The sequence below is a fragment of the Rhipicephalus sanguineus genome, chromosome 3 (genome assembly GCF_013339695.2).
Source record: "Rhipicephalus sanguineus isolate Rsan-2018 chromosome 3, BIME_Rsan_1.4, whole genome shotgun sequence".
Classification (NCBI taxonomy): Eukaryota; Metazoa; Arthropoda; class Arachnida; order Ixodida; family Ixodidae; genus Rhipicephalus; species Rhipicephalus sanguineus.
Window position 1 is genome coordinate 104815074 of NC_051178.1, and position 63569 is coordinate 104878642.

The 63569-nt window shown below is 48.0% G+C and overlaps 1 protein-coding gene and 2 long non-coding RNA genes across 3 annotated transcripts; all 3 read left to right on the top strand.

Moving 5' to 3' along the window:
• Positions 1 to 47779: 47779 nt before the first annotated feature.
• LOC119385724 (uncharacterized) lies at positions 47780 to 51732 on the top strand. The gene is made up of 3 exons (XM_037653114.1): positions 47780 to 47968; positions 51217 to 51406; positions 51479 to 51732. The coding sequence occupies exons 2-3, from the start codon at positions 51217 to 51219 to the stop codon at positions 51730 to 51732; spliced, it is 444 nt and encodes a 147-aa protein (XP_037509042.1). The 5' UTR covers positions 47780 to 47968.
• Positions 51733 to 53141: 1409 nt separating this feature from the next.
• Positions 53142 to 53758, top strand: LOC119385057 (uncharacterized). Its single transcript, XR_005182067.2, has 3 exons — positions 53142 to 53163; positions 53270 to 53472; positions 53684 to 53758. It is a non-coding gene; the product is annotated as an uncharacterized LOC119385057 (long non-coding RNA).
• A 30-nt stretch (positions 53759 to 53788) lies between these two features.
• Positions 53789 to 55068, top strand: LOC119385058 (uncharacterized). Its single transcript, XR_005182068.2, has 3 exons — positions 53789 to 53844; positions 54505 to 54639; positions 55051 to 55068. It is a non-coding gene; the product is annotated as an uncharacterized LOC119385058 (long non-coding RNA).
• The last annotated feature ends 8501 nt before the right edge of the window (positions 55069 to 63569 follow it).

Sequence of the window (63569 nt, forward strand, 5' to 3'; positions counted from 1 at the left end):
CCTTTTTGGAGGAACGGAGGAATGCCACCGTTCCATTGAGGATCGGTAGAACTGTAACGGTAACTAGTTACGTTTACGTAGGAATGGCAGAGGGAACGACGTTCCTTCTGTAAACGTTCCTCTGCATTGAACAGGCGCACGCACGGCAGCATATCATGCAGAACAGGTCGGATAGACGATCGTGTGAGGCGCAAGAATCCTACAGCTCGCCTCTCACTTGAATAAGGCGTCCGCCGGGGGCGCGGGAAAGGTGTCTTCTGTCACCCGGTTGCGTGGATAGCGGCGAAGAGGACCGAAACGCAGTAGACGCGGGTGCCGCAGTGGCGCCTGTCCGGTGCCTTCGATGTTTGCGTTTGGGCAGGCATCCCTTCAACATGCGAGTTGGCCCCGTGGCTATAGGTCTATAATATTTATTATAGTTCACTTCGACAGCCGCCACACCGATGACGTCTGTCATGAAATAAACGATACGCATACATCCAGCGCTACATTCTTGTTGCGCCCGCTGAGCCTGCCCTCGCCCTTACGACTTCGGTTGACATTGTTCGTACTTGTATACAACACGGCAGTACCCTCAAGCGCTTGATGGAGCGGCTCTTCAACATTGCCAACGAAGTACTGATGAGAAAACAGGTTCGGCTGTCGGATACCGTCAGCATCATCAACATAATAATCATAATCGTCCGCCTGACTACGCCCACTGCAGGGCAAAGGCCTTTCCCATGTTCCGCCAATCAACCCGGTCCTGTTCTTGTTGCTGCCACGTTATACCCGCAGGCCTCTCAATCTCATCTGCCCACCTAACTTCCCATCTCTCCCTTGCGCGCTTGCCTTCCCTTGGAATCCAGTCAGTTGCTCCTAATGAACAGCGGTTATCATGCCTGCGCGCTAAATAGCCTCCCCATGTCCATTTCTCCTTCTTGATTTCGAATCATCATCATCATCACCACCACCACCAGCCTGTCTACGCCCACTGCGTGCACGGCAAAGGCCTCTCCCATGTTCCGCGAATCAACCCGGTCCTGTGCTTTCTGCTGCCATGTTATACCTACAAACTTCTTAATCTCATCTACCCACCTAATTTTCTGTCTCCCCCTCACGCGTTTGCCATCTCTTGGAATCCAGTCAGTTACCCTTAATGACCAGCGGTTATCCTGCCGACGTGCTACGTGCCCGGCCCATGTTCATTTCTTCTTCTTGATTTCAACTATGATATCGTAAACCCCAGTTTGTGTTCTGAACCACTCTGCTCTCTTCCTGACTCTTATGGTTACACCTATCATTTTCCTTTCCATCGCTCGCTGCGTAGTCCTCAATTTCAGTGGAGCACTCTTCGTAAGCCTCCAGGTTTCTGCTCCGTACGTAAGTACTGGTAAGATGAAGCTGGTATATACGTTCCTCTTGAGGGATAGTGGTAAACTACCATTCATGATTTGAGAATGCTTGCCGAATGTGCTCCACCCCATTCTTATTCTTCTAGTTCATTCTCCTTTCCTAAGTAGACGTATTTCTTTACAACTTCCAGTGCCTCGCTACCTATCGCAAACGCTGTTCTCTTCCGAGACTGTTGTGCATTACTTTAGTTTTCTGCATATTATTTTCAGATCTACCGCTCTGCTTAGCTTGTCCAATTTAGTAATCATTAGTTGCAATTCGTCCCCCGAGTTACTCATACAGACATCTAGATGCAACTCTTACCGAGTACGAACAAGGGACTTTACTAAGTCGCGAATATCTATCCTGGACATTATTTTCCACTCCCATTGCAATACTGAATCAGCACTCATTAAACGCCTACGTATTGTTCTTTTAGATGCGGTTTCCTGTGCAAGAAACTTAATTATATTGGTGCATGTGCGGAAATATCTACTTGAATATCTGAAGCGCAACATTTTGACTGCGCATTTGAAGACTTACGTGAAAAGTGCCACAGGTGTTGCACTTGCAATAGACGAGCACAAAAGTTGCTGTTAGCTATGTCTGTAGCACGGCCGGTGTCCGTAAAAAAGTTCGTCCAGCAGCGTTTCTTTAGTTTCCTTTTATCTATATATAACCTGCTGCCGGTGATATAAAATTCGTAAAATATATGTAGCTTGATGTGAGCTTTAAATTGCGCACTTTATTGCGCATCTGCAGGGTTATACGACACTACATTTTGATTAAAATTTCAAATGTAACGTTAATGTAACGACACGTTCCAATTTTTGAAATGTAACTGGAACTAGTTCCTTTTGCATTCAAGGAACTTGTTACGGGAGCGCGTTCCAAGATTGGAGAGGAACGAGCGGTCGTTCCTGTTTTAGAGGAACGTGTACAACACTGCGATCTAGGAAACCTCTTGCGCAACTCTTCACACACGACCGCTCTGATCGCCCCATGCAGGTTATCGGCCCATAAAGCTTGGGCTTCGGCGAAATTTGGCGTCAGTAAACTGCGGTTCTATTACGGCGTCCGCATCTCAAGCGTCTTCTCGATTGTCGACGCTTCCGAAGCAAATTCTGCGACCGTCTTCGGCGGGTTCCTGATAAATCCAGCGAGAGTTCTTGTTTTACAACCCGCATAAGGAAGCTGACATTCTTTTCTTTTCTTCGGTCATGCTAGGGTCAACGCGATGTAGATGGCGATGTTTTAATGCGATAGCGTTAAAGAGCTCGATCGTTTTGCAGAACTCCGGGTGTCGGCGTCGATGTCGGCGCCGTTGGTTGTGAGCGAAAAATCAGCGTTGTGGCGAGCGAAAATTGGAGCTACATGCAAATAAATAAACAATAAAAAACTTCGACTCGAATGGGAATCGAACCCAGGCAGTCTGCGAGACAAGCAGGTGTCCTACCACAGAGCCACGCCATTTTCTTTCTTTGTCCTTCTTTATTGTCAGTCCTCGACATTGCTTGTAACTGCTCACGAATGAAAACCTCATACGAATGTCATGTAATACTAGGAGTCTCCTTATCGCATGTAATGTTGCGTGGCGGAAGCGTAGCATCGCGTCAGGCATGGCGTCAGGCGTCAAGACATGTGAACTGCGCAACGAGTGTGGGATTTAGAGGCCAACCCATTACACAGCGCTCATACATATCTGATTATCAGCAGCAGCAAAATCCTCAACAAAGTGAGCAGCTGCGTAGGTTAGCGCGTTCCCTTATGGACGCGTATACTGGGCACGTCGCTGATTCGCAAAAGGAAGAACAGTGGCGTAGTGGGCGCTTTGCAGTAGGCATTGTACGATACTTTTAAATGGCTAATGCTACGCGTATAGACGTTTCTTTCCTTGCCGCATGGTTGAAGTGTCGTTCAGGAAGCAAAGTAAGGCTAGCGATTGAGAAGGCGACGCTCAAGCGTCCTCGAAGTTTGTTTGTTTTAACTCGATAGTGTTAAAGATCTCGTTATGCGGAAATTATGGCGTCAGTATCGGCGTCGGTATCGGCGTCGTTGGTTGTGAACGAAAAATTAGCCTAGTCTGTGACCCAAAAATCGAGAAAGGCGCAAATAAAATAAATAATAAAAAATCTTCGGCTTTAGTCTCAACAAAAAATCTTCGGCTTTAGTCTCAATCAAATCTAGGCCTTCTGCGTCGCAATCAGGTGTTCTACCATAGAGCCGCGCCACTGCTTGAACCTGCTTGGACAGAAAACACTATACGAACGTCATGTAGTGGGGTGAATCTCCTTGACGCATGTAATATTGCGTGGCAGGAGCGTAGAATCACGCCAGGCGTCAAAGCATGTGAATTGCGCAACGAGTGGGCATTTTGAAGGCCCACCCATTACAAAGTGCTCAGACATGTTTAATCATTGTCATCAGTAAAAGCAAGAACAATGTGAGCAGCTGCGTAGGTTCGCGTGTTGCGTTACGGACACGTAGTGGGCCCTTGGCTGATTCGCAAAAGGAAGAACTGTGGTGTAGTGGGCACTGCGCAACTGTACGTGCAGTAGGTATTTTAGGATAGTTTGAAACGGCCAATGATACGCGCACAGACGGCCGTTTCCTTGCGGCGTGCTTGAGGCATGCACCGAGAACCGGAGCCAGGCTGGCAATTTAAAAGGCGATGCGCACGGGGCCCGATTACGCTATCGCGTTCTACTCTTCAAGGCGAAGCTCAAGCGTCCTCCAAGTTTTCTTTTTTTTTTACAGGAAAGTAGCAATCGACAAGCTTTCGCAATGGTAAAAACACGGGTAATACTGGCAATAATTACTGAGATACTGAGATAAAATGCGCTTAAAGAGCTGCGCATTTCTTGGTGGTAATTTCAAAGAAAAGGAGTTACATATTATAATTAAAGCACAGAATATTACACCAAACACACGCACGCAGATGAAAAAGTAGCGAAAATGAGAACTTTATTAAAATACGAGTAAACGAACTTAAGCATCAAGTAAAAGACGCATCAGGGCTGCGTGGGAGCTGCGCCCTCTTAACCGCAGCAAGCCGAGTTTTACTTTGTTCTTTTGTGAGGCGGTGTCTTCCCTTCCTTTCAGTGCTTGTCTTCAAGCTCGGCTCTCGGTTTTCCAAGCAGCAGTTCCACGACGGCGCTAAACGTCATCCCAGATAGACCACCCAGAGAATGGCGCAGGTGGTCTATCTTGATGCGTATCTCGTGATCAGGAAGCTCTGGCTGTTGCTTCTTTACAAAACGCACTATTTTTGATATCGGTTTGTCAATATTTCTCTTCGCTGTTTCTCTCTGACTCGACCGCGTGTATTCGACGTCTGTGGATCGATTAGCAGCCTTTTCAGAGTCGGGTACTTCGAGAAACTGTGGCGGTGACTTTGCGGCCCTGAGAACTGTTCGTCAGCCTATTCCAGTGGCCAGGGTCTTGGTTCAACTGGAGGCATCGGCAGCTTGTTTTCCGGTCTGAGGCGCGGTGGTAGATTCCTCTGGCGCAGCGGTAGCCATGGCTGTGGAGGGCTGACCTCGTCACCTGCCCTGTTCTTGTCGACCGGCTTCTGCTCTTCTGTCTCAGTGCGTTTCTTCAGCTTGACCATGTACTGCGGTGTTGCTGCTTGAGGCCTTCTGAGTAGTTGTTCGGTCCTCAGCTGCTGTACTTCGCCGACCTGGTTGTGTCGGAGATTTTGCAGCCGCCCTTTCGCCTGCGTGACGTCTGCGCCGCCACCTTGTGGTGTCGACTGCAACTCCACGATTCGAGAAGTGCCCAACTCCTCTGTCTGTGCTTCGGCATCTGATGTGTGTGGCACAGCTTGTAGACCGCGCGAGTGGCAACGAGGAGAGGATGATACTTGACAAGACGCGTTCTTGAGTCCATTATTTTCTTCTTCGTGCTGTTCTTCGACGGCCGACTCGTAGCAACTGCTGCTTGATGAGCTCGAACGCGCACGCTGAAGTTCGCAGTCATCCGATACCGTGTACTGGTGGCCACCATTGTCAGAGTCAGTTGAATGCGCTACGTCATCAGCTTCGTCCTGGAGATTTGATGATCCGCCGCAGTCATATTCTTCACCGTCGGGTTCTTCGTAATACACAAATGTGTACAGGTCCTCACGAAGTAGTATAAATCCCGGGAGCTGCTCTATAAATGCAGTAAGGGTCCCGTATAGTTGGAGGACATCCTGAGCCTGCGAAGGGCTCAATGCTTTCAACAGCTCGCCCTGGTCGGACGGGCCGTGAACTTGCAGCACTCTTCGCACCTTCTCAATATCTGCTACGTCTGACTCGGTGAGGGCTCTCGAATGTGATTTTTCGACCACAGTACCGTCATCCTTTGCATGGAGGATGGTTGCATCTTTGACGAATGGCCTGGTGCTGTCTTCCCGTTCACTCTCTTCCACTGGTGAATTGCTCTGCGATGTCAGTTCAACTTCGAACTTGTGGCTTGGCGTTCTCTCTGGATTCGCCTGAATCTCATCATTAGATCCGAGCGCGGAAGCAGCTTCCTCCGTCGTACCTGCAGGATCGTCAGATCTTGTATGCATCTCAGGATGGGCGAACAATTCAGGAAGGTTCACCTCCACACGAGACGGCAGGTAGCCAAAACCGCTGTTTGTCGAGTCGGAGGACGGCTTCGCCCTGACCACGAACTTCCTTTTGCTGGCGCGAATAGGAGCTGCAGCGGTTGACATCTCCTGGAGCTGGCGATGCTTTGGTGGAAAGGCAGAAGAGCGTTCCTTGCGGTGGCTGAATTCCGATGGCTGACGTTCACCGCGAGCAGAACGTGCCGCTCGCGCCTTGGAAAGCCTACGTGCCGCTCGCTCGCTTGCTTGCTCGTTCCTTGATTCTTGGCTCTTACCCACTACAGGGTGTTGGCCACGAAACCATCGGTTAATATAAGAAGAAATTTTCGAATTGAATTCAGACGAAGCATGAGGAATAAACCGATCGCGTAGGGTATATAGAAAAATTAAAGAACGACTAGTCTGTATAAAATAAAGACAAAATTATTCAAGAATACGAACAACAATTAACTAGTGAGAGTAATTCCAAAGTACCAAATTTTGATTCGGAACAACAGTAACAAAGAATTCTTCTTCTGTCGCCAAGAAATGCGCATAGGGCTAAGCAGACGTTCATGTTGCTGTAGCCCAGAGAAGACGCCCCAAGGGAAATAACATTGTGAGAATTCAGAGTAATTCTTAAGTTCCTGATTAAAATTTCGAAATTTTTTTCTATGGCTAGTCAAACGACCACAGGTAAGTAAAAAATGATCAATGTTTTAAGGCTCTTGACAGTAATAGCATAGAGGAGATGGCGCTAGACTAGACCTGTATAAATAACAATTAAATGGTGGTAAATACTTATCGAAGTTTTGTAATAGACACTTCCAGTTTGCGAGAGGGACACCATTTATAATCCCAAACAAAAAAATGATGACCGTATTCTTGAAATGGTAATTTCATTGTCATGGGATCTTGAAGTAAGGAATATTTAAGGAATCTATATAGACTCAGTAATAAAAGCTGTATCGGGCACAATGGACGCGCCCTGGAAAGCCTACTCAAAAATTGTAATGGGGATTGTGACGATGATGACGCATATGTATAACTTATTCACACAAATGGGATAGGTGATATGTTGAGCAGTAGGAAGTAGCCTAAAGAAAGCCTGAACCATGTTGAGCGTTTTTTGTTGTTTTTTCACGAACATAAAATAAACAAGCTCATCGCGTTCAGAATGCCGCTGCCATCATTTATGGTGAATGACACCCATTACAGCTTCAGTATGGCAGTTTTAAGCAGTATTCATAAACACAAATCATACGCGTTGAGGTCTGATTAGCACTTGTTACTAAGTTGTACTTAAATTTTCCACAAAGATAATCTGGTATCATCTACATGAATTATAAATTTGGCCTTGTTATCAGTGCTTGCGATCTCATCAAGGCATATATTAAGCAGAAAAAATCCCAAAATGCTTCCGCGGGGCCCTCCACATTTGACCATTTTTTCGACTGACGATTCCATCTGCAAGCTACAGTCCGACTTCGGCTTTATAAACAGTATGAGTACGAAGAATGTGTTACTCCTCTAATACCTTAAATTTTCACTTTCTAAACAAATCATGCGGTTGACAAAGCAAAGTGCTTCAGAGAAGTCTTAAGAATAAGCCGAGTGCCAATTTTTTTACTCCAAGAGTTCGCTAATACTAAATATTCCTGACGAGGAACACCAAGTTCAGTGAATTTATTTTTATCAAAACCACACTGAGCTGGTAGTATAGTGTTCTGAATGACTACGAATATACATACTAGGTGTCGTTTGTGACCCTCCTATTTTGTAAGTGGTGGATGCGGTGTGGTGAAAGAGGGCAAGTGTCTCTTTACTCCTGCCCCTCCAAGTAAATAAGCCGTAGCCAAGACGGCGATTACGTGAGTGGGCGATTGTAAAGTTAAACTAGTCCGCTTTGCTTTGTTTGCTTCTGCATTGCTTGTTAGCTGTTTATGATTGGTCGAAATTTTCTTGGTCATGCCCGCAGCATCTGCTCGTAAAGCGATGTAACAAATGCCGTGACAATGACCGATCGCGTAATGACCACTTATGGACGACTATGTAAAACGTAAGAAAATAAATTATCTCCAATACTGCATATTGATTCTTTGCTATTGGCAAAAAAAAATTTGGTTTACCATAAAATCGCCTGCTTGTTACGCAAAATCAGAAATCTGCGAACACTCGGTGCGTGAAAGTTATGTGGGCACACTAAACAGCGTATTATTGAGATGAAGCTTCTTTTTTTTCGGAATTGCCGGACAGTGACTCTTTCTGAACGTCATTCAAGAAGGCTGCCCGCCGATCACTTTGGCAGCGACTACTTATAGCAGTTGGCGAGATGGATTAATATGCATATAATGAATATTTCCAGTTGTAGTATAACGATGTTGAGCCTCTTGTACACATACCTGCAGCTCTCTGTGAACTCTTTGCGGAAAGAGAGAGAAATAAACATTATTAGGAACAGGTGAGAGCCTTCGCAGGTGGGCAGTCCTCTTAGCTCAGATAATTGCGGACTCTGACCATCTCCCTGATCAGGTCGATCACGTTGCGGGGAAAGCTTGAAAGCTGTGTTTCCCACTGTGCTCGAGTCGACAGCCTTATTTATCGCATTGTTTCAAGCCGCCACGATCGCTGCAGGCTACCATTATATAAGCTGTATGCGAGGCAGGTAAATTGGAGACTAAAGCGGAAACCATTTTTAGCTCTCCCGACTCGGCCCCCTTCATACACTTCTGCGCACTCGTCGACTCGAGGCAGCTGAAATTAGGGCAGCAGAGATTCTATTCGTGTTCGAAGAAAAAAAATTACAGCATATCCACGGGTGAATGATGAAGAGCTTGGGCGAAGCTCCTGAAATCATGATTACACCTTGAAATGTTCAGTGGTTTCACCCAGCAGTAATCAAAGCGATACGCCGCTTTGATTACTGCACGCCATCTAGCGTGCAGGGTGCCGCTGCTTTTTTTTTTCTTTTTTTCTTTTTTTTTTGCACACATATTGCACACATTTCTATGGGACAGCGCCATCTTTTGAATGATACGGGAGACGCGACGGCGGGGACACGCCGCATGGAGCGACGACCGAGACCAGGTGATGCTATAAGGAGCTTCGCCCCTAAAAAATAAATTTCTTGAAGCAGAAAGAGCGTTTGATCGGTCCATAAAGCGTTTGCTGCTTCCCACCTGCACTTGCGTCGCCTGTGATGTAAATTTCAGGTCAGCCACAACAGAAAAACAATGGCAGAGTGATCTAACGTTATAGAGCCCCTGCTCCGCGGTAGCCTGCTCTGCAATGCTCCCGCGCAAGGCGCAAAAGCGCCGCATAGGTGGCCCGCTGCACAGAAAGCCTACAGTGCGTGGTCATGAGACACGGAAGGCAATCTTCACAACAGAAGTCTAGGACAGATATGTTATGACATTTCATTATATAATTACGTGATTGCTACATTGAATGAAAATTTCGTCTCAATTGTTCGTTTGCCAGTGTGCAGCCGACAATGACCACTGTCGAAATTTTCTCAGTTGGGGGGGGGGGGTGCCAGCGCCCCCCTTGCCCCCCCCCCCCCCGGTATATACGCCTATGTTTCCATGCTAAGTTCACAAATATGACTTCTAATGTTAAAAATTGGCGAAGCTTCCACTAAGCCGCGCAAGGATTGACACAGCGAAACCGCACGGTTCTGAAGACTAATCTGGTTGCTGGCTTCTAAGTTGTTTCTAGGCCTTAGCTAGGTGATGAGTGTTCTTTCAAGGTTGCTTCTAGGTTTAGAAGTACTTGTTGCTGGGCTAGTTGGTTCATCGTAATTAGGGAAAAAACGATACGCCTAAAACACCGAAAGAAGGAGGAAGAAGCACAGGGAAAGAGCGTCACTCGCAACTTGCAACGGCATATATATTTTCTGCGTTTCTTCTGAGAATGAACCAGTTGCGAGTGACGCTCTTTCCCTGTGCTTCCTCGTCCTTCTTTCGGTGTTTTAGGCGTCTAGGTTTTTCCCTCATTGCTTCTAGGTTGTTGGTAGGCTTTAGCTAGGTGATGCTAGGTTGTTTCTACGCTCATTGTCAGCGCAGAGAGGTTCGAGTTAAACCACAGACAGCCACAGACACGACACACATGTCCAAACTCCAGAGGCAGAAACTCGCGCTGAAACCAAGCAGTGGCACCTCTCAGACAGTCACAGTCACGACACTGATGTCTAAACTCCAGAAACAGAAACTCACGCTGAAACCAAGCGTTCACAGCTACCGTCATGTCGTCGTGGCGTAGGCCTTTCATCGCTTCGGGGTCTTCTCGCAGCCGCCGTTGCCTTTCCCGTTCCCTGGTGTTGCGTTAACTGTGGCCCTCTTCTGTTGCAGCGGACCATTAGTGAGTAGTGGGTTCACCCAATTTCTGTGGCACATACCCGTTTATGATGATGATAGTTTTCTGATAGGCCGCATAAATTTTTGTGGCACATACCCGTTTATTGGGCTAACTGTTGTCTTCTTCATTTTTAGTGGACCAGTGGTGTGTAGTGGGATGTACCCAATTCTTGTGGCACATACCTGATAGGCAACACAGGATAGGCCGCACAAATTACGGTTGCCTTAAACAGCTTCCCTGTTAAAAGAAATAAAATTCAAGATTCGCGCCGGTACTTCACCCGGGCACTCTGAGTGGCAGTCAAGTGTTCTACCACAGAGGCACGACAGTGCTTTGAACTGCTTCTAGAAACGACCCTCTACATGTATCATATCGGACGACGAACTGCGTTAGCAGATGTATTGTTACGTGGTGCAGGAATATAATCACACCAGGCGTCACATAATGTGAATTGCGCTACAAGCGGGTGGTTTAAAGCTTTCCGCTCATTAAAGGGGCCCTCCAACACTTTTTTTGAAGCGCCTACATCGCTGCTGACAGCATCAACGCGTAGTGGCGCTCGCCAGAACTATTGCGGGCGGAAATGACGAAGATGAGCGCTGGCCTATGATTGGATAAATGTAACGTTAGAAGTAATAGCGGGCGTTGCATCACAAAAGGGGTTATTATGGGTTTAGTTTTTCTTCAGCATGCGTTTTTCACCTGAACAACCAACTAGACAGACGATCTTAGACATTTCAGCTTTAAATGGTCTCGTTTAAAGGTCGCGCCCGGCAAAGAATGCGCCGAACGCCACGGCGCTATACGGCGCTGGAGGGAAACGCGCTCGGGACGCTCCAGGCGCCGTTGTTTGTAGAAACTAAAGGGAAAAAAATGTAAGAGCGTTGATATAGACGCCGTCGCAACAAGAAACACGACTAAAACTAGAAAACATGATAGAGGCGTTCACGATCTGCCTCGTTTCGCACGCGCACTTCGCTCTTAAAACTCCGGCGATTTTTTGGCCATGTCAAAGTAATGGTGTTTTTATGTTCCTGAGACGCTCCTGTTACGGGCCCGATAGCAGAAATACTCGGCAAATTGGAGAATAATTTTAAATAAGCAAAAAGCGCAACACCGAAACGAAACCCAACCGCAGTGTATACGTCTACGTATGACGTAGACGTTGTTACGAACGAACCGGAAGTCGTGCAAGGCATGGCCGGTCACGCCGGCACGGAGTATGAAAACTGTGCCAGCCGGGACGACCAGCGAAGCGCCGGCCAAACTAACGCGTCTGTCGCCTTGTGCACAGCAGACGCTCGCTGTACGGCCGAAGCGCCGAAGTTAGCGGTTGCCCTCGGCTCGCGTCACTTCCGCCGCCTTCCCAATACTGACGTCACAGACGCAATGTTGCCAATAATTGTGGGAAGCCAGTAGGGCGTTTGCAGACAATCTTTAAAATTCATTTGCAAACCAATCTGCGCATCTCTAAAGCCTCTAATTTGGCATAAATGATGGAAAACGTGCAAAGGAACGTACCCAACTAATTTCACTGAGATCCATCGACCTCGAAAAATCGCCGGAGTGGCCTTTAATGCACCACATTGTTTGTTACTATCGCAACGGCGTCATCAATATGTTGGAAGAACGGCCAACATTGTATGCAAGCTTCCCGTACGTAGATCTTTCAGTTCATTTCATTGGGGCGCCATCAGACGTCACAGGGCGAGTGAAACGTGGTCAGGTGACCCCGCGAAAATCGAGTTGAGGGTAGGCACTCCATTTATTGTATTTTGAGTGTTCTAGGCTGAATAACTTCGGACTGCGTGCCCTACGCTGCCGTTCTTGCTGCACTAATATCTTCAGCCTCCAGTCTACGCAACCCGAAAGTAAAAACTGTAAAACAATGAGGTCAGGAAAAGTGTTAGAGGGCCCCTTTAAAGACGCTCAGCCATAATTCTTCACCATCTTTTTTTAATGCGAAGCATTTCTTAGCGAACCTTGGCACTTTGAGCGCTTCTATCTATCTATCCTATCTATCTATCTATCTATCTATCTATCTATCTATCTATCTATCTATCTATCTATCTATCTATCTATCTATCTATCTATCTATCTATCTATATCTATCTATCTATCTATCTATCTAGCCACCGTCTGGGTGCTCTCATGATCGCCTCCTTGACTTGGTGTAGACCAAAATCGGCATGGGAGGGTAGGAAGATTTCACGAATATGACTGTCGGGTCATGACATGAATAACGAGAAAATCCTGTCGCGTACGTCGTCAAACCCTTTCCTCCAGACACGTGTGGCACATGCCCGTTTACCACGGGCCGCGGTGTACGGGTATGCGCCACAGGTGATTGACAGCTGATATCTATACCCAGAAACGCCGAGAACAGACATTGGCAATTCGAGAGAGCGTTAATAAAAACCGACATCGGCAGCGTTGACCCGACGAATGGAAAGAATAAAACATATAGATCCCAGCACGAATCGAACCCAAGCATTTTACGTGGCAATCAGGTACTCTACCACAGAGCCACGCCAGGTCTTAAGCTGGTTTAGAAAAACAGCCTATGCAGGCGTAATGTCGGTGCAACGTCAATTTTAGTTGTGGTGCTGGCTATCTAATTTTACAAGAAAGCAATAAACACTACATATGTATTCCTACGATATAGGTGTCATATCAGATTAATGTATGTGGTTCCAGTGTTGGCTCCGCTTGTATAGCAGTGTAATAAACATTACATTTGTATTCCTATGATTCAGCAAGCTATATTGAAGCATTGCTCGACCCGGGACGAATACATTAACGAAAATGACAATTGTAATAGCGCGAACTCAGCACAAAGACAAAAGGTACACGAAGACGAGAGATAACTTCCAACTTACATGACCTACCAACTGGCCGAAGCCGCCTCCCCTCTAAGTTACATTAACGAAAGTTACGTATGATATTCACATGATTACACCACAAAGCGCAATTAGTTTCGATAATCCTGAGTCATATCTACTCTATAACGTCAGGGCTGACATTACGTCGCACGATAAGTTACCCCTTGAACGCCAGTGTTGTCGACCTCCCTGGTAAGCCCACGATGTGCACACAGCTACTACACTTACAAAAACACGTCCATCTACCTCGTAACGCTTAGCTCAGAGCCATGAAATACAGCATAGAAGTACTCGCTGACTGCTTCGCATGAAACCGATTTCCGCAACGCGTCGGATCTTCCGTATTCTTCTTCGTCATAACATCTTCATCACTTTAAAGCTTCCCATCGATCACAAAGGGCCCCGCCATAATTCTTCTTCATCATCAGCCACAGCACAGTGTGCAACGTCGGTGCGCGTACAGCCTTACAGACGTGTAGTGTGCACCTCGCTACTTCGCAAGATGATGATTTGCGGCATACGGTTGTCTTGCAACTGTACTCGCTCTATGATGGCAGCTCTTCCAGCTCACTCTGCTACTGTTGTTATACAAGGCGTCGCTGCCGGCAACAGCGCCATTGCATGGCGCCGCTGAAAAATGCGGAGCCAAGGAACCCAACTTCGTCATTGGTGATCACATACGGCTCAAATTATTTGAAGTTCATGGAAAGCTGTCTCCGCATTTCTCAGCGCGCAAGAAGGTCATTGAAAAGCGTGAACCGGCCTTGTACCTGTAGGAAGATGGGCGATTGCGGAAGGCGTTTAAGTTAGCCGCCGTTCACCCTGCAGCTGTCCGCAAAATGAAATTCGGCATCTCTGCTTTCATGAACTGGTCAACGGCATCCAATCAATCAAATAGCACAGCTGTGAATCATCCATCACAAGCTGGCACGTCAGGAGTGGATAGCCCTAAACCACCTGCTGCAGAGAGTACGGAAGTCCCAACCTGTCGGGATCTGAAGCGCGCGTAAGAAGCACGCGTAAGAACAAGACACCAAAGAAGTTGGACTACATTACACAGAAATAAATAACCGTGTTTATTTTTTTTCGCAAAGGAGGATACGTTATATATGGTGTCGTTGCCAACTACGGGGCCAGTAGATGGCGCGTGCTCGGTGGCCACCTCATCGGGTAAAAAGAGGATGGAATAAACAGCGACGGAATGTTGTCTCCATTAATTTTGTCAGGATTAATTTTGTCGAGCAGAGCATCCACAATGGCGCTAAACGTCATACCTAACAATCCACCTTTCGTGAGGCGCAAATGACGAGGTGTCTCTCGGATCTCAATCTCGGTGAGGTCCGGCTGTTGCTTCCTTGCCTTACGGATAATTTGATATATTTGTTTATCCGCACCTCTCTTCGCTGCTGTTTTTGTCTGGCTCGACATCATGGATACGACGTCTGTGCATGCATTAGCCGATTTCTCGCAGCCGGGCAGTTCGTGCATCCCTTGCGCACGCAGCGGTGTTTCCTACCTCTAATACTGCTTGTCACCCTGTGTCAGTGGTCGGGGTTTTGATTCTACTGGATGCGTCGGCAGCCTGTTTTCCGGCCTGAGACGAGGTGGTAGATTCCTCTGGCGCAACGGTGGCCGTGGCTTTGGCGGGTGAACCTCGCCACCTGCCCTGTTCTTGCCGACCGGCTTCTGTTCCCTCGTCGCCATGCGGTTTCTCATCCTGACCACGTACTGTGGTGTTGCTGCTTGAGGCTTTGTGAGTAGTTGTTCGATCTTCAAACGCAGCTGCTGTACTTCGCTGACCTGGCTCTGTCGGACATTTTCCAGCCGCTCTTTCAGCTGCGTGGCGTCTTCGTCTCGACTTTGCAGTGTCGACTGCAACTCCACGAACCGAGAAATGTCCAACTCCTTTGTCTGTGCGTCGGCATCTGATGTTTCTTGCACCGCTTGTAGACCTTGACCTTGACCTGGTACTTGACAAGAGGCGTCCTTGAGTACATGTTTTTCTTCTTCCGATTGCTCTTCCATGGCTGACTCCAAGCAGCTGCGACTCGACGAGCTGCAGCGCTCGCGCTCCGGTTCGCCGTCGTCGGCGTGCTGGCGGCCGCCATCGCTCGAACCATTTGAATAGCGTCCGGGGCTGGCCTCGTCCTGGGTATGTGATGACCCGCTGCAGCCACATTCTTCGCCGTCTATGTCTTCGTAGTACACAAATATGTACTGATCATACTTGGGCTTGTTCGAATTCCGGGCGATGGTCCATAAATGCAGCCAAGGTCCCATACGCATAGATCACATACTGAACCTGCGATGGGCTCAGTGCGCTCAGCAGCTCTTCTTCGAGGGACGGTCCGTTCTTCTTCAGAGCTTTTCGCAGCAGTCTCGCAATATCCACCGCATCTGAGTCGATGAGAGCGCGTGACTCTGCTTCTTCACTCGTGATGAGGTCACCCTCGAGGTTAAATCGGCTTGCGCCTGTGGTAGATTTCTTTGGGCTGTCTTCCCATTCATTCCCGTCCATAGGCTTGGTGCTGTGAGGGGACGATTCATATGTGCGCATTTCGCTCACCGCTTTCTCTGCGGTCGGCACAATCTCATCATTGGAGCAGCGATTGGAAGCTGCACCTTTGGTCCGGTCTTCAGAATCGTCGCTACGATGAACACCTTCCTCACCATTCCGCTGCACCTCGAGACGGGCGAACAGGTCCGGTAGGTCCGCCTTCATGCGGGATGGCAGGTTGCTGGATGGCTGCTTGTCGAACCGAAAGAACACCTCGCCTTGGCCTTGAACTTCCTCGTTCTGGAGCGTTTGAGAGCAGCGTCGGTTGGCATCCCCAGTCACTGGTCAGGCTCTGGTGGAGAAGACTGAGCTTCGGCAGCGCTGGTTCTAGCAGGCACGTTCTGGAAGTTGTCGTGGAACGATTTGGACACGAGCAGCACGCGCAACTCGCGTCTGGGCTGCCCAATGGAAAGCTATAATGGTGATGATGATGGCGCGTATCGAGCTGCAAGATGCAACCTAAGAGAGATTTTTATTGGAATGATGTAAAAACAGCGCTATTATGCAATTATACCAATTGGAAGAAGATAATGAAGAAATGTGTACAGTTAAACGGGGACAAATGACCGTAAAAATGAAAACTAGATGACATAAGGGAACTTGAACTGTAAATAGTTGGTATGAATCCATCGGGGAAATCATTGCTAATAACACAGACGAGACAGAAAAAGTAGGCCGGACGCTAAATGCCAACAATTTAGAACATGGGCTATGTTCGAAATTTGTGATGTGTTGTTTGTGAATAAGCTATTCATTTGAAATAAAAGTCAACTGGAACTTAGCGCTGGTCCGTGTTTGTTACGGTCTCTTGCCTAGAAATCTTTTGAACTTGGTATTGTTAAGGCGAAAGCCTTAGATGCCTCATTAAACTTCGAAAATTGACCGTCGGCGTCGGCGGCGTAAGCACGAGTCATGCAAAAATCATCGTCACTTGATGACGTCACATGATAACGTCATCGCATGTCACTGTCGCTTTGTAAATTGTGGGCCGATCACGGAGGCAGTGCAGAACCAGGTGAGGGTGCTGAAAGCTTGCAATTCCTCCGATCCTGGAGGCAGTGCATAACCACTTTCGGAGCAGAAAGCTTTCGGAGAGTGGCAGAGGAACATCAATACATCGACTGAGAAGAGAAAAAAACGAAGCAGATGGTCTTCGCCTTCGAGTCGTCTTAGGCTAATGCATAAAGGACCCTGAGAGTTTTTTGTTTTCTTATTTGAGTATGGAGTACCAATTAGCTAGTACCAACCAGTGTTGCGGAGTTGCCATTCCGGAATCGGAAGGACTCCGGAATCATTACCACATTTTCGCTACCCCGGAATGGAATTGGGACAACGCTTGGAGGAATGGAATGGGAATAGGAATTAAGCGCCTTTTGCACGAAATGGAATGAGAATGGAATTAGGTCTTTTTCCAAAAATAGAGCACGTTTTCCGTCTACTTCAAACTTCAGACATTAGTAAGTCAGAGCCTCGAATTTAATAATAAAGCAGTATTTTTTAAATGGCTTGGCTTATTACAAGCACGATACATTCATAAGCAACGCGCCTACTACAAACCATGGCATAAGTTAGTGTACAAACGAATGCAATATCCCAGCAGATACTGAAGGGAGAAACAAATTATCCCTGCGCGTTGGTTCCCATTGATACCTCCACATGAAAGTGGCCAATGCTCCATGCCAGCCTGATCTTTATCTCACGAGCAGTACCTTGCAGCCTCACGAGCAGTACCTGTTTAGTACCTGACACACGTAAATAACCTTTGCGACAAGGAAGACATTGCATACCTGCGCACAGGCGAACACAGAAAGTTCTCCTCACCCCATCCATGCTTGCGTGGCGCGCTTGACAAGCGTGAGTGCTGACGAGCAGTGCGGCCCAGTGTTCCGTATTCGATGCAAAGGCACAAGGTGCCTGAGCGGTGCACTGTTCCAACTATAACCAGCAGATATAGAGGGTTTTGTGCCCCATTAACTAAATCTTAGTTTTCTCCGTATTCACGACCGTTCCAGACGCGTGGCAAAACTGCTTAGTCTTCTTGAATACTACTTTTGTCAGCATAAAAATACGCTATGTCGTCATTTTAGCATTAACACATTTAAGCTTAAACAATATTAAAACATCACCATTCGTTCAAACATGCTGACCATGCAAATACTATAGGCAGCGCATTCTTGCTATCGCATTCGTTGCTTTGCCCTTGCGGCAAAACTGTGACTCTTTAGAGGCACTCCAAATCTCGTAGGCACTCCAAATCTCAACTACTTGTTTAATATGTTTCAGATTCCAAGTGAATTCCGCGCAAGGAAATTTTGCTTTTGTCGAGTCACCGTATTACCGTGCACAGTAACTGGCACGTACACTTCGTTTGACGTGAGTCACTTGACACGCTGAAGTAATTGAGGATCCGCGTTTCAAATTTTGATAACAAATTGCGCCATTTTAGAGAGAAACCGATTGTCATGTGCTTTTCAATGTTCTTTCCAAAATAGATCTTCGCCTTCAGGCGCACTTGCTCTACTGTAAAGCCAAACAATGCAAATCACGTTTGCAAATAAACTGAGCACGTGTCATGTGTCAGTATACATTGCAAACAAGCCAATTAACCATTTTCACATCATTTCTGCCCATCACTATAGGACGTGGTCTTTGGAGTCCAGGAAAAGATCAGTAGGTCACAGACTGACTTAGTTTGCACCAATACGCCAACATGCAGTGTGAGCTTTAGGACAACCATTGGTATGCAGACGGCGCACCAAACAAGCCGTACATAAAGTGCTTCTTAATGTACTTATCTGCGCTTGCATTCAACCGAACGGCTCCTTGAATACACTCTTTCTGCGTTGGGGAGAGGCGCCAGGCGTCTCAACTTGATGACTTGCGCTAAGGAGATTCTGAAGAAACGCCAGTGCTGTGAAGAAATCGCAGTTCGCCTCGATAGCAACAAATGATAACTTTATACGAAATAAGGCTGGCAGCTAATTCTTTTGGATTCGATCTCGCGTAACTCTAAAAGACCGTGGTGTAAGGGAATACGGCCGCTCCAGGGAGAGAAGTGGTGTGCGTGCAGTCTGTCTTCTCAACGCGAAGCGTTAAAAGCACAGCGAGCGGCCGTATCAAAGCACGTAGAAGGGCATACGAGCTGTTTGCTGATGTCTCCCGAGATAGCACGCGCGTCAGCCATCGCGACCGCGCCCTTGTGATCAATGTTCATGGTTGCTGCTCGAGCGACACAGCCCCCACCCTTCCCCGGTGTTCCTTCGTGCTCCTTCAAGACGGGCGGGTCGTTTCATCTCTACTTGAGGAGCAATCGAAGCCTGGCCTCTCACACGGGGTGATATCGTATGCGACCTCCGCGCGACGGAGATGGCTACCTGATTTCATCGCTGCTTCTGCCGCATTCATCGACAGCGCTCAGGCGCTTTTACTCCCGGGTTGAACATACGATGCGCGGGACGATGTTATAGATTTTGACTCTATACGAAACATGACGGCCACAGCGACGGCAAAAACCAGCCGAAAGTGTCCATATAAATACTATCACAATGAAACGCGCTTCTCATCAGCCAGAATTATTTCGTTTCTATCTTTTGCACCCAATTGAGCGTCTCTGTTTCTTTTTCTTTCTTGTGAGTAAGGGTCGTATATTTTCATTTTAATTCGGAATTCCAGCGTACATGCCTTTCTGACTGCTGTCACAGGGTGCGTATCGTCTGGACACCTGGACACGCCTCTCTCCATGGCAATGAACGCGCTAATGTGGTAGCTCTAGAGCTTACAAACCGGGCGCCATCGGAAGAGCTGTCCAACCCAGACGATACACCAACAGAACCACTAAACTACACTGAAACGCTACAACATTACCGGCAAAGCCGTATGTGCTTCCCACCACCACACAAATCCCTCAACCTAGAGGACGCTGTTGCCTGGCGGCAGCTTCAGACTAATTCATTCCCCTGCCTTTACATCCTTTATCTCTTCCATCCCACACAATATCTCCCATACTGGCCCTATTCTGGAGCGAAGCCCGCAGTGTATTACTGCACCTGAGAATGTCCACAACCACCGGGCAACCGCCCTTTTCCTTCACCTTCACAATCCTCCTGGGAGACTGCGCTGACCAGCTCAGAGCCGCAGGAGCAGCGTCGGCTGATACAGCGGGCACGTGGTGTGGCGCGAGCCAATGGGGCCCTAAACTAAGGGCACCACCCAACGAGGACGATGCTTTAGGCCTGCATAAATAAAAGTCAGGTGATAGAGAAATGCGCGGAATACAACCAACCCCTATACATAGCATTCATAGATTACGAGAAGGCATTCGATTCGGTGGAGACATCAGCAGTCATGCAGGCACTGCGGAATCAGGGCATCGACGAAGCCTATATAAACATAATGGAAGAAATCTACAGTGGATCCACAGCCACTACAGTCCTCCATTAAGAAAGCGACAGAATCCAAATAAAGAATAAGGGCGTACGGCAGGGAGACACGATCTCTCCAATGCTATTCACCGCGTGTTTACAGGAGGTTTTCAGGGCCCTAGATTGGGAAGAATTAGGGATAATAGTTAATGGAGTTAATGGAGTTAAAAGAGTTAATGGAGCGTATCTCAGTAACCTGCGATTCGCTGATGACATTGCATTGATGAGTAACGCGGGAGACGAATTACAGCTCATGATTACTGAACTGGATACGGAAAGTAGAAGACTAGGTCTGAAAATTAATATGCATAAAACTAAAGTAATGTGGAACAATCTTGGCAGAGAACAGCGCTTTGCGATAGGTGGCGAGACACTGGAAGTTGTAAAGGAGTACGTCTACTTAGGACAGGTAGTAACTGCGGAGCCGAACCATGAGAGTGAAATAACTAGAAGAATAAGGATGGGATGGGGCTCATTCGGCAAGCATTATCAAATCATGAATGGTAGTCTACCACTAACCCTCAAGAGGAAGGTATATAACAGCTGCATCTTACCGGTACTTACCTACGGAGCAGAAACCTGGAGACTTACAAGTAGGGTTCAACTTAAATTGAGGAAGACGCAGCGAGCGATGGAAAGGAAAATGCTAGGTGTAACCTTAAGAGACAGGAACAGAGCAAAGTGGGTCAGGGAACAAACGGGGGTTAAGGATATCATAGCTGAAATCAAGAAGAAGAAATGGATATGGGCCGGGCACGTAGCACGTCGGCAGGATAACCGGTGGTCATTAAGGGTAACTGCCTGGATTCCAAGAGATGGCAAACGCGTGAGGGGGAGACAGAAAATTAGGTGGGTAGATGAGATTAAGAAGTTTGTAGGTATAACGTGGCAGCAGAAATCACAGGACGGGTTGATTGGCGGAACATGGGAGAGGCCTTTGCCCTGCAGTGGGCGTAGACAGGCTGATGATGATGATGATGATGATGATTATGATGATGATTATGATGAAATAAAAGCTTTCTCTCTCTCGGTGTTAAGCAAGCTGCGCTCCGCAAGGCGTCGCTTCGAAGAAACCGCTGCAAAAGTCTTGCCAGCTTCTCTGAAAAAGTACGTCGAATAGTTTCTCCGAGAGCAAGCAACCTGGTCCATGGCCGCGCTGGAACGCTACTGTGTCTGATCTTACGACAGTGCAGCAAGTACCGAGTACCTTAAAATTTGAGACGGAAGCTCTTTCTGATGTATTCTGGACAATCCGGCACGATAACGCTGCTGCCACACGTGTAAGTGGTTAATCTTCTGAGCAACTAAAAACAAAACGAAAACATCAAGTAATATTCACGCTACAGTCCCTTCGTATGTTTTGTTTATTCGAAGAAGCAAGTACATGTGACACAGCTTTATCAAAATACCGGAATATGATTTGAGTCTACACTGTCCACAAGAACAGTCATTCGTAATCGCCTATCCAGTCTCTCATAGGTGTAGTGATCCACTACATGTCATTCGTGCGCAGAGCGACGTCGTAGTCTTCAGTGTCCACCTCCACCAGGGGTTCTTCGCCAGTCGTCGTTAAATGCGGGAATAGGGCCTCCTTGCGCGGCACATCGAACGTACGTGAGCTCGACGCGGTCGTCGAGGCGTCTGCAGCAGCGGCGTAGGGACCATGCGTCCACTCTACGACAGCAGCCGGTCTCAACTCGCTGGACTCGTTGGACAGCGTTCTTGAGTTCGTAACGGTCAGCAGGAGCAAGAGCAGGAATGTAGTGAAGAGCAGTGTGACCACGTAGATGACGACGAAAGGTGTCACCGACGAGGGTTCCCCGTCGGCCTCGGTCAGGGTCCATGTACGGCGCTGCCGTTTCGTCACCGTCTTCTGCTTGTCCACGGTGTGGTGCGACAACGGCTGGCTGCGCGGCTGTTTCTCTGGCGGTGCCGGATGCAACGCACTCATCGGAACCACGAATAATTGTTGCTGCTTCTGTTGTGTCGGCGCCATCTTCTTGCTCTTCGTCTTCCTCCTTGAATACGAAGCTGTTCTCGTCCAGCGGCGTGAAGTCTCTAGTTTTAAGGTATCACCTTTGGCACATACCTAACTTTGAATGCACCAGCAGGTTACAGTGAGCAAAAAGAACTTCAGATATTCTCGCGGATGCATGGTAACCGCTTACAAACGAAGCTTTTTTTTTTCTTTACTGAATGTCATTTCTTAGCGAAATATTTGTGGCCCAAAAAACGGAACAAGACAGGACTGTTCTTTCGTTCTTTTATTCTGAAATAAACTAAAAAGTTTCACAATTTGTTACTGTATAAAGATGTATGCAGCATCACGTACTATTTATTCACTGTATTGTTTTCTTTTTGTACTACTTTTCTCGATGATAATAGCGTGCAAAATTGTTATTTTAATGACTTGTATATATTCCATTGATGTATTAATAGCGTCTGTGGCCAAATGCTGACCGAAGTCCAAGATACACGGGGTGAGAGCTTTGTCAAGCTGCCTAAAAGCAGCTTTTTCTCTCACTCCTCATGATCTGTATTGCTCATGAAATAAACATCTATTCTATTCTACTCTATTCTATTCCTCTTTTCTCTGTTTTTCTTCCTCGTTCTCAGTTGCGTCACAAATACTACATTAATCTATGCACCAACTCGCCCAACGTTACACTTTGCGAAATGTCATCCCTTCTTCACTTCAACGTAGCTCAACGCTGCTTATTCAATACACGCGTTAGTTCCAGTTTGTCCACTCAACTTCCGGCACATTCGACTACTTCTGTTGCTAAACTATTCCTCAATTTTTACGTAGATTACAGAGAGCTAAGCTGCATGGCGGGCATTCATCACAAAAGACGGTAGGCGTGCGAACATGGACACAGGAGAGAAGTCAGGTCAACAGTCCTGACTTACCTGAGCGTTTGTGATGCCGTATGTACTACGTGAGACAAAAAGAAACGAATATTGTTTTCTAATTTCAGTTCCTTTTTCCATCGCATAGGTTTATTATTTCGTTCTTATTTATATCATTGACGAGTTGTTTTCTAAACCATTTATTTCTGCCCCTATTCATACTGCAGAGCAATTTAAATTCTAAGGTACGTACCGCCCGTTTCATGCCCTATTTGCTGTCGTGGGTTGCTCCAGGTTACTGAGCAACAACCAACCAACCAACCAACTTAACCTAAATTACCAACTTAAACGTACTTCCACATTTCGCGTATACTTCGTAGCATTGAAAATCGACCACAACTAGAGGTTTACGTCGTTATAAAAAAAACTGCCAAATAAAGCGCTCAATGAACAACAAGTACATAAAATTACTGAAAGGAAGTGCACGTGAGCACGTATGCCTGAAAGAACGAGAAAGAAGAAATCGAAAAGGCCGGCTGCCGGAATTCTTTTCCGCTCTTTGACCACGCGTATCGGTGTCCCGCATCGAGCGTTTAGTACTGCTCAATGTGGGCAGATTCTTCCCGATCACCGTCAGCACGATCCCAGGAGGGCGAACCAACGGTGGAAATAGGGGGTCCCGCGGGCAGTCCAGCCGCTACCGCTGCGGACGATGCTAAGAGATGGTCTGCAGACAGCCAGTACTACACGGCCTTGGACTACACTCCACCCCAGAGACCGTTGAATGGACAACCGACGAGGTACTGTCGCAGCGATACTTTGGCAAACGTGGAGCGTGCACTACCTCCCGTGCGCAAGCAATCGGAGCCTGCATACCCGCGAGGACGAGGTCCCTGGGACGTCCTGGACGCGAGGAGGCGCGAAGTGCAACCGCACACCGTGATTACATCACCGGCTACACCTTCCATGACGACGACGACGACGGCAGCGGACTGGAATCCTAGCTGTCCGAGTAATCTCGGCGTGGTCGTGCTGCTCGTCGCCGCGTTCACCTTCACTCTGGTGTTGGCCGCTTTCGTAGTCGGCGCCCTGCGGCAGCAGCAGTATCTTCGGCTACAGCAGCAGCAGACCATGGTGCAGACTACGGCGTGGACGTCATATGCGAGGGTGAACGTGTTCCGTTACGACGACTCTTCGGATGCGACGATGCGCTCGAGCATTGTCACTAGCGACGACGCGCGTGACACTGGGACGACCACTGTGATAATTACGCTGAAGGATGAGGAGGTTGAAGATAGAGAAGGCGCACAAGCGGAGGAGTAAATAGTAGAGGAAATGTGGCTTTATTTATCAAATTTAATTCTATTAGCGTATGTATGTGAAAAGCGTTGTGATAACTAAGAATAAATAAATCGCTTTGTTAACTGTCAGACCTACTTTAAATTTAATTAGCCGATATAAAAACGACGTTACCGAGATGGCACTATCAACATTATCTTAGGCACCTCTCGTGGCAGAAAAGAAAGACGGAGTAACAGCTTTTATTGATACCGATAAATTTATAATGCCGCTCTAAGGTCGGCTGCGATGAGTACAGATTAAAAAAAAACATGCCGTTTCGAACATATCGATTGCTTATTCCGACTGTGCTTTTTGTTCCGAAACGGGGGGGGGGGGAAAGAACTCTAAGCCGTTTTAGGCGGACTGGGCTATTGCCTTTTGTGAGAAGTAATTCCGCTCTCAGTGGCATGAAAAAAAACCCAGGCCTGCGCGGAAAGCGCAGCCCAGTCACAGCGAAACCTGGAAGAGCGGCATTTCTAAAGCCCGTTATAAACTCTCTTGGGGCAAGTACACTAGCAAAGTACCCACTACGCCACAAATAATAATTTTTGTGAAGTTGGGAAGCACCCACTACGCCATTATTCGTCATTCTGCGCAGAAGCGAGGTACCATTTGTAAGGCATTATCTGCACTTTGCTGATGACGATGAATAATTATGGCTGAGCTCTTTGTAATGGGTTGGAAGCGTTAAACGACCCACTAGTTACGTAATTCACATTGTGTGACGCGCGGTCGTTATTTCACTCTCCCACCACGCTATATAACATAAGTTAACGTGAGAAAGAGAGACAGAGAGGGAAAGAGCTTTATTGAGACCCTGAGGAAATGGATCATCGGGCCCTTATGGGCTCCCTTGGCAACAAATACAAGTGCACTTGCGAAGAACCTACTAGGCTATAAATCATAATTTTTGTGAAGTAGGGAAGCAGCCACTATGCAATTTGCGCTCGCATCGGCGTTTCGTTTGCGGCCAAAAATGATGCAACGGCGCCTTTCGATGACGTCGCAACCAAGGATCTTGTACTTTGGTTTTTACCGACGTCGGTAGGCCCACGGTAGGACATCAACCAACGGTCTTCTACCAGTAACCGCACCGGCTTGGTCCAGTTGTCCGACACATGTTCGTCGACCCATTCGTGCGTCCGAAGCTGATTTGCCGCAGTTAGAAGGACGGCGACGAAGCAGGTGAGAACGGCCAGCCCGCAAACGGTCACAGTCGTCCTACGGAGGAACTGCAGGTCGGTGACGACGCGCAGCCATTCAGGTGTCCCGGCCTCGTCGGCGAGGTCGGCATGTAAGTCAACTGCTCTGCCGCTACTGGACGGCGCGTGGGCTTGGTCGTAGCACCACATTTGGAGAAGCAGCGAGGTCGTGGGCGAGGACGACTCCGAGTGCTGGACGCCCAGCGAATCGATAGGCGTGTTGGTGCATCCCGGACGGGTCACCGGTGCTGGGGACGACGAGCCTAGAGAAGGCGCCCACAGACTATAGCGCGGGAGCGATGAAACATATCGCTGGGCGTACATTCCTGCGATGGTTGTTGGTCGGTTTGCTTGCTGGATTGCTTGCTCCTTAGAACTGGCTCCTACCCACTATGGGGCATGTGCACTTTTTCTGAACACCAGTGGTTCATTTCGCGTGAACCGCACCACGTGGCGCATCGACCTCAAAGAATTCAAAAGCCCCGCCATGACGTATGTAGTGACGCGGCACTAAAGAAAAGAGAATAAAAAAATCATAGCATATCCACGGGGTGAATGATGATGAGTCGGGCGAAGCCTCCGGAGGGAATCATCGGTAAACCGTTGTTGTGCCAGAGCACCTGACCGAACGGGGAAACGAATAAACACGTGCACTTCGTTGGAAGTTCACGGCATCGCGGTCAGCGTCTGTCCTGCGTCCAAGAAAAAAAAAGCTAGCACCTGCTACCTGGAAGCAGGGATCAACCCTTGCATGCTTTGTCTGCAATCTCGGAAAACAGGCGTCTTCGCCCAGCCGGCCCCGTCGACTGATGCCAGTCGTTCTTCTACGCTACCCAGCTACGGAAAGCAGCATTCCTGAGGATGATGGAAAGGCTGCTCGACACCTGGGACCAAAGAGCCTCCCTGTCCACACCTGGGACCAAAGAGCCACCCTGTCAACAATGGACTGGTCCCCTATTTAAGACCGGGCTGGTCCGTTGTTAAGAGAGACGCCCCAGCCGACTTCGTCGAGCTGGCAGGCTCTGTACCGCTATAAACTGCGATAACCTGCGATAAGTCCGATCTTCGGTTACATCGGCTCGCCAGCCTCCCGGCTTTCCACGTCACGAAAACCCCATTCCTAACACCGTGAAACTCTTCCGTGAAATTCGCCCAGTACGTCATATAAAGAGTGTGAAACACCGCGGTGAGGTTATTATCGAACCAAAGTCGATCACACACGTCGCAACTGTGGCCAAACGAATAAGCGAGAAATTCCCGCTCGAACCGCGCGTCGGCTCCTTGAATGTGAGACCGCTGGCGCCGTTTGGTCGCCGCTTCCCGCACACGAGCACCATCAAGGTCTGCCAGGCGCCGCGCTCGGTTCGCCGCCGCTTCTCGGGCTCGCCTTTCGGGGTCCGATGCTCGGAGTGCACGTTGCGCCGCGGCGTCATTGGCGCGCACAGTCACAGGATCCGCCACGCGCCGCGCTCGCTTCGCCGCCGCTTCCCGGGCTCGCACCGCGGGATCCTGGCGACGAGCACGAGCCGCCGCGGCCCTCCGCGCCCGCCGCTCCGCTTCATCCGTGCCCCACCAACGATCCGACACGTACGGCGACGATCCAGGAGACTGAGAGAGGCACTCGTTCCCCGCGCACTACCGCGCACCCAGGCACAGCCCGCACAGCAGCCGATCGGAGAGTAGCGTAGAGTGCCTCGATAGCGCGCGGGCATCAAGGCACCCTAGAGTAGCGGCACTTCCACCGCCATCTAGTGGCGATTCACACAAGCGCACTGTTGCACACACTTCTATTGGACCAACACAGCGCCATCTAGAATATCATAGTCAACTGCAGTTTGTATGTACTTCTAGAGTCACTGGAAAATTTCAGAGTACCGCAAAGGTAGGCTGCACGCGGGCAACATTGGGCTGCGGCGGCCATATCCCTTCCGGACCGTCCGGCGCGTTGGTAGCGTGTGTTGAGAAGTGACCGATCTTTTCGCCTCGATGCCGTGTTACGCTCGGTGTAACTGCAATATGTGTGTGTGTGTTTCTTCAAAAGGATATCAGAAGTGATTTCGAGTCATCGACAGTCATGAATCGACTGCGCGGTAAGCTGTGCGGCGAATGTTGCCATGTGCTCGCGAACTCTCTTCGTGGCTTCATCGGTCTCTTTTCGTTTCACGGCCGGGTGTGTTCGCAAGGTCCGGAGCTGTATAGTTGCATTAGCGTAATGACCGCACGAGATGCCCTTTATTTCGACACTTGGTGAACGTTGACTCTTTGCGCTAGCTTTGCATTCGGTGTTGAGATTCACTTCATAGCGCATTCGAGAACATTATCGAACATCGAGAACATTCAGTATTGCGTCCTTCGACTGATCGCTGACGCATACCTTACTTGCACATCATGCTTGCTGTTCAGCTGGGTGTTATCTGTAATAGAAGTGGTGTGTGTACGGTAAGTGGAAGCAGCCGAACGCACGGGCGAATCGGCGTGCGGTAGGTAAGGTGCATTTTATTTTGCGAATACATTGTCATTTCCTAACAGATACATAGAAAATAGGCCATCAAAAATGATTGACGTCACTACTCAGTTGTTTCATTTCCTATTTTTTGTCTCCTTAATATTTCCAACGTTACAGTGCATTTGCGAATATTTTGCTGTGTTCCGACAAAGTTTTTTTTTTTTTTTTTGGCGTTGCCAGCGCTTAAACAGCTAGGTTTCGGTTGCTGCACTGCTTTTAATTTCAACTTTTTTTTTTTCGTAATGCACTCTTGTTAAAACTTCCTCGGCGCAGTGCTTTATCTTATTTTGATCAGAAATAGCACATCCCGAAAATTTTTAACGCGCATGCTACTGCAACACAGTATGTGTATACGAGCTAGGGCTCGCATGAAATCGATTCCCTCAATGCGTGGGAGGATAAGCCGTTTTTGTTTTCTTTTTTGCTGTGACCATTTCTCACCCACTAAACAGTATTGTAAGGGTGCGCTCGGCGCAATGCAGCATTAGCAACATTTAAAAAAAATAAAATACGCTGAATAACATTGCCTTATATCAAGTTTATCAACAGAGTTCCACGCTTCAGTTTTGCGCAGTCGCAAATGATCACGCGACAACAATTGCCTTCAAGGTATACAGGAAACAGTTATTATTTTAATAAGTCTTCGATTTCGCTCTCGTGCGTGACACATAACTCGAAATGCACGCACAATCTGTTCAACAGATCGAGATATAAACAGCCGAGCAAATAGAAAGGTATGGATCATGCGAGTATGTAGTTTTCAATATCGCTGAACATAGCGAACCGTAAAGGTGAAGTATCCTGTTGCATGACATCTTTTCCAGCAAGGTTTGTGTAGTTCACTGCAGAAAGGAGTGTTCTTCGAGGGGTGCGAATTCATTCCGCGGCCAACTATGCAGCCACGTACGACGCTCTTTGACGTTAATGTTTTCCACACGGAATTAAAAAAATATACGAAATTCCCGGAGTAGCTCAGCAACGTTCGGTTACTGGTGAGCTACTCTGTCATCTGCATGACGCGTTTAAAAAAGCGACGAAGTACTTCTAGGGACCGTGGTACTGCTAAATGTCCGACCGCGCTCTGCATTCAACGCGCCTGCACCCAAAGCGCTTGGAAGGGATATGGCGGCGGCAAGAGGTCTCGTGATGCGAGTAAGCCAATCGCGTCGGCGGCGGCGCGCGGAAAACAGATGCGATACTCTGAAATTTTTCTAGTGACTCTATGTACTTCTATGAGACAGCGCCATCTATTATACTGTTCGGGAGATACTGCCGACTGCCGGTTACGCCTGACATGGGACAAGGTTAGACTAAGAGGAGCTACGCCCCTAAAAAGAAACAGTACCCCCCACCCTGAAACTGTCGCTTCACCTCAGCACGCAGAAAGGAGAGCGCTGTGTGTCGGCGTTATTTCAAAGGCGACTAGCTAATTGCTCGACTGGCAAATAATTGACAATTTTTACCCCTACTGGGCCAGGTAAGCTCGCAGCGTTCTGCACGGGATGCCTGGCCGCGATAACTGCGCCCGCGATGCTTCCAGTGAATCATTTCTTCAGTTGTGCTTCTTCCTTGGCTTCTGCATTGCTGAAGTTAGTGGGATATTGCAGCTACGTGCTGCTTCCCAATTTTTTTTTGCAGAGCCGGCACGAAGCATTATGTTTGGTTGCGAACAAGATAATTTTGTTGTATACGTTAGCAGAGTTCCTTGGGAAAACCACAAAGGTGTTTGCAACTTCACAACAATTCACAACTGCTTTTTTCGTGTTTATAGAACAATCGAGAGTATGTACCGTAATGAGGTCACGTGAATCACCGTTCTTGCATAACGTAGTGCGCCAGAAAGACGAGAAACGCCAGGAGAGAATAAGGCGCTCGTTTTTTTTTTTTTGTATTTTCAGAGGCTGGTGACGGGTCCTTTAAACTCAAAGATGCCGTCTGGCGTGACGAATGCGGTTTTCTCTCAAACCCTCTCGTCGACTTCAATTTGCCAGTAGCCCGTCTTCAAGCCCATCGACGAGAAGTACCTTGCGTTGCACAGCCGGTCGAACGTGTCGTCTATCCGGGGGAGCTGGAACACGTCCTCTTAGTGATCTTGTTCAAACGAGGATAATCGACGCGTAACCGCAAGGTTCCGTGCTTCTTCTTCACTAAGACCACCGGAGACGCCCATGGACTGACGGATGGCTGGTTGATTGTGTCGTGCAACATTTCGTCGACTAGCAGCTTTATGGCTTCTCGTTCTTGCGCTCAAACTTGGTGCGGGCTCTGGCAAACTGTTCTAGCACGCTCTTCGGTTATTATCCGATGTTTCGCGATCGGTGTTTGTCTGATTTTTTTATGACGTCGAGAAGCCGTCCCTGTATTGCCGGAGCAGTTCTTTTTAGCTGTTCTTGCTTATGTATGGAAACACTCGGATTGTCGTCGAAAGCTCGTTGAGGAGCTTGTATCGTCGGAGTATGTTTGGTAGAGTCTGTTAGGGCAAAAGCGTCGCTGGCTTCCACAATTTCTTCTATGCGGGCGATCGTCATACCTTTGTTGACGTGCTTGCATTCATGACCGAAATTGGTATAACCACCACCTTTGCTTTCCCTTCGTGCAGTTCAGCTATGCATCTGCGACACATATCTCATGGTTGAGCGATGGGTGCTTGGCGCCCTCGATGACGCATTGTATGTGTGTTGATTTTTCTGTGCTGACAAACACGATGACGCTGGAGCGAGGCGGAATGGTGACCTGATCTTCCAGCTCATTCAAGGCATAGTTTCCTGGCGTTTTGTCGACTGTAACGCTCCTTCTGAGGATAGCGTTATCGACTCGATCTCAGGCCGATGACAGCACCGTGTTGGCTTAAATCCATACCGAGAATTGCCACTCATGAACAATTTTTCAAGATGACGAATGTCGCAGGATAAGTCCGGTCATGAAAAGTGACTCGTGCGGTGCAGATTCCTGTCGGCATTATTAAAGGGACACTAAAGGCAAATAACAATTTATGTCAGAGTGAAAGCCCAATGTATGACAACTTCTAAAACGGCAATATTATCAACAGCAGTCTCCTACTTACCGAGAAATTAAGCTAAATGTATCACATGATGAGCGCCACGAGTGGGACATTTTCGAAGTGATCCCGATGACGTATGGAAGTCGGCTTACAATAAATCACTAGTAATCAAACTAGCAGCAGTAAAAAAGAACATTCCGAGCATCAAAAGACGTAATAAAATGCTGTTTGTTCGTTTCCGCTTGATACATGGAAAACAAAACCTCCGTGGCGGTGCCATGGGGAACGGTGCGCGTGGTTCAAAGGTTCCGTTTTCGCCGAACTGCGCCTCGCCCGTCTCAGTGGTAGTTTCGGGATCGCATACTGCCGTGCGTGTTTTGCGCGCTCGTGAAAGTCGCTCTGACAGAAAGTTCGACAAAATGCCGCATGCGTGTGATATTGCCGGATGCCCGAATGGTGCACAACGCCAGTGCTGCAGCAAGGAAACCGGTGTGTCTTTTCACTGAGTGCCGCGAAATGAACCCTTACGCTCGAAGTGGCTAGTGTCATGCCATTGCGCCAGTGTGCTAAACAGTCAAAACCTCTGCGTGTGTGCTCGCTGCACTTTCGTACTGAGGATTACGAGACCAACCGCAACTTGGTGAAGGCTTTGAATGTGCCCATCCGAGCAAGTCTTTGCCGCAGCGCCGTTGTTGCTACTGTGGGTCCCGCTACTTCCGCTCGGCTGCTACTAGTGTCGGCGGCCGCGCAGTAAAAGCGGGCAACGTTGGGCATGGCAGCAGTGACGTATGAAAGTCGTATTTTCAGGCGGGAGATTTGAAGCGCGCTAACGCGATGCGGACCACTAAAAACGTGATTTTATTTCAAAATAAGGACTTCCTTGGCACAAAAGCAGCACTACGAGGTTTCTGGACCGCTATTTCAACAATCAACGTCGACTTAATATTTGCCTTTAGTGTACCTTTAAGTGTCCTCCGGCCTATAGGATTTGGGGGCCTCTCCATGCAGTCCTAACTTTCTTTATCTTGGCGGCGAAGGATCCGCTCTTGACGGAGCAGTCAGCTCCGGTGTCAACTATAGCAGTGACTTTGCGGCCTTCGATAAGGACGTCCAGGTCGCTAGTTCGCCACTTCCGTTGCTGTTAACTAACGGCGTCGGATCACGGCTGCGTCGGCTTAGTGTGCTACTGCTATGTGACGTCGTGGGGTTTTCCTTCGGTGGCGAAGTTTCGTTTACAGGGCTTCTTTGGACTGCCGCCGTGTTCTGGAGATTGCGTCGCAGTGAAGTCGTCGGTGGTGGAGGACCTTCGATCTTTCGACGGACAGCAACTGCAGCTCCATCGGTTGCTGTTTTTAGTTTTCCGGATATGGACTAACCGACCGCCCCGGGTTGGGTCAGTGTATGGTCGTCGCTGAGGAAACAGGGAGCGCCCTCGCGACGGCTAACTCGGCAGACGTCGTGTTCTTCATTCAGTGTCGGCCATGTAGTCGGCAATGTCGCGTGGCCGCTCACCAGGCTATAGAAGCGGTGCGTTGACGGCGAAGCCACGTAGTCCCGTCTGGTGGTACTGGCAGCGGCGCCAGGTGTGGCCGGCTTGCCTGCAGTGGTAGCAGAGCGGGCGGTTGTCAGGGGCACGCCAAACGTCGGTTTTCCTTGGCTAGTAGCGCTGGCCAACAGGCGGACGGTATGGTGTCCGTTGCGGCGGCGGTACTGCGGCGGGGCGGCGTCTTGACGTGGGCACGGATAACGCCCGGATAAAGGCACGGAGACGGAGCGGTACGGCGGACTGCAGCAGCGTACCTCATCGCTTGTGGTTCAGGCTGCGCTGGTTCAGGTGCTCCCACAGATTGCTGCATTTCCTGTCGGCTATTGAATGCACCTCGGGTTGCGATCTAGCAGTGTTGTATGGAACGGCGTTCCAGGAACGACGTTCCAGGAACTAATTCCTTTTTGGAGGAACGGAGGAACGCCACCGTTCCATTGAGGATCGGTAGAACTGTAACGGTAACTCGTTACGTTTACGTAGGAACGGCAGAGGGAACGACATTCCTTCTGTAAACGTTCCTCGGCATTGAACAGGCGCACGCACGCAGCACATCATGCAGAACAGGTCGGATAGACGACCGTGTGAGGCGCAAGAATTCTACAGCTCGCCTCTCACTTGAATAAGGCGTCCGCCGGGGGCGCGGGAAAGGTGTCTTCTGTCACCCGGTTGCGTGGATAGCGGCGAAGAGGACCGAAACGCAGTGGACGCGGGTGCCGCAGTGGCGCCTGTCCGGTGCCTTCGATGTTTGCGTTTGGGCAGGCATCCCTTCTACATGCGAGTTGCCCCCGTGGCAATAGGTCTATAATATTTATTATAGTTCACTTCGACAGCCGCCACACCGATGACGTCTGTCATCGCATACGATACGCATACATCCAGCGCTACATTGTTGTTGCGCCCGCTGAGCCTGCCCTCGCCCTTACGACTTCGGTTGATATTGTTCGTACTTGTATAGAACACGGCAGTACCCTCAAGCGCTTGATGGAGCGGCTCTTCAACATTGCCAACGAAGTGCTGACGAGAAAACAGGTTCGGCTGTTGGATACCATCAGCATCATCAACATAATAATCATAATCGCCCGCCTGACTACGCCCACTGCAGGGCAAAGGCCTTTCTCATGTTCCGCCAATCAAACCGCTCCTGTTCTTGTTGCTGCCACGTTATACCCGCAAGCCTCTCAATCTCATCTGCCCACCTAACTTCCCATCTCTCCCTTGCGCGCTTGCCTTCTCTTGGAATCCAGTCAGTTGCTCCTAATGAACAGCGGTTGTCATGCCTGCGCGCTAAATGGCCTGCCCATGTCCATTTCTCCTTCTTTATTTCGACTCATCATCATCATCAGCAGCAGGAGCAGCAGCAGCAGCCTGTCTACGCCCACTGCAGGGCGAAGGCCTCTCCCATGTTCCGCCAATCAAACCGGTCCTGTGCTTTCTGCTGCCACGTTATACCTACAAACTTCTTAATCTCATCTACCCACCTAATTTTCTGTCTCCCCCTCACGCGTTTGCCATCTCTTGCAATCCAGTCAGTTACCCTTAATGACCACCGGTTATCCTGCGGACGTGCTACGTGCCCGGCCCATACTCATTTTTTCTTCTTGATTTCAACTATGATATCCTAAACCCCAGTTTGTTCCCTGAACCACTCTGCTCTCTTCCAGACATTTAAGGTTACACCTATCATTTTCCTTTCCATCGCTCGCTGCGTAGTCCTCAATTTCAGTGGAGCCCTCTTCGTAAGCCTCCCGGTTTCTGCTCCGTAGGTAAGTACTGGTAAGATGAAGCTGGTATATACGTTCCTCTTGAGGGATAGTGGTAAACTACCATTCATGATTTGAGAATGCTTGCCGAATGTGCTCCACCCCATTCTTATTCTTCTAGTTCATTCTCCTGGTTGGGCTCCGCAATCACTACCTGTCCTAAGTAGACGTATTTCTTTACAACTTCCAGTGCCTCGCTACCTATCGCAAAACGCTGTTCTCTTCCGAGACTGTTGTGAATTACGTTAGTTTTCTGCATATTATTTTCAGATCTACCGCTCTGCTTACCTTGTCCAATTTAGTAATCATTAGTTGCAATTCGTCCCCCGAGTTACTCATACAGACATCGAGATGCAACTCGTACCGAGTACGAACAGGGGACTTTACTAAGTCGCGAATATCTATCCTGGACATTATTTTCCACTCCCACTGCAATACTGAATCAGCACTCATTAAACGCCTACGTATTGTTCTTTTAGATGCGGTTTCCTGTGCAAGAAACTTAATTATATTGGTGCATGTGCGGAAATTTCTACTTGAATATCTGAAGCGCAACATTCTGACTGCGCATTGGAAGACTTACGTGAAAAGTGCCACAGGTGTTGCACTTGCAATAGACGAGCAGGAAAGTTGCTGTTAGCTATGTCTGTAGCACAGCCGGTGGTCTGTAAAAAAATTCGTCCAGCAGCGTTTCTTTAGTTTCCTTTTATCTACATATAACCTGCTACCGGTGATATAAAATTCGTAAAATATATGTAGCTTGATGTGAGCTTTAAATTGCGCACTTTATTGCGCATCTGCAGGGTTATACGACATTATAATTTGATTAAAATTTCAAATGTAATGTTAATGTAACGACACGTTCCAATTTTTGAAATGTAACTGGAACGAGTTCCTTTTGCATTCAAGGAACTTGTTACGGGAACGCGTTCCAAGATTGGAGAGGAACGAGGAACGATCGGTCGTTCCTGTTTTAGAGGAACGTGTACAACACTGCGATCTAGGAAACATCTTGGGCAGCTCTTCACACACGACCGCTCTGATCGTCCCATGCAGGTTGTCGGCCCATAAAGCTTGGGCTTCGGCGAAACTTGGCGTCAGTAAACTGCGGTTCTATTACTGCGTCCGCATCTCAAGCGTTTTCTCGATTGTCGACGCTTCCGAAGCAAATTCTACGACCGTCTTCGGCGGGTTCCTGATAAATCCAGCGAAGAGTTCTTGTTTTACAACCCGCATAAGGAAGCTGACATTCTTTTCTTTTCTTCGGTCATACTAGGGTCAGCGCGATGTAGATCGCGATGTTTTAACGCACAGCGTTATAGAGCTCGATCGTTTTGCAGAACTCCCGGTGTCGGCGTCGATGTCGGCGCTGTTGGTTGTGAGCGAAAAATCAGCGTTGTGGCTAGCGAAAATTCGAGCTACATGCAAATAAATAAACAATAAAAAACTTCGACTCGAATGAGAATTGAACCCAGGCCGTCTGCGAGACAAGGACGTGTCCTACCACAGAGCCACGTCATTTTCTTTCTTTGTCCTTCTTTATTGTCAGTCCTCGACATTGCTTGTAACTGCTCACGAATGAAAACCTCATACGAATGTCATGTAATACTAGGAGTCTCCTTATCGCATGTAATGTTGCGTGGCAGAAGCGTAGCATCGTGCCAGGCGTCAAGACATCTGAACTGCACAACGCGTGAGGGCTTTAGAGGCCAACCCATTACACAGCGCTCATACATATTTGATTATCAGCCGCAACAAAAGCATCAAGAAAGTGAGCAGCTGCGTAGGCTAGCGCGTTCCCTTACGGACGCATTTACTGGGTACGTCGCTGATACGCGAAAGGAAGAATTATGGCGTAGTGGGCACTTTGGAGTAGGCACTGTAGGATACTTTTAAATGGCTAATGTTACGCGTGTAGACGTTCGTTTCCTTGCAGCATTGTTGAAGTGTCCTCCGGGAAGCGAATCAAGGGTTGCGATTGAGAAAGCGACGCTCAAGCGTCCTCCAAGTTTGTTTGTTTTAACTCCATAGTGCTAAAGAGCTCGTTTTGTGGAAATTAAGGTGTCGGCGTCGGTATCGGCGTCGTTGGTTGTGAGCGAAAAACTAGCGTTGCCTGTGACCCAAACATCGGGAAAGGCGCAAATAAAAAATAATAAAAATCTTCGGCTTGAGTCTGAATCAAATCTAGGCCTTCAGCGTCGCAATCAGGTGTTCTACCATAGAGCCACGCCACTGCTTGAATCTGCTTCGACAGAAAACACTATATGAACGTCATGTAGGGGGATGAATCTCCTTAGCGCATGTAATGTTGCGTGGCAGAAGCGTAGAATCACGCCAGGCGTCAAAGCATGTGAATTGCGCAACGAGTGGGCATTTTAAAGACCCACCCATTACAAAGTGCTCAGACATGCTTAATCATGGTCATCAGTAAGAGCAAGAACAATGTGAGCGGCTGCGTAGGTTCGCGTGTTGCCCTACGGACATGTAGTGGGCCCTTGGCTGATTCGCAAAAGGAAGAACTGTGGTGTCGTGGGCACTGCGCAACTGTACGTGGAGTAGGTATTATAGGATAGTTTGAAACGGCCAATGATACGCGCACAGACGGCCGTTTCCTTACGGCGTGGTTGAGGCATGCACCGAGAACCGGAGCCAGGCTGGCAGTTTAAAAGGCGATGCGCACGGGGCCTATTACGCCATCGCGTTCTACTCTTCAAGGCAAAGCTCAAGCGTCCTCCAAGTTTTCTTTTTTAAATGCGAAGCATTTCTTAGCGAACCTCTGCCACTTTGGCCGTTTCTATCTACGTATCTATCTATCTATCTATCTAGCCGCCTACGTCTGGGCGCTCTCCTGGTTGTCTCCATCACTTGTGACATACCAAAATTTGCATAGCAGGGGATCAGAGTGTGACGAACACGATTCACTGGTCATGAAATGAATAACGCAAAGTACCTGTCAGTTACGTCATGAAACCCTTTTTCTCAGTCACGTGTGTCACATACCCGTAAACCAGAGTTAATGTTATGCGGGTATGTGCGACAGGTGATACTGTCACAACCAACGCAGTAACTGCGAACACACACATTGACACGCAAGGAAAGTGAAAATAATAATAATAATAATTCTTAAGTTTTTATGTCCGAAAACCATCGGGTATTCAACGTGTTCCGAGATCGCACAGAACACGGGCACCTAGCATTTTGCCTCCATGGAATTGTGACCGCCGCGGCCTGGATCGAACCTGCGACCTTCGGGTCAGCAGCCGAGCACCTTGACCGCTACACCACCGCGGCGGACGCAAGGAAAGTGAGGAAACTCTTGACAGAGCCCCCTGGAAGACGCTCAACTGCCATCCAATCGTCCACGTGGTCCGCAACGTGGACCACTTGGATTACGCTATAGCACACTGAAACGCGGTTCCGAAAACACAGCGCGGTTTATTATTGTATCTCCGCCATTGTTCCAACTACCTCTTCCTTCTCCACAGCAGACTACCCACTACTAGTTTATGTCCCAAGTGCGTCGTGCCAGAAGAAGAAGAAAAGTATGCCACAACGCAAAAACTGGCGTCAATGCTTCCTACAACAAATCTGCTGACAGAACCAGGCCTCTCATCATTACCGGTGACTTCAACATTGATTTATCAAGACACAGCAACGCTTGGTCCTTATACTGCGTGAAAGACAGATTGGATCTGGTGAGGGCATCAAAAGACATCGTTGCCACGTCCACGACAGGAGGCATCATAGATCATTTCATCTTAGGAGGCATCCAGGATTTCCACCAGCTGCACTATACTTCGCACTTCGCTACTCTTAGACTCCTCATAGCCGCGATCACGAACGGATCCGATTAACAAGTCCGGTCCAGCTGCTGGTGCTCACTGATCACGATGATGATGCCCTTGTTCAAGAACTGTCAAGAACCCCTTCTACATATACACACGGGTACGTGAAACGTGCGCGCGTTCTCTGTCATAAGGGACAAGTATAAGCATAACAACTGTAATTGTGACGGTAATATACGTGCATTGCGCCTGCGCGTGCAGCTCGACTGTGTATATATCTAGGGAAACTTTCCTGAATGAAGTTTAGTTGGGAGTAAGGCCTGTCCTGTGCATCTGTCTTCCTTCTTTGTCGTGTTCGGATTCGCGTTATCGAGTATTGAAGAATATAAGCACTACATATCAGCTTACCGCGTCTGGTGTTGCTAACACCCATGTTGCTGTTGCCATCATTACGCAACTGTAAACAAGTGGTTATATATTAGATATGCGACTCTTCAACATATGACTGTGCGTATACCACTTTCATATTTCTGTAGCGCCATTTCCACAGTGCCTACTGCCCTACTTCTCAAAAATTACAATGATTTATAGCGTAGTGGGTTCCTCGCAAGTGCACTTCTGTTGGTTGCCAAGGAAGCCGATAAGGCTCCCATGATCCATTTCCTCAGGGTCTCAATAAAGTCAATTCCCTCTCTCTCTCGCTCTACGTTTCTCCGGTTAACGTGTGTTATAAAGCGTGGTGTGACAGTTAAATAACGACCGGGCGTCACACAATATGCATTACGTAACTAGTGGGTCGTTTAGAGCTTCCAACCCATTACAAAGTGCGCAACCATAATTATTCATCGTCATCAACCGCCGCATCAACAAACTGCACATAATCGCTTACATATGGTACCTCGCTTCTCCGCAGAACAACGAATAATGTCGTGCTGGGTGCTTCCCAACTTCCGAAAAATTACGCTTCGTGGCGTAGTGGGTACGTTGCTAATGTACCTGTATTAGTAGCCACAGGAGAGTTTATAACGGGCTCTAGAAATGCCGCTCTTCCAGCTTTCGCTGTGACTGTGCTGCGCTTTCCGCGCAGGCCTGCCGTTTTTTTTTTTTTTTTGCAGGAAATTAGTAATCGACAAGCTTTCGCAATGGTAAAAACACGGGTAATACTGGCAATAATTACGGAGATACTAGGATAAAATGCACTTAAAAAGAGATGCGCATTTCTTGGTGGCATATTTCGAAGAAAAGGAGTTACATAATATAAAGCACAGAATATTACACCAAACACACGCACACAGATGAAAAAGTAGTGAAAATGAACACTTTATTAAAATACGAGTAAACGAACTTAAGCATCTAGTAAAAGACGCATCAGGGCTGCGTGGGAGCTGCGCCCTCTTAACCGCAGCAAGCCGAGCTTTACTTTGTTCTTTCGTGAGGTGGTGTCTTCCCTTCCTTTCAGTGCTTGTCTTCAAGCTCGGCTCTCGGTTTTCCAAGCAGCAGTTCCACGACGGCGCTAAACGTCATCCCAGATAGACCACCCAGAGAGTGGCGCAGCTGGTCTATCTTGATGCGTATCTCGTGATCAGGAAGCTCTGGCTGTTGCTTCTTTACAAAACGCACTATTTTTTATATCTGTTTGTCCATATTGCTCTTCGCTGTTTCTCTCTGACTCGACCGCGTGTATTCGACGTCTGTGGATGGATTAGCAGCCTTTTTAGAGTCGGGTACTTCGAGGAACTGTGGCAGTGACTTTGCCGCCCCTGAGAACTGTTCGTCAGCCTGTTCCAGTGGCCAGGGTCTTGGTTCAACTGGAGGCGTCAGCAGCTTGTTTTCCGCTCTGGGGCGGGGTGGCAGATTCCTCTGGCGTAGCGGTAGCCGTGGCTGTGGAGTGCTGACCTCGTCAACTGCCCTGTTCTTGTCGACCGCCTTCTGCTCTTTTGTCTCAGTGCGGTTCTTCAGCTTGACCACGTACTGCGGTGTTGCTGTTTGAGGTCTTCTGAGCAGTTGTTCGGTCTTCAGCTGCTGTACTTCGCCGACCTGGTTCTGTCGGAGATTTTGCAGCCGCTCTTTCATCTGCGTGACGTCTGCGCCGCCACCTTGTGGTGTCGACCGCAACTCCACGAATCGAGAAGTGCCGAACTCCTCTGTCTGTAGTAGTAGTAGTGTCCTCTACTGCATGGCTCGTACCCACTCAGGGGGATTGGCCAAGAAGTTGTCTTACAAATTTTTTTTTAAATATTTTGAGTATTGAATGCTGATGCCAATAAAAAGAATAAATAAATAAATAATAGCAATGAATATACAAAAAAAAACACGTACGCATCAATGAAAGAGTGCAATAATAGTTTTTTAAACATACAGATCAGACACTTTAATCATTGTTCCGAATAGAAATTAGAATAAAAATAATAAGAAGAGGAAGCACAATAATAATGAAAATAATATCAAAACTTTTTTGTTATAATAATACTTATACAAGCGGAAATTTAAAGCCGTATTCGTTTTGTTTCTTGAAGGTAGCTACACACGGCATCAAACGCATTTCTGGGGCTGAAGCCAAGAGTTGAAGCACCGAAGCTAAGCACATTGTCAATTGTGAATTGCAGCCTGAGGTTAGCGAATGGGATATCAAGAAGTCTTTTTCTGAGTAATCTGTATCTGCGACATGATAAAAAGTAGTGCTCTATTGATTCTATTTCTAAACAAAAGTGACATAGGGGCGATACCGCCAGACCAGCCCTGTGTGAATATAGATTTAACGGGGGCACACGACATCGTAGTCTTGTTACTAATACTTCCAATTGTCTAGTAGGACACCATTGGATCTTCCACGGAAATATTAAATGACTAAATTCTGTCCTAGCTGTTATTGATTCTATGGCGTCTGCACGAAGTGAAAATTTTCTATATCTAATCGCAGTTATACTGGCCACTACAGGAAGGACAGGAACAACTGGACCATTCAATGCAGCTCGCCATCTTCTTGCTCTTCGTCTTCCTCCTCGAAGACGAAGTTGTTCACGCCCAGCGGCGTGAAGTCTATCGTTTTAAGGTATCACCTTTGACACATACCTAAATTTGAATGCACTAGCAGGTTGCAGTGAGGAAAAAGGACTTCCAAGAATCTCGCGGATGCATGGTAACCGCTTACAAACGAAGCTTTCTTTTTTCTTTACTGAATGTCATTTCTTAGCGAAATATTTCTGGCGCAACTGAAAACGAGGAAGAAAAACGAGAGAAGGCAGGATTGGCGCCCTTTCCTGTTTTCTCTGTTTTTCGTCCTCGTTCTCAGTTGCGTCACAAATACTACATTAATCTATGCACCAACTCGCCCAACGTCACACTTTGCTACATGTCATCACTTCTACACTTCAACGCAGCTCAACGCTGCTTACTCAATACACGCGTTAGTCCCAGTTTGTCCACTCAACTTTCGGCATATTCGACTACCTCTGTTGCTAAACTATTCCTCAATTTTCCGTAGATTACAGAAAGCTAAGCTGCTTAGCAGGTATTCATCACAAAAGACGGTAGGCGTGCGAACATGGAAACAGGAGAGAAGGCAGGTCAACAGTTCCGACTTACCTGAGCATTTGTGATGCCGTATATAATGTACTACGTGAGACAAAAAGAAACGAATATTATTTTCTAATTTCAGTTCCTTTTTCCATCACATAGGTTTATTATTTCGTCCTTGTTTATATCATTGGCGAGTTGTTTTCTAAACTATTTATTTCTGCACCTATTCATACTACAGAACAATTTAAATTCTAAGGTACGTACCCCCCGTTTCATGCCCTATTTGCTGTGGTGGGTTGCTCCAGGTTACTGAGCAACAGCCAACCAACCATCCAACCAACCAACCATACGCGCGACAATTACCAGCTTAAACGTACTTCCAGATTTCTCGTATACTTCGTAGCATTGAAAATCGACCACAACCAGAGGTTTGCGTCGTTATAAAAAAAGCTGCCAAATAAAGCGCTCAGTGAACAACAAGTACATAAGATTACTGAAAGGAAGTGCACGTGAGCACGTATGCCTGAAAGAACGAGAAAGAAGAAATCGAAAAGGCCGGCTGCCGGAATTCTTTTCCGCTCTTTGACCACGCGTATCGGTGTCTTGCATCGAGCGTTTAGTACTGCTCAATGTGGGCAGATTCTTCCCGATCACCGTCAGCACGATCCCAGGAGGGCGAACCAACGGTGGAAATAGGAGGTCCCGCGAGCAGTCCAGCCGCTACCGCTGCGGACAGTGCTAAGAGATGGTCTGCAGACAGCCAGTACTACACGGCCTTGGACTACACTCCACCCCAGAGACGGTTGAATGGACAACCGACAAGGTACTGTCGCAGCGATACTTTGGCAGACGTGGAGCGTGTACTACCTCCCGTGCGCAAGCAATCGGAGCCTGCATACCCGCGAGGACGAGGTCCCTGGGATGTCCTGGACGCAAGGAGGCGCGAAGTGCAACCGCACGCCGTGATTACATCACCGGCTACACCTTCCATGACGACGACGACGACGGAAGCGGACTGGAATCCTAGCTGTCCGAGTAATCTCGGCGTGGTCGTGCTGCTCGTCGCCGCGTTCACCTTCACTCTGGTGTTGGCCGCTTTCGTAGTCGGCGCCCTGCGGCAGCAGCAGTATCTTCGGCTACAGCAGCAGCAGACCATGGTGCAGACTACGGCGTGGACGTCATATGCGAGGGTGAACGTGTTCCGATACGACGACTCTTCGGATGCGACGATGCGCTCGAGCAATGTCACTAGCGACGACGCGCGTGACACTGGGACGACCACTGTGATAATTACGCTGAAGGATGAGGAGGTTGAAGATGGAGAAGGCGCACAAGCGGAGGAGTAAATAGTAGAGGAAATGTGGCTTTATTTATCAAATTTAATTCTATTAGCGTATGTATGTGAAAAGCGTTGTGATAACTAAGAATAAATAAATCGCTTTGTTAACTGTCCGACCTACTTTAAATTCAATTAGCCGATATAAAAACGACGTTACCGAGGTGGCACTATCAACATTATCTTAGGCACCTTTCCTGGCAGGAAAGAAAGACGGAGTAACAGCTTTTATTGATACCGATAAATTTATAATGCCGCTCTAAATTCGGCTGCGATGAGTACAGATTTTAAAAAAAACCTGCCGTTTCGAACATATCGATTGCTTATTCCGACTATGCTTTTCGTTCCGAAACGGGGCGAAAAGAACTCTAAGCCGTTTCAGACAGACTGGGCTATTGCCTTTTGTGATAAGTAATTCCGCTCTCAGTGGCATGGAAGAAAAAAAAAACCCAGGCCTGCACGGAAAGCGCAGCACAGTCACAGCAAAAGCTGGAACAGCGGCATTTCTAGAGCCCGTTATAAACTCTCTTGGGGCAAGTACACTAGCAAAGTACCCACTACGCCACAAATAATAATTTTTGTGAAGTTGGGAAGCACCCACTACGCCATTATTCGTCATTCTGCGCAGAAGCGAGGTACCATTTGTAAGGCATTATCTGCACTTTGCTGATGACGATGAATAATTATGGCTGAGCCCTTTGTAATGGGTTGGAAGCGTTAAACGACCCACTAGTTACGTAATTCACATTGTGTGACGCGCGGTCGTTATTTCACTCTCCCACCACGCTATATAACATAAGTTAACGTGAGAAAGAGAGAGAGAGGGGGAAATAGCTTTATTGAGACCCTGAGGAAATGGATCATCGGGCCCTTATGGACTCCCTTGGCAACAAATACAAGTGCACTTGCGAAGAACCTACTAGGCTGTAAATCATAATTTTTGTGAAGTAGGGAAGCAGCCACTATGCAATTTGCGCTCGCATCGGCGTTTCGTTTGCGCCCGAAACTGATGCAACGGCGCCTTTCGATGACGTCGCAACCAAGGATCTTGTACTTTGGTTTTTACCGACGTCGGTAGGCCCACGGTAGGACATCAACCAACGGTCTTCTACCAGTAACCGCACCGGCTTGGTCCAGTTGTCCGACACATGTTCGTCGACCCATTCGTGCGTCCGAAGCTGATTTGCCGCAGTTAGAAGGACGGCGACGAAGCAGGTGAGAACGGCCAGCCCGCAAACGGTCACAGTCGTCCTACGGAGGAACTGCAGGTCGGTGACGACGCGCAGCCATTGAGGTGTCCCGGCCTCGTCGGAGAGGTCGGGTGTAAGTCAACTGCTCTGCCGCTACTGGACGGCGCGTGGGCTTGGTCGTAGCCCCACATTTGGAGAAGCAGCGAGGTCGTGGGCGAGGACGACTCCGAGTGCTGGACGCCCAGCGAATCGATAGGCGTGTTGGTGCATCCCGGACGGGTCACCGGTGCTGGGGACGACGAGCCTAGAGAAGGCGCCGACAGACTATAGCGCGGGAGCGATGAAACATATCGCTGGGCGTACATTCCTGCGATGGTTGTTGGTCGGTTTGCTTGCTGGCTTGCTTGCTCCTTAGAACTGGCTCCTACCCACTATGGGGCATGTGCACTTTTTCTGAACACCAGTAGTTCATTTCGCGTGAACGCCACCACGTGGCGCATCGACCTCAAAGAATTCAAAAGCCCCGCCATGACGTATGTAGTGACGCGGCACTAAAGAAAAGAGAATAAAGAAATCATAGCATATCCACGGGGTGAATGATGATGAGTCGGGCGAAGCTCCGGAGGGAATCATCGGTAAACCGTTGTTGTGCCAGAGCACCTGACCGAACGGGGAAACGAATAAACACGTGCACTTCGTTGGAAGTTCACGGCATCGCGGTCAGCGTCTGCCCTGCGTCCAAGAAAAAAAAGCCAGCACCTGCTACCAGGAAGCAGGGATCAACCCCTGCATGCTTTGTCTGCAATCTCAGAAAACGGCGTCTTCGCCCAGCCGGCCCCGTCGACTGATGCCAGTCGTTCTTCCAAGCTACCCAGCTACGGAAAGCAGCATTCCTGAGGATGATGGAAAGGCTGCTCGACACCTGGGACCAAAGAGCCTCCCTGTCCACACCTGGGACCAAAGAGCCACCCTGTCAACAATGGACTGGTCCCCTATTTAAGACCGGGCTGGTCCGTTTTTAAGAGAGACGCCCCAGCCGACTTGGTCGAGCTGGCAGGCTCTGTACCGCTATAAACTGCGATAACCTGCTATAACCTGCTATACCTGCTATAAACGTTGTCACTGTTTCATAAACGTTTCGCCTCCTTGCTCTGCTCCTCAACGACAAGTCCGATCTTCGGTTACATCGGCTCGCCAGCCTCCCGGCTTTCCACGTCACGAAAACCCCATTCCTAACACCGTGAAACTCTTCCGTGAAATTCGCCCAGTACGTCATATAAAGAGTGTGAAACACCGCGGTGAGGTTATTATCGAACCAAAGTCGATCACACACGTCGCAACTGTGGCCAAACGAATAAGCGAGAAATTCCCGCTCGAACCGCGCGTCGGCTCCTTGAATGTGAGACCGCCGGCGCCGTTTGGTCGCCGCTTCCCGCGCACGAGCACCATCAAGGTCTGCCAGGCGCCGCGCTCGGTTCGCCGCCGCTTCTCGGGCTCGCCTTTCGGGGTCCGATGCTCGGAGTGCACGTTGCGCCGCGGCGTCATTGGCGCGCACAGTCACAGGATCCGCCAGGCGCCGCGCTCGCTTCGCCGCCGCTCCCCGGGCTCGCACCGCGGGATCCTGGCGACGAGCACGAGCCGCCGCGGCCCTCCGCGCCCGCCGCTCCGCTTCATCCGTGTCCCACCAACGATCCGACACGTACGGCGACGATCCAGGAGACTGAGAGAGGCACTCGTTCCCCGCGCACCCAGGCACAGCCCGCGCAGCAGCCGATCGGAGAGTAGCGTGGGCATCAACGCACCCTAGAGTAGCGGCACTTCCACCGCCATCTAGTGGCGATTCGCACAAGCGCACTGTTGCACACACTTCTATTGGACCAACACAGATTGTGTATACAGCGCCATCTAGAATATCATCAGTCAACTGCAGTTTGTATGTACTTCTATGAGACAGCGCCATCTATTATACTGTTCGGGAGATATTGCCGACTGCCGGTTACGCCTGACATGGGACAAGGTTAGACTAAGATAGAGTGTACTAGAACAGGGGAGTGCTCGGAACGGCCGCAGCACCAATGTACAGAAAGTGAAGCCCAAACAGGGTCAATCCGCCCGCAGCGCTGCGATCGGTAGTCTGCAATGTGTCATCGTTTAAGAGTTGCGCGCGGCTCCGGCAAAGTGGTGCAGAGGTAGAATGCCTGCTTCCCACTCAAAAGACCCGGGTTCGAATCGCAGCTGTAGATGGTGGGTTTTTATTCTTAGTGTCACCTTTTATAGCTGCGTTGGTTGTTTACTTTCTTTCTTAAAACTAGCTTCTGTTGCTACGTATTGCTACAAAAAGTAACGTAAAATGTGAAATCTTGTTTCAAGTCTCATCTCCGCTATAATCTTGGAGGCCATACTTTGCGTTTTTGTTCAATCCCGGGCGGTGGCGCTGCAAATGACTGCGCTCGCTCTCAAATTTCTCCTATGTTACTTCACATTTTGCGTTACTTTTTGAACCAACACGTTGCAATTTAAGCTAGTTTTAGGAAACAAAGGAAAACCAATACAGCTAGAAAAGGTGACACTAAGAATAAAAACCCACCACCTGCAGCTGCGATTCGAACCCGGGCCTTCTGAGTGGGAAGCGGGCATTCTACCCAATGGGCCATGAATGTCCGTTGGACGTCCCGTCTAAAGCCGAACGTCCACGTCCAAAACCCGACGTCCGTAGGACATACAGCGGATGTATGTTTTCGGCTATTTCCGAACGTCCGTTTGGTCCTTTTCTCGGCCGTCCCAGGGATGTCCTCACTGGATTCATAGCGGATGTTTTCAACCCGGATAACCCAGGGACCGCCAAGGGACGTCGCCTCTGTCGCACCCGAGTACGTCGTTTTATCGCATGCATGTTTGAAAACATATATCTGTATGGCCTTATAGGTCTACGTTTTCGAACGGGACTGCATTTTGTCGTCTAACTTAGCGCAGCTTGCCATCAGATCTTTTGACTATGCATGACCGCGCGAAGGCTGAAACATAAATAATGAGTTGACCAACCGTGTGCCATTAGCGCTATTTTTACTGCTTTATTAACCTTTATTTTTCTCAGTTTAGCACCGAAGTTGACGCGCAGGTAGCGCAGGTAGGCGACAGCATTTTCCGTCATGTAGACTGCTGTCGCACAGTCGGCTGACCAAAATCGGTGCCGAGTCGGCCTAGTGTGAATGAGCCTTGAGCGCACAGCGGAGCCTGTCAAGCATGCGTCGGCGGGGTTTTGTATGCGTGCTGTTCGATCGTTCCGGGCACTCTCCAATAGGTCACTCTACTTGCGTGTTTACAATTTGTTGCTGCGCGCCGCCATTGCTTGATCATAGTTGCCAACTGTTATAACTGCCACCGCCATCCATAAACGTAGGCCGCCACTGTTTAATCGCCACTGTTTTTCATTTCAGCTGCTAGTAAATTTGTTTTTACCGCATTTTATAACTTTAAAATTATGCACAGTGGAGTTATTACACTATTGAGCTCACGTTTATGTCGTTTTAAAACTAAAATTGCGTCTATCATCATCACTGCCATCACAGTAGCGCGGGATACACTGTAGGGGACGGCCGCCATTTCTTTTGTATGATTTCTTGGTAACGCGAAGCGGGCTTTTCAACAACTTCCTCTTCGAGAACTGCGTACCTGGCTTCACGCTCCGTAGAGGTTCTACACGACTGGAGATCCCGTGTCTGACTTGCGGCCGTGGACGAGCTCCTTGTCTGAGTATTACTTGACCAAGGTGAGCGGGACCGCGCGCTTGTCAAGGCTGTTATCCCTTGTATGCAACCAGCTGCTTTCTTGCTTGTAGTCGCTAGAAGCCATGTGACAGTTGTGACTATCAAATTTTGTTAGGATTTCTACAAACATGCAGAGGCCTCGCAAAAAGCTCGTTACGGAGAAGGCATCGCGGGAAGCAAGGAGGACACATCTGCTAATTGAACCCTTGTGCGCTGTGCAGGAGTGTTTGGGAGACAATGCGTGTGCGGCTTCCGCCACCCAGCCATGTAGAGGAGAGCCACAACGTTTGGCAGTTGCAAAACATGATGACTTAGCTGTGCATAGTGAATGTAGTAGTGCCTCGCATGAAATCGCCCATTTTGCGAATCGTGATGCCGATTCCACACAATCGTCAAATAGTTCGTCAGGTGATTCAGATGATTTGCCTGGAGCCTCATGTCAAAACTCGCATTTTTCTTCTGTGCCCGTTCTTTCATCAGAAGAAGTAGCACCGCAAAAAGAAAGCTTTCGAGAGGCTCTGCGTCAATGGGCAGTTGAGAATAACATAAAGCGCAAAGCATTAAACCAGCTATTGAAGCTGCATAAACGTTACAGCATCTTTTCCGAACTTGACCTCCCTGATGACGCGCGTGCACTCCTCAAAACGCCGCGACTAGAAAACACCGAGTACTCCGTGGTGGCCCTGTCTCCGGGCGAATATTGTCATTTTGGTCTCGCTGCCGGGCTTAAACATTCGTTGAAGTTCGTGAAAGACCCTCCTAGTATTGTTTCGCTCATTGTCAATGTAGATGGTCTGCCCCTTGCAAAAAGCTCAAGAATGCAACTTTGGCCTATACAATGTAGAGTTAGTAACTGTGGTGAGGGCTTTGGGCCATTTGTTATCGGGGCTTATGCGGGGCCTTCAAAGCCGCATTCATCCAATGCCTTTTTGAGAGCTTTTGTTGATGAGTTGCAGTATTTGCTGGCGAATGGGCTTGTTGTGAATGGCAAGCCAATTGAGGTTTGTCTGAAGGCTCTTGTTTGTGATGCGCCAGCACGGTCTTTCGTAATGATGACCAAAGGCCACAGTGGCTACAATGGCTGTCCCAAGTGCTGTGTTGAGGGTGCATACATTGGAGGCAAGGTTGTGTTCCCCGATTCATACTGTCCCCTCCGCACAAATGCTAGCTTCAGGCAGCAGCACGACTCCGAGCATCACAGAGGAACATCAATTCTTGTTGAGTTGCCTCTTGACACTGTGTGCGATGTTCCTCTCGACTATATGCATGTTGTTCTGTTAGGTGTTGTGAAAAAGCTTTTTTCCCTGTGGCTTTCAGGTCCTTTAAATGTTCGACTGGGACCACTTCAACGTCATACATTCAATCAGCAAAGCACTGCCTTGCGTCGCTACATCCCGCGTGAATTCCCACGTAGGCCTAGGGGTGTCGATGAGTTAGATAGATGGAAGGCTGTTGAATTTAGGCTTCTTCTGCTCTACACAGGGCCTCTTCTTCTCAACGGCATTCTCGCAGATGACATTTATAAACATTTCTTGCTTCTCCATGCCTCGCTGTCAATTTTGGTTAACAAGCAGTTGTGCAGTCAACATGCTGACTATGCCGGGGCACTCCTGAAACATTTTGTTGCCAGTTTTGCCCATTTGTATGGAAAAGAGCACATGTCGTTCAATGTTCATTGCTTGTTACACTTGTCTGATGACGTCAAACGCCATGGTGCGTTGGACTGCTTCAGTGCGTTTCCCTTTGAAAACAATATGAAGCAATTAAAGAGACACCTTCACAAACATGGGAAACCATTACAACAACTTGCAAATAGAATGGCAGAGGCACAATCAGCTGCTTCTGAAGTGCCTTGCAGGCAACATGATCTTACTCCCAGACAACCTTGTGAAAATGGTCCACTCCTTCCTACATGCTGCCTTCCATGCTTCAAAACTCTGAAGTATCAAAATTTTGTGCTGGGCATAGAAGAGCCGGACAACTGCTGCATGCAGGGTGAACATATTATTATTGCAAGAAACATTGCTTCCATGAGGGGTACAGAAGAGATTTGCATCATTGGTCAAGAATTTTTGCATAAAAAAGATTTCTACGCACACCCCTTTGAATCTTCAAGACTTGATATTTATATTGTTTCAGGTCTTTCAGACCTCAAAGTGTGGCCTGTGAGCAATGTGCGAAAATGGTCAAGCTCCCATGGAAGACGCAGTTTGTAGTAATGCCAGAGTTGCATACCATTTAGTATGTGTTCCAAGATTAGCTCATTTTAGTGTCGTGTTCTGTGCTTTTTCCTCGTAGCAGTGAGGAACTTGTTCTGGTGCTGACTTTTCCCTGAATACTCTTATTTGCCTTCACACAAGCTCTTGTATGAGTGTGGTAGCGAATGAGAGGCCTTACTGAAGTTTTTTCTGGCTGCTGTAAAATAATTCTTCATGCCACTAGACCGTGCCACAATATTGAGGAATTTGGGCATCTGCAGCTGTTCGAAAGTATGTGTAGATCCTTTGTTGGCTCACAGCTGCTCGTTTCGATTCCCAAGAAATGTTGGTGAGTATAGATTGTTTTCCAAGCATCTTACGTGGGGATCCTTTAAAGCGTTTTAGCAGGACCATTGACAACAGTTCTATAAAAACTGTTGTGGCCTGTCATGTAGCATCTTATTTTGGTATCTAACACAGCGTTATTACTTGAACTTTGAAGTTGAAGTGTGGAGCTTGTTTTCTGCTGTTGACATGTAAACCTTTCATCTCCCGATTCTAAATGTCTGGCTTCATGTGCAAATACATTTCCTATGGCTTGTCAACGATGCTTTGACTTAAGGTTTTATCATGTTGCGATGAAGGCATTTTGGTACAAAATTTATTTTTGAACAGCCAACATGACTATATTTTTGTCGTATAAGCAGATGTCTGCCTTTGTAGCTTGCCAAACGCTGAGAGCTATAGCTTGACAAAGCTTGAAAAATTATTTTGAAACATGCTTCTCCTAGGCCAGGTCAGTGTATTCTATGTTCAACTTAATTCTTGAGTAGCTCTCTGCTATTGTGTAATTGTGAAAGCCTGATCATGATTGAGCATGTAATGGTCACTTATATACATAGTTTCCATGGTACTATTCTTATTTGAAGCAACAGTGTGCTTATAGTAATGAAAATTTGTATTGTTTGCGAAGTTAAAATGCTTTCTTGACAAAAAATTAGGAAGTGCTGTTTTGTGCAATGGTGGCACTACAATTCAGAATTCTTTTCCAGATGAGCTATGCTATTGTGGAGTTCACTGCCTCTAAAGAGGTTGAAATTGTGCCAACTACTTGGGTCACCGGGAGCGTGTGCGTCTGGCCGCATAATGTAAAAGCAGAGAAGGCTGGGAAAATGGCAAAGAAGCAGCATCCACCACAGTCATGGTGGAAGCAGTATGAAATTGCTGTGAAAGGTTTGTTCGGTAAGCGCATTTCAGTCACCTTACGCCTTAAGCCAGGGGTGATTATATTGATCACATTTTGCACTTTTTCAGTTACCTATGAACATGCCCGGAAAAAGCTAAATGACATTCAGTTCGATTCAGACCTGGCCAGTGAAACTGAAATGCCTCCATTGAAGAGGCGTAGACGGCCACCAGCAGTCTGGAGTGACTCTGACGGTGAAGAGGAGGAGGAAGACTCTGCCACAAGCCAGCCAGGACTGCCACCTATCCCAAATAATTTTTCCATCTGGTATTGTAAAATGTATTTGCCATTACTTTTCAAGATCATTGCATTAAGGACGTAGCTTTAGCCTTGCAAGCACTCAGTTGGTGCATGAGGCCAATTTTTTCTCAACCCTCTGATGTTACAATGCACCACCTCCTTTCTTTCATCTGCATTGAATATTTGGATACCAGCATTGAATAACTCCTCGTTAGAAGAGAAAAGCAGGCTGCTAGATGCATTCGTAGCTAGCCTGTTATTGACAATGCTCATGTTCCTTTATCAATAGGATTTTAAAATTTACAAAGCATATTTCCAAACAGTGAAATTAAAATGATGGGCGAGTGGGCGTGTTGGTAATTATTCATAACGAAGGTGGCAGTGCACGGTTGAAACACACAAGTAGGACGAGATGGGACGAAGTGCTTCGTCCATCTCGCTCTCCCCTGTGTTTCAGCAGTGCACTGCCAACTTCACAGTAAATAAATGCAACGCTTGGAATGCTTTTCTGGTAATTTCACATTGAATGTCTAGTCAGCACTTGTTTTCGACAAGTGTGAACAAGGTATTTACCTTGCATGTACACTGAAACTTTGCTAGTTGCCCCTCTGGCATTTATTCACTTGCCAGAAATGTTTATCATGGAGTATAGCATGAATAGAATTGTGACATTCATGCAATTGTAGCAGATTGCTACAAAAGAAATTCATTCTGCAACAATGAACTGTGGAATTGTAGCTTTGAAGTTCAGTATAAATACTGGAGCTTTTGTAAGTTTGTTTTATATAGGAGTATACTGTGCTCCACAGCCAGTGTATGGCTGCGATTAATGCTAATAGGAATCATTACGTGATGGACTACACGTATTGCTTTCTAGGAATAACCTCGAGTGAAGCAACAAGTATGCCCACATTTGGCCAGGGAGACAAAGGCACAGCAGGTATTCTCACACATATACAGCTGTCTCGTTACAAAATTACGATTTACGTGCGTATTTATTATTTTTTGTGTGTAACGAATTTAGCAACTTTCTGTCGTTCTAACCTATAGGTTAGAACCACAGATAGCTGTAAAGCTTCTTAAGAGCCATGCATAAATGAATTCTCAAGCATTGTAGAAGCAAGTGGATGAACCAAAATATGTTAACCTCCATAATTCAGTTTTATAATTGAACTAGTAAACCTTTGCTATCGGTAATTTCTTTGCTCTGCTAGGCTCTTTGTCACTATCTGTTGCACATCAGAATTTCTAACAAGTAGAGCGGCTCTTGTGGCTCACTGCTCTCGTTCTTCGACACTGCAGGGACCCAGTTGTCAGAGACAAACTCGCCACAAGGTACGTCTAATAACCACACTGTTGATGAAGGTATGTGCCAGATAAGGGAGGTCAAAGTTAAATAAATCATTAGCCAGTTACTCCAAACTACTAATGAATTGAAATTGTGCTTTTCAGGTGAACAGACAGCGCAAGAACGGCCACGAAAACTCGCCTCATGATTGTTGTGTAGAGAAGAGTACGCACATTTTGAAAGATATGAATGCAGTTTTCAGTAAAATGGTTGCTTAAAATGTTCTTGAACCCTACTAAGTTTTAATAGCGTTTATTTACAATATTTTCAGACTTCCAGCGGCATGTGCTACGACTGCTGAACACGCTTCGCTTCATGCTGGAACAGCAAGCGGACACCCTGAACAAGTTGTGCGATATGCTTCCCACTTCTTCAGTCACCGAATGCGCAGAGCTCTTAGGCCATCCGCTAAGCAGTCTTGAAGAACTACAAGAGTTCGACGACAAGCTCGATGCTGGAAAATTTAAGATCCTGGTAAGGGGGTATGTTTTTTTTTTCAGTTCATCGAACTCATAATGAATATCAAGGTGTTAAACACTGCTGTTTTGCAATATCAAGAATGTCATGGGTTTTTCGTACATTGCTTACTTGCTTTATGACTTAATACTCTTTTTCGTATTCTAAAACATTCACATCATCCAACAAGTTTCTTTGTTGAATAGAATTTCTTCTCTTTTGTACACAGGTTCATGAGTTGGCACAGCTTGGTGGGAAAGATGCCTACTGGGCAACAAAAAGAATCTTGTCATACTGCATCACAGACGAGGTTGCGGCACAATTTTTCCTGGATGGGTCGAAAAGGAAAACTGAGCTTCTCCGCCTTGAAGATTGCTAAAGCCATAACAGGTGTGCTGTATAATACATCTTACTTTTGTGTTTTACACAGAATTAGCCTTCCTCAGGAAAAACAAAAACATGCTCATTGGTCTGTTTTTTTAAGTGCTGCCCGTTTATCTATTTTGTAAGTTTGCAGTGTCAGTTATCACTATTGCTATTGGTTGCATATTTCAGCACTGCAAGGATGCTGCAATTTCACTGTGCACTTAAATTTAATGTTGGCTAAAGAAGCCTACATGGTAAAAAATCTACAATTTGGTAGCACTCTAAAGGTCCAGGCTTAGCTTTAGAGGCTAAAAACTTAAAATATTATAGTTTGTCTGGTAAAAAGCGAAGGGCATAAATAAGTGTAAGATCACTGTGCAACCTTTCAGTGCAAGGCAGTGTGAGGTGATTGAAATAGCAGCCGAAATAAAAAATGTAAAGCAATCATTTGATTGTTTTGGCTCGTGTTCTGCCTCGTTATCATTTGAAAAGCAAGTGTCCACTGATGTGCCCAACTCTATTCAATATAACAAATCTATTATGTGTGGAAGGACTTCGAGTAGGCAGTAAATTTATTTCTCAATTTTTTGTAGGCTCAGCAGACTGTTTATGACTCTTGAAATTTGTATTTTCACCAAGACAACTGTTATGTTGAGATGATTTAAGGAATCTTGTAAATTTCAGATGCTGCTCGCAAAGCGCCAAACGCAACCGCTGCCGACGTTGAGGCCTCTATCAAATCGTGGCTCCGACATGCCCCCGAGCGCCTTGCCACCAGGTTTCAGAAGTCAAAGCAAGGACAACTTGAGCAAGCAGCAGGTAATGGAATTCACATTGTCGCATCATGTAAAATCCTGAACAGTGCACAAAAATGTATGTTGTGCCTGTATTCCAATGTGTAAGTGTTCTAAGCAGTCGATATGGTGAAATCTGTGTTGAGCTTGTGACCTACCTTTATACTCTTTGTATTATCTTCAGCCAGGCTCCTGTACACTGCACAAACTAGCTCGGAAGAAAGGCCCCAAAGTTCCTTACTTGTTTTACCATCTTTGTTGCTGCCCTTGTCCACATGTTTGTCCTTGTTCTTAGTTGTGTAGAAATGTATATTCCCACTTAGCAGCCGACTGAAACCATGCTAATGAGATGTTACACAGTAGATGCCTATAAAAATCCCATTTCACAAGTAGCGTCTGACAATCGTCTTTGTCATGGCATTTTTGTCTGTTTCAGATACTGACTGAAACTTTTCGCCACGGCCCAGCTTCTGATTCCCTGGTCGTTCTGGGGATATTGATGGCAGCAGATTGAACTTTTAGATGTTTTATGCCCTCACTTTGTCATAGTGTTGTGATGCTCCAGAGCTTCTGGTCTTTATGTTTAAATTTAATGTCTTTAATGTTTTAGATGTATGTCTCATGCACTCATGTTTTAGGTGCTTTATAGGTTTATTTGTATATGTAGAGCCATTGATTTAGCCATGACCATTTGTATGGATATTGTTGTGCTTGGCGAGATTAATGGCTGTGACAGATTGATGGTATGTTTCTGTGAATGAAAGTGCCTTATGTATTTGTGTCTGGGGGCAAGAAAAAAAGTCTTTCATCATATCGTGCTTAGGAGGATACAGGGTGTCCCATGTAACTTTAGCCAAACTTTAAAAATTGCAAATGCCACCTAGCTCAACAGAACCAGGTAATGCTGTTTGCGGTCGCTTAGAGATACTCAGAATATTTTTTGCATTCCACATAATTGCATAATAAATCTTAATTAATTAATCACTTCCGAAATTTAAAATAGATGAAAAGTATCAATAAGAAAACTGTAGAGCAACATGAAAAACTCCCGATACAGCTTTCTGTTACTCAATACGTGCTACATAAAAGTGTTTTTCCGAGCGTGAAAGAAGCCCGCGAATACATGCAAGTGCCTCGAGCGGCCAGGCGCGGCAATTCGGCAACGAATACCTCCAGAGACTTCAATCCGCACTCCAAGCAATCAAGAACCCCAGGCTCACCCTCAAGCCAGAAAAGTGCTGCTTCGCGTACGAGGAGCTCCTATTTTTGGCCACGTTATCAGCAATACCGGAGTGCTCCCTGACCCGCAGAAAACAGCTGCCATCGCCGCATTCCCGCCACCCACCGACAAGAAGGCGCAGCGCCGATTTCTCGGCTTGTGCGCCTATTACAGACGCTTTGTCAAAGACTTTTCACGGATCGCCGAGTCACTAACGCAGCTCACGAACACCGACGTCGAATTCAAGTGGAAAACAGCGCAAGTCGAACTGACACGACGCCTGCAGACGCCTCCGATACTTGCGCATTTCGACGAATACGCCGACACGGAGATTCACAACCGTTGCAAGCAGCGTAGGACTCGGCGCCGTCCTTGTGCACCGGACGGATGGACTGGAAAGGTTATCAGTTATGCTAGCCGGTCGCTGTCTAAAGCAGAGGCCAACTATTCCACAACAGAAAAGGAGTGCCTCGCCATCATCTGGGCTACGTCAAGGTTTCGCCCCTACCTCTACGGCAGGCCCTTCAAAGTTGTGAGCGACCATCACGCCTTGTGTTGGCTAGCTAACTTGAAGGACCCTTCAGGTCGCCTTGCACGGTGGAGCCTAAGACTTCAAGAATTTGACATTACCGTCGTGTACAAGTCCGGAAAGAAACACTCCGACGCCGATTGCTTGTCTCGTGCCCCCGTCGCCCCCACCCGCCCGACGACCAGGATGATGAGAGCTTCTTGGGAGCCATAAGTACCGACGACTTCGCCGAACGACAGCGAGCCGACCCCGAACTAAAGAGTCTAGTGGAATACCTTGAGGGCAGGACGACCGTTGTTCCGAAAGTATTCAGGCGGGGGTTGGCGTGATTTTTTCTTGAAAAAACGACGTCCTCGTAAAGAAGAACTTCTCTCCGGCCCGATCCAGCTACCTTATCGTTGTACCTTCGGGACTGCGACCAGAATTCTGCTGTGCCCTACACGACGCCCACGTCTGGACACCCTCGGATTTTCCCGCACGCTCGCACGAGTACAGGTATTACGCGCGTAGAATACTTCAAGGGCAGGACGACCGTTGTTCCGAAAGTATTCAGGCGGGGGTTGGCGTGATTTTTCTTGAGAAACGACGTCCTCGTAAAGAAGAACTTCTCTCCGGCCCGATCCAGCTACCTATCGTTGTACCTTCGGGACTGCGACCAGAATTCTGCATGCCCTACACGACGACCCGACGTCTGGACACCTCGGATTTTCCCGCACGCTCGCACGAGTACAGGAAAACTACTACGGGCCGCGCTTGCCGCCGACGTTACTCGCTACGTAAGAAGTGCCCAGACTCTCAGCGACGGAAGACACCGCCCACAAGACCAGCAGGCTTCCTTCAGCCGATCGAGCCTCCTCGGCGACCATTCCAGCAGATCAGGATGACCTCCTGGGGCCGTTCCCATCCTAGGCTTACGGAAATAAATGGATCGTCGTGGCTACCGACTACCTCACCCGCTACGCCGAAACAAAAGCCCCTTCTTAAAGGCAGTGCGGCTGAGGTAGCCAAGTTCGTCGTTGAGAGCATCGTCCTTCGACCCGGCGCTCCAGAGGTTCTCATCACCGACAGAGGTACGGCGTTTACGGCTGACCTAATTCAGGCGATCTTGGAATACAGCCACAAAACGTGTGTTTTTTTATTACCACTTTTGCTGTATTCGGTTTTCGCCCACAAAAACTGTCAGCAGTGCTCAGCGCAAACCGCGCCTCAGTGATCGAGAAGCTTCGCGATTATTGTAGATTGTTTTGTAATGATTTCGCGCAAGACGCGAACACTCGAATTTATTCTAGAGCTTGCGCAACTACCAGAGATAACGCTCGAATATTCGACGGCGCGTGTATAAATGCCGACGCGCTTCACCGCTTGTCAGTTGATCGACGGTCGACGCTCTGTTCATCGCTATCAGTGCAGACCGTGTGTATTGCTGTAAATTAACTTGCCGTTTCTCGGCCAGAAGTTCGGCCAATTAAGAGTTTCATCTTGGATCTCGCCTGCGGTCTTCGTCGACGTCACGACCATGTAACACTATTCAGGGCACACTGGAGAGTCCGGCGATTTTCATCAAATTGGGGACAGTGGCGCAAGAGATGTTCAATAGTCTCTACACATTTGCAGCTTTCGCACATGGATGCATCTACCATGCCAATGCGATGGCTGAATGAGTTGGTAAACGCTATGCCGATCCACAACCGGCACAACATTGTAGCGTCACGTCGAGAAATCTTCGATGGCAGTTGTAGCTGGAGTAATGATTCAAGGATCTGCGGGCGACGATAGGAATACAGCGGAGAATTCCAGTGCGCAAGCGTGGTATTACGCGCGATGTGACGAAGTTCTCTACCAGCGTCTACTCTTGACAAGTGTATGAACAGTGTGGGTGCTCCATCGTTGGCACATCGAGCAGCGCGTCGTCGGCGAGTGGTTACCACTTATGCTACATTGACACGGCAGCCATGGTAAAACAATGTCATGTCCTTGATTAGTGGCGCGATGACAAATTTCATTGATTTGAGAGACCAACTGGTGGAAGTTTCCACGTCGTAGACTTCGCACACATTAAAGGTTGCCTTAGAGTCGCAGAATATGGCCCATCTGCTAGGGGATTCTTGCATAACAAACTCCATAGCGGCTCGAAGAGCGGCGAGCTCGGAGCCCGTAGATGTCGTGATGTGTGATGTCTTGAACTTGACGGTGATTGATCGAGATGGTATCACAAAGGCACCTGTCGAACTTCCCGAGACCGAAACGTCCGTGTAAACATGAATTCGTTTAGCATACGACAAATGCAAAATGTCCAGTGAGATCTGCTTGAGGGCTGCAAATGACAGGCTTGGTACCACAAAGGCACCTCTGAAGGCACCTTACGCCTTACGCCACCACAAAGGCACCTTACGCCAATGCTTTTTTTTGTTTTCTTCACAAATAGGTAACTCCAGTACTTATATTGCGTAAAAACAGTGTGAAAACCGCCATTTTCATCACTCGTGAGCTTGTTTACAATGGACTGCGGCTCAAGACGCCCGTGTCTTAAGCCGAAACCTGCTGTGACACCATCCCTTACTATGTACCGCCGCCACCAACGCCACCACGCGCACGTGACGATAATTTTCTCGCCGGAAAAAAAAAAAGAGCCAGCAACTGATCGTTCGTCCATAATATTGTAACAAGCAAGTTTTATTCCAGTATGCGGAACGCGGCTAAACCTCTTCATATTTAACTTCTTCGACCACGTTTGAGCTTTCTGACATTGCCCGCGCTTTACCCGGAGCCCGAACGAAGCCACTGTGTGTCGCTTTCGCTGTGGACGAAACCGTGGTCGCTAAAGAAACGGTGATAGGGTCCACGCAGTTCTGAATGCACGCGCGCAGCCTACGCCTAGAGTCGAACCAAAACAATTGACCACAGCATCTGCTGCTTAATAAACCTGGCTCCCTCATCTACAATGACTGATGGCGACTACGCAGTTCTTAAGGCACGCGGCGAAAATGTCAGCACTACAGCTCCCACCCGACTCGCTGACTCAATAAAAGATAGCGCCCATGCAGTCCGCATGCACCCAGTAAAAATTAAAACAAAAATTGGGGGACGCTTAAGCTTCGCCTTTAAGAGATGAACTCGATAGCAATATCCTGCCCCTAGTGCGCACTTCGAACCCTACGAGTGTTTAACAGAATGCGCGCAATAAGGTGGCTGCCTTATGTAATGGGTAGCATGCTTTAAACCAGGAGCAATTATGCGCGACAACCTTTTTCGAAGCTGCGATGCACCCACTACGTGGTCTTAAGGGAATACGCGCAATAATTTGTGTGCCTTTTGTGATGGGTGGCTGTCTTTAAACCACCAAGTTGTTATGATATTGACGTGGTGTGACGCCCGATGGCAATGTACGCTTGTATCACGCAATATTACTGCGATATTACATCTCGTACTGTGACACCTGTATACAGGACGCGTAATTTTGGGAAGCATCGAAGTTACTTTCAGCGCAGCTCGAAGCAGAGGCGTGGCTGTGTTACAAAGTATTTTCATACACTAATCGTAAACCAGGGAACTGTACAGTGATACACCACCAGCTGTTAGCTGACTACATCTTAAAACTTTGGCTGTGTGGCAGAACACCAGCTTGCCACGCAGACGGCCTGGGTTGGATTCTCACTCGGACGCAACACTTTTATTATTTATTTTATTTGCAGCTTTTTTGATTTTTCGGTCACGGACAAGATGATGATTTTTCGCTCACAACCAACGGTGCCGACGCCGACATTTCTGCGATGCGAGCTCTTTAACGCTATCGCGTTAAAAGAAGTTTGCCGGTGAACCCTTGCTCGAAAAAATGCGATTGTGGTAAGACCGTGGATGGTGGCCGCGCCTCCGTGGATCGTCCAAATTAGATGGGTTGTCGCCATATATGACCGAATTATTGAATGTTTCATGCCATTAAAGAGTACATATGCTTGCCGGGACCTGAAAACCTGTCAGAATTATCCAGTTTTCGGAATGAATCGGAGTCGAATCAATGAGCTTTTAGTCTATTGCTTGTACAGTAAAATGTTATAAGTGTCGTGTGAAACTAAAGAAGTCACAGTTTCGCCGCAAGGGCGAAGCAATGAATGCGATGTCAAGAAAATTAAACCGTTTCCCGCTAAAGGGGAGCATGAGGCGATGCGAAGCCGGAGCACTTGCACGATCGCGTTCCGTTGGCGTTCTTTGGGCATGCTACCGACCTGGCGTCGTGGAAACCGAAGAGGAACGCTACGCGCGTCTTGTCTTCCCAGTAGCCTGGCTGTTCATTCTCACAGGGCGAGCGGGGATCGCAGTCGGCAGGCATGCGAGATGATGGCAGCGTAGGAGAGGAGAGAGAGGGGGAGGGGACGGGCATGCGCTGGTGCTCATCGCGGCGCTGCGCAGGAGAGAATTTCGATATGCCTAGCCCGCGTTTCAGAGGAAGAGTGGACAGGGGGAGGGGAGGGAAAGTGGAGAGGGGAAGTGGAGAGGGGGAGGGAGAGGGAAAGCGGAGGAAAGTGGAGATGGCAAGTGGAGAGGGGAGGGGAGGGAAAGTGGAGAGGGGGAGGGGGAGAGGGATGTGGAGAGAGGGAAAGGGAGAGGGGATGTGGAGATATACATACTTATACATATACGTGCATGACGGCGACGGCGGCGACGGCGACGGCAAAAATCAGCCGAGACTGTCCATATAATTGCTATCGCAATAAAAAGCTCGCATTTGCCAAGTATCTCAAACACGCTAAAAGCATTTTGTGCCATCTAAGTTGTTCCGTTAACACAAACGACTGTATTGCGAAGCAGGACCCATTGTATTTTTCATTACAAAACAGATTGGACGTAACCGCAATGAAACAACGCTAGACACGTGCAGTGCATGGTGATGGATCAGTGTTATGGTGCGCGGCTCGTGAATCGAAGGTCGCGGGTTCGATCCCGGCCGCGGCAGTCGCATTTCGATTGAGTCGAAATGGCAGAGGCCCGGCGCTGTGCGATGTCAGTGCAGGTTAAAAGAACACCAATGGTCGAAATTTCCACAGCCCTACAATACGGCCTCTCTAATAATATGTCGTGGTTTTGGGACGTAAACCCCGATATAAAAAATAAGCAGACACGCGCAAGAAAAGTATGCGCCATATCATGCGCCCGCAAAGATAACCTGAAAACACGGCGGAGTTAATATAACGCAATAGAACTTTAACAATAAATTTTCACTCGTGCGTGGCTTGCATAAATCCTAGATACTAGCAATTCACCGTAGTGGCAGTTGATACTGCTGAGAGAGCGCTAAATTAATAGCACCGAAATATATTTTCCGCGGCATAGAAGGCGGCTGATATACACAGCTGGGCGTAGCACGGGAATCACAGGGTAACTCGGCGTGCGCATATTCCTATTGGAAAAGCTCCTTGGATGAGGCAGAATGTTTATACACCGGCTATTGCCGCAAGAGGGCGCGATATGTAAACCTAGTGCAAATGAGGAGGAAGTAGTGCACTGGAAGAGCAAGGCATTTCATTGCTCCTTCCTCACTATTTTTCGGTTTTTTAGAGTATTCCTTGAGCCGCAGTTCTCTCGCGTGCAATGCTTACAATATCAACGATTTATCATATTATTACCACTGTCTTACAATGCACTGCCAGGAATTTAAACCAACTCTAATATTTTCTAAAACTAAGCAGAAGTTAATCATTGGCTGAGTTTATTATAGCTGCCTTTATTACGAGCAGTGGTGGTGCTGCGGTTATCGTGCTTAATTCCTACCCGAAAGTCACGGGATCGAAACCCGGCCGCGGCAACCGCATTTCACTGCAGGCAGAATGCTAGCGGCCCGTGTGGGTGATTAAGGTAGCATTATGGAACCCTAGGTGGTCGGCATTAAAGCCCCTTGATGTTGGAAAGTAGCGACGCTCCTTTATCCACGCCGGCTCATCCTCGCCGCGCCGTCTACCTCCTCTTTTTTCACCCTCTCTGTCGCGGAGCCGGCGCATCCGCAACGCTGAATGGCTGCGACGCGCGATAGCTCCCAGTCAGGTGACCCCGACGTCACGAGAAGCGAGCGCAAGCAAACTTCGCGCGCTTTCAGCTGCTCACGCCCCCCGCCATGAACCCTCCAGGCGTCAACCCTCCAGGCGTGTGTGTACGGGTGTGTGCAGGTGTATGCTTGGTTTGTATGTGCGCACATGTGCGCCTGCGTTTGTATGTGCGTTGCGACGTGTTAAACGTGTGAGTGCATGTGCGTGCGTTTGGTATTCGCGGTGTTTGTGCGTGTACGCACGTATGTGTATGCGTGCGCCTGCGCGTGCGTGTCTGTATACTCTGTATCACTTGTGCATGCGCATGCGTTTCGGTATCGCTGTGTATGTGCGTGCGTGTCTGTATCGCGTGTGTATGCATGTATGTGCGTGCGTGTCTGTATCGCGTGTGTATATCTGCGTGCGTGTCTGTATCGCGTGTGTATGTATGTATGTGCGTGCGTGTCTGTATCGCGTGGTATGGATGTATGAGCGTGCGTGTCTGTATCGCGTGTGTATGTAGCTAAGAGCGTGCGTGCCTGTACCGCGGTGTGTATGTAGTATGAGCATGCGTGCCTGTATCGCGTGTGTATGTATGAGCGTGCGTGTCTTATCGTGCGTATGTATGTATGTATGTGCGTTCTGTATCGCGTCTATATGCGCGTGTTATGTATGTATGTGCGTGCGTGTCTATATCACGTGTGTATGCGCATGTGTATGTAAGTGCGTGCGTGTCTGTTCGCATGTCCACGCACGTGTGTCTATAACACGTGTGTACGCGCGTGTGTATGTATGTGCGTATCTATATTGCATGTGTATGAGCGTGCCTGCCTGTATCCCGTGCGTATGATCGGTGTATCTATGTGTGTGCGTGTCTGTATCGCGTGTGTGTGCATGTCCGTGTGTGTACGTATGTGCGTGTCTTTATCACGTGTAGGCGTGTGTGTGTGCCGGCGTGCATGCATCGTGTGCGTGCGTGCGTGTCTGACAGCGGCATTGACACAAAAAGGCTTCGGGCTCAACTCATTTGGCCCAATTTAAGTAAACCACCACATTCCTTTTTGGGTGCCTTCTTTTAGGTCACTCAAGACCACAATTATGAAAAAAATTCTCGCCTATGCTTTATGCTGGTTACATATATGCGTTAATACACCGCGTTAAGGACAGCCAGCGGCGACGGGAAGGTAAAC

Bases quoted from the DNA above. Each gene is read 5' to 3' on its own strand.
- LOC119385724 (XM_037653114.1), top strand. From the start codon at position 51,217: ATGAGCTATGCTATTGTGGAGTTCACTGCCTCTAAAGAGGTTGAAATT. The intron at 51,407-51,478 runs GTAAGCGCATTT...GCACTTTTTCAG, and splicing joins TGCTGTGAAAGGTTTGTTCG to TTACCTATGAACATGCCCGG.